This window comes from Zea mays, chromosome 1 (assembly GCF_902167145.1).
Source record: "Zea mays cultivar B73 chromosome 1, Zm-B73-REFERENCE-NAM-5.0, whole genome shotgun sequence".
Classification (NCBI taxonomy): Eukaryota; Viridiplantae; Streptophyta; class Magnoliopsida; order Poales; family Poaceae; genus Zea; species Zea mays.
Window position 1 is genome coordinate 133,509,297 of NC_050096.1, and position 72,089 is coordinate 133,581,385.

At 42.7% G+C, this 72,089-nt stretch overlaps 1 pseudogene; it reads right to left on the minus strand.

The window, feature by feature from the left end:
* Positions 1 to 18,816: 18,816 nt before the first annotated feature.
* Positions 18,817 to 56,930, minus strand: LOC118473070 (ATP synthase subunit beta, chloroplastic-like; annotated as a pseudogene).
* Between the last annotated feature and the right edge of the window lie 15,159 nt (positions 56,931 to 72,089).

Sequence of the window (72,089 nt, forward strand, 5' to 3'; positions counted from 1 at the left end):
CACGAGACATTGCTCGGGATACCTCCAATCCAACGTCTGGAATTTCTGAACAAACAACCATCACATCATCGGCAGTTGGCTCTGACAGCATATCCTCAGGGACGACCTCCTCAAGGGCCTGATCAAAATTCGATATCGACAGTCCCTGAAGACTGACAAGAGCTGACAGAGCTGGAGAAGGAATATCACTCCCCCCTCACTAACTTTGTAATGCTGGTTGTTCTTACGGATCAGCGGGACTTCTTCTTCATCATCATCTGCATCAAATATATAGACAGCAGCTTGTGCACGATCACAACCCTTGGCATCAGCCTTAGGAAGGACCTTTGCTAGCACTTCATCACGAACCGGAGCAGAAGGACATGCACCCTGGTCCAAGCCTGACAGTCGCCGAAGCTGCCTTTTCTTCTTCTTTTCCTCAACAGGTGCAGTCGGGCGGCTAACATGGCGTCGACGTTTTGGGCGAGCACCTTCAGGCTTCCGAGTCTCCACCACTTTGCCATGTTCTTGTCCAGCCATGATAGCCATCGGCTAAGCATGGGTCGAATCAGATGATTCCCCTGCCAGCATACTAAGCACAACATCTATCTCTGCATCGTCTGTGCTAGCTGGCATCTCAAAATGAGTCTGCCTCTCATCATCTGGAAGACTCCGGAGAGGGGCAATCAGAGCCTCAATATCCTCGGAAGAGGGTCGTAGTCTAAGACCCAGGCTACCATCACTAGCAGGAGGGTTAGACACAAATTCAGAAAATGATCTATGAGGTGGCAGACTCCAGGCAAAATAGGCAATAGGAGCACCAACATTTGACACTTTGCCCCTCAGAATCATATCCAGTCGGCTCACCAGATCTTCAGTGGGGATTCTCTTGTTTGTGGCCCGGGTAGAGTCATTGATGCCACTGTACAGATAAGCTGGGTACGCCCTGTCCTTCAAAGGTTGAATATTCTTGAAGACGTAATCAGCAACCACAGCCTCAGTAGTCAAACCTCTGGCCTTCAACAAGAAGACCTCAGGAAGCAACACTTTTGCCTATGTTATCTCCGAAGGGGTCGGAGATTCTACCTAGCTTGGAGTACGGACATCTGGCTGCCTCCCCGACCGAGGGGGAAGGGACTTGCAGTGATTCTCCACGATGAACCACTCGAGGCGCCACCCCTTGATGATATCCTTTAGGGGGATGTCGAGGTACTCTGTTTTTCTCTCGCGACAATGATACAGATACTTCAAGAGGCCGAAATGGGGAAGAATGCCGAGATAGGCCTCACACAGATGAATAAAAATGGAAACTTGCAAGATAGAATTAGGGTTAAAGTGGGTCAAGTTCAGATCGTAGAAATCAAGGAGGTCGCGGAAGAAGGGAGAAACGGGAAGAGCAAGGCCGCGGATAAGAAAATTAACATAGACAATGGACTCATGAGTGTCCTCCGTCGGAACAGTAACCCCACGGCAAATCCGCCAAGAACAGAGTTATTTTGGAGGTAAAACCCCAACATACACAAGGTGAAAAGATCAGACTCTGAAATAACAGACATATGGTTACCCGCGAATGGCAACTAACTGTTGGGGTCGATTGGCGGGATGATTGCCACGGCGGAGCTGTGCCTCTTCCGTTTCGGCGCCATCGTAATCTCGCCGGCGGAATGAACAGTAGCGAAATCTCAGGGAAATAGAAGAGTGTTTCTGTAACACCCCTGGTGTTACGTAAACTAAAACTCTGACATGTCATCATAAGCATTTGCATTAATGTGCTTGTTACACTTAGAATGCATTCACTAGGTTAAACTTTTTCAAAAAGTGTGATGTTGTGTGTTGGGTTAAGGACTTGGCTTAAGCTAGACAAGAGTAGGTCACCTCTTGAGCAAGTAACAAATTGACTTGGAGACTTCAAGTGCTAAAGGCAAGTCCTAGAGTCTATGGCAACCTTGTTTTCAAAGGTAGAGCAAGTGGAAGAAACACTTGAAGAAAATGAAGAACATGTGGAACCCTAAAACTAGCCCAAAAGAGGAATTCAAAATCTAGAAATAATTTGACAAAAGTCCATATATCAAAGTTGTGGAGCTTGGAAAAGTGAATAAATTTCTTATTTGGAGATTACCATGTTGTGTGGAGAAATTTGGAGTAAATCACAAAAGTTCAGTTTTGAGCTCAAATTGGAATTGCTGAAAATAGTAACAACTAGGCAATTTTGTTCCTTTATAACTTCTGATCTATAAACATTTTAAAGGTGGTCATTGTAACAAAGTTATAAAGCTATGTGAGGAGTGTGACTTTGATTAAGTAACCTAGCCTTAAATCTATATGGAATTTGGAGAAGAACTGGTCTAAAGTAGAGCTACTGGAAAGCGTGGAGTTCAGACTTAATAAAATTCAATCTGAATTTCAGTATTTTGTGCAAACTTTGGGCTATAGTAGAGTGGAATCCAAAAGGGTTTAGCTAAGGGTCACTATATAGAACTTGTAGAGGAACTATTGAAGTACAGTCTTTGTTAAGCAACTTGGCCTTAAAAGTATATGCTACCAGCAGAAAAGGTGGTCCAAAGAAGTGTTGACAGACTCATGGAATTTTAGATGGTGAATAGTGAATTGAGTGGAGTTTTAGTGTTGAGTGTGCTGTTTTAGAGCTCATTTGTGGCTAAACCATAAAACTTTGGACTATGGTGTTTATAGAGAAGTTGAAGTCCATATGATGGTGAACAAGTTTTCTTAAGTGAGTTTGACATGACCCCATGCAAAATTTGAAGTAAAGCTTGCCTAAAAATGGACTGTCAGTGTATTGGTAACTTAGTGGTTCAGAGCTGAAACTCTGAAAAACAGCCAATGGTGCTTTGTTTGGAGCTCAGTTGTGATTAATCCATATGGTTTTAGACCAAGAGCTGTATAGCAAAATGGAAGACCATATATAGGAGAACAAATTTCTTTAAGTAAGATTGGTTTGGTGCTACACAAAAAAAAGGAGTAACAGTGGCTCAAATTTGGACTGTCACCTAGGTGGCTGAATTCTGAATTTTCAGATTTGGAATTGTATAAGACTGAATACCTGTCTGTCTGCTCCACTTTGAGGGCTTGTAAAGGCTGTTCTGTGTAGCTTTGTGCCAGAATGTCTACAGCAAAGTGGGAGAGGTAGTATCTATGAACAAAGTTTATTAAGGGATCCTGGCGTGACATTATATAAACTTGGAAGATATATGCGTCCAAAAAGGTCTGTGCTGAAAGAGTTAGGGTTCAGGCAGATCTGCTCTGAATTTCTGTCTGAGCAACTTTGAGACCTTACAGGGACTGTCCTATGCGACTTGGTGCCAGGTTGATCTAAGCAAAGCTGGAAAGCTTTGTATTCATGAGCAAGTTTTATTAAGAAACTTTGGCCTGGTGTTATATAGATTTAGGAGATAATGGCGCCCAAACTGCCCCTGTCAGAAAGAAGGAAATGGGGTGAACAACTGAAATTTGGTTCAGGCAAACAGAAAATCTTTAGCAAACTTAAGAATGAGCTAAATATTCTTAATTCTCGGAATTTTGATTGAAACATTGCACACATAGCTATTTTATATACCTTTGATCATAGCTCTTTCGGTTGGTACAAATGCATATTTCTCATTATTTATGTCCCAAGGCTACGACTAATGTGTTATCAAGTGTATTTCCATACTAAGTCGTAGATTAAAAGAGAAATGGAGTATATGGAGAAGACAAGGCTTCCACTCCACTCTAACGGTATCATTTACCCTTCACTCCACATCACTCTCAATTGGTATAATCTTCACTCTTATCAACTTGTACCAATGGGGATAAAGTAAAAGGGCTCTCAAAAGTCTCCATTTTTGGCGATTACTGCCAAAGGGGGAGGAGATATTAAGCCCAAAGCAAAAGGACCGCACCACCAAATTCAAAATTTTCGAAATGAAGATTTATTTGGCTTTCACAAATGTTTGTTTTCAATTGATATCTCAAATAAAGCTTTAACTGATATTTTTCATTGTTATCTATGTCATGACAATATATCAATTGATATCCTTATCTTGAGAAAGCAAAATCTCAAGTGGTATTGTTTTAAACTTCAATTGGTATCTTGTTATGACAATCTTTTCAAAATGGTATGTTTATCTTCAATTGGTATATTTAAAGATACATTTTCAAAATTGGCATCTAAATTACGAATATACTTTCATTTGGTATCTATTTCAAAAACCCTCTTGAAAAACTAAGAGGAGAATTTCATTCAGGGAGAGTTTTGTTTAGTCAAAGGAAAAACATTAGAAATAGGGGGAGAAATTCTAAATCTTGAAAATGCTTCTTGCAATCTTATTCATATGCCTTTTACTATTTGCAAAAGACTTTGAAAAGATTTTCCAAAAAGATTTGCAAAAACAAAACAAGTGGTGCAAATGCGGCCTAATATATTAAATAAAAGAAGCAATCCATTCACATCTAATGAGATTATAAATTGGTTTAATTCTAAGTAACCTATGCACTTACCATATGCAAACTAGTTCATTTCTGCACATTATATTTTTGCTTTGGTTTGTGTTGGCATCAATCACCAAAAAGGGGGAGATTGAAAGGGAAATAGGGTTAACCTTTTCCCACAATTAATTTTGGTGGTTGAATGTCCAACGCAGACAAATGGACTAACTAGTTTGCTCTAGAATACATGTTCTACAGGTACATAAAGGTTCAACACAAACCAATAAATTTACAAGTTAGGGATCCAAATTCAAAGGAGCAAAGAAACCAAGTGTGATGTGGACTGGCGCACTGGACTGTCCGGTGTGCCACCAGACAGTGTCCGGTGCACCAGGTTCGTATAGGGCTGAACCAGCCACTCTCGGGTTTCTGCAGGCGCACTCCGATATAATTCACCGCACTGTCCGGTGCACCAGCGAAGCAACGACTATCCAGCGCAACGGTCGACTGCAACGGTACCCTGACGCATGAATAGTGAAGCACAGTGCGCGCAGAGTCAGAGCCGCAGGGTCAGAGGTGCACCGGACAGTGAACAGGACCTGTCCGGTGTGGCATCGGACTGTCCAGTGCCGCAAGAGGACAAAGCCTCCAACGGTCGATAGCTCCCGAACCCTAACGGTTGGGTGACGTGGCAGCGCACCAGATAGTCTACAGGACCTGTCCAGTGGCGCACCGGACTGTCCAGTGCGCCCATCAGCAGCAGCCTTACCCAACGGCTTGTTGGTGGTTGAGGGCTATAAATACCCCCCAACCACCACAACTCCAAGCATCTAAGTCTTCTAAAGTTTTCATTCAATACAAAATCTAGTGCATTCACTCCTAGACACAAATTAAAAGATCAAAGCCTCTCTAAGACCCCAAAATCATTCCAACCACCTAGTGACCTGAGAGAGTGTTTGTTCGTGTTTTTTGTGCTCTTGTTGCTTGGATCGCTTTTTTCCTTCCTCATTCTTGTTCCCAAGTGACTTGTAATCAAAGCAAGAGACACCAAGTGTGTGGTGGTCCTTGCGAGGTCTAACTGACTCGTTTGATTAAGGAGAAAGTTCACTCGGTCTAAGTGACCGTTTGAGAGAGGGAAAGGGTTGAAAGAGACCTGGTCTTTGTGACCACATGTAACACCCCAAAGTTCAATTTTGTGAAGACAAGGAAATTCCCCAAAGGTTTTAAGTCAAAACGCCTTTCCTTAAAGATAATCATAATTTGGAAGTTTCTACTCCCAAACTGAATATGTTAAAAAATATATAATTACAGATACTTAGATAAACTAAATTGCCTTTGGATTAGGTTATATAGAAGAATTATGATTAAACTATTTCTTAATATATATAATCTACAATATAAATTTTATTTCCCTAGAATTAATAAGGTGTGGACTATTTTCAATTAAATGATTGGAAGCTTGTCTAAAAGAGCTAAAATAAAATAAATATGTTTTTGCACATCAAGCTGAAGTTCTATATGTGTATCTAAATTAAGGGTTTGAAATTCAAACTTGTGTTGATTTGAAATTCAAATAGAAAACAAAAAAAGAAAATAAAAAGAAAAGGGGTAGAGAGCTTACCTGGGCCCTAGACTTCATTCCGGCCCAACCACAGAAACACACTGTGTGGCCCACTCGACCTTCACACCCGCGCGCACAGCTGACTGTCTTATGGGGCCCACCCATCAGCCTCCCACGTCCTCTCACGCGCGGAACTTCTCCCACTGATGTACCAGGCCCGCTCGCTAGTCTCGGTGTTTTCCCTATTTATCTTCCTGACCCGCGCGGCGAACGCCTTCTCCGTGATCCGCGTACCCGCATGCGCCCATCTCGCCAGCTCCGCCTGCATGACCCGTCCGCCCCATATATTCCGCCTTTAGCCTCGTCGCCTCAACCCCATGAAGTCAAAGCCGCCACGGGATCGGGTAGAAACCACCAGGGCGCTGTGAAGTTGAGGGTCAGCAGGGAGTGGCCGCACCGTGAGTCTTCACCGCGGTGCGCCCAAATTGAGCCGGGGACCTTCGCCGCGCCACACTGTGGATACCGGTGGCTCTGCAAAGACATCGGGTGTCCTCGACGCCGTGGATTTCGCGGTGACATCAGACACCACGATCTCCGCCTCCGCCTCTCACCGTGGTTAAGGCCTTCAGCGTTGTCGTGGTAGGTAAAAAACTCCCCTCCTTGGCACTTGTAACCCGCACATTAGGATTCGCATGGTAGGACTAGAAATCTGGGAGGTGCATAGTGTTAATTCCTCGCCATAGCTAGGAATTGCGGCTGCAATGCCGCCGTGCCGTGGTTGGTACGTCTCCTCGCTTCCGGTGGTGGTGCGCCACCACCGTTAGGTTCGCCGTGTTTTTCCCAACGTGAGAGTGTAGCTCGATTTGAATTTGGGAGATCGGGGTGCGAGAGTGCGAATCCCGGCATGCATTCGCCATGCGCATATGCGGCGGCGCTGCTGCCGACGTCATGGAGATTGGGGAGGCACTTGTGCCGTTGGATCGGTTTCCAGCAGATGAGATTAGATCGTGACTGATTCGTTCTGAGCCGTTGATCCGTCGATGTACGCCCAGAATTAAATGTGTGGATACCACTTCGCGACTTCAGATCCGGGCAGGATATCTTAGATCCTACGGCTGCTAGTGAATACCGATTCGAAAACCTAATCGTAGCCATCGGGGTTTGATCGGGCGACTGGGGTTTACCCGTACCCCTTCACCATGACTATCTTACAGAAGAGCCCCTGCACTCCATAAAAATTATCCCGCGGTTCAGGGCAGGTGCAATCTGAATCTGGTGGACTTTAGCAAGTTAAACCTCAGACTTTCTAGTATTTGACGCTTAGTCCACAAACCACAGAAATAATATTGGAAATTGATTTATAGTACAAAATAATTGTAGGAACTTGTATAATTCATAGAAAATTCATACTAGCTCCATTTTAATCCATTCTAGTTCCTATAATTTTGTATTAATATTGTTTAATACTTAGGGTCTCTGTTTTGACATGAAAACAGTGATAAAATTGATTTCCTAATTAATCCTATCTTAGACACATAGAACCTTCGGATACTCATAACCCCTTCGTTTTAATTCCGATTTGACTCGTTTCAGTTGCGTTAGTTTCGTATAAGTATTTACTACGCAGTAGAAATAATTATTATACCATGTCTCATTCTTTTATAATTAGGTCTTTATTTAACTTATGTTGGTTAGTCTTTTTAATCTACTTACCATTATAATCTACTAAAATATGATCTATGGTCAATTTATTTAGATTAAAGTTGAATTAATTACTACTTTAGGTTATCTTTTGTCTGGAATTATAAAATAAACATAGAACCTAGTTTTAATCATTTAATAACATCATAACTTGATGACCACAACTCCGATCTTAGTAGTTCTCGACCCCACGATCTCGTAGCTTCGCGTAGATTATTATTATGCAGTTTGTTCTTATGTTTGGTGTGATGTTAATTTTGTATATACCATGTTTGTTTGTATTTCTACGACTAGCAGTGAGGTCACGAGCATCTGAAGAATCAACCTAGTACCTGGAATCTCAAGTGCCAGGCAAGTTGTGCCCTTGATCACTTTTGTTTACCCAATAATGTTCTTTAATATCACATGTTCATGCATAAGTTTAACTTTGATGGGACCCAATAGGTCACCCTAGTCTGATTATCTTTTACCTTGTTTACACCTGAATCATTTGGGTAGTTTGCTATTACTTTATATGGTCTTGGGTTAATATTTCATTATATCTATGTTCCAATTATTCTATTATTTCATTTATGTTCATGTCAAGATCATTATATTTTAATTGGAACATGAAGCTTAAGTTGAGAAACACGTGCCACCACAATGGTGGAATTGGACGCCCTTGGCTGACTAATTAGGAAAGCTAGTGGAAGACTACCTTATCCGAAAGGGGCAAGGGCAGTAGGGGAGTTGCATGCAAGGAGGTTCTCGGGATGATTTTGCTGCGATGGCGGTCAGACGAGGGATTCTTGCAAGTTCTCTTCCCATAAACTGTAGCGTGTTTTCGGAAACTAGTGGAACTTTGTAAAGGCCTCGTAGTGGATCCCTAGTCATTCACCTCGGTAGTGTCTAAGGGCCTTGCAAACCCTGGTGACATGGGATACATGACTTCTAGGTACAAGGTACAACCTCTGCAGAGTGTAAAACTGGTATACTAGCCGAGCTCACGGTCATGAGCAGCTTAGGACTCTCCCATGATTAAATTATGGAACTTAAATTCAATTTGTCATTTGCATTGCATGGGATTTGTTATTAATTTTGTTCTATTATTTATTATGGTTTTGTATTTACTTACATTTAGTAACTGCTAATAAAATTTGACCAACTTATTAAAAGCAATGCTCAGCTTTAACCCCTATTGTTGATCAGCTTTACACATCACATGAACTCCCACCTTTGGTGAGTTCATGCCACATTATTCCCCACAACTTGCTGAGCGATGAACATGTGTGAGCTCACCCTTGTTGTCTCACACCCCCCACAGGAGAAGAACAGGTGGTTCAAGAGAAGCCACACAATGAGGAGTTCAATTCGATCTAGGTGGCGTCTCCCAGTTGACTTTCTGGCGCCAAGGATGGATTTTAGTTCGATCCATATTTATATTTTATTTTGTAAGACTTCCGCTATGTAATAAGTACTCTGATTATATTGTGACATTTATCTCTATACACTCTGTTATTATATATGTTGTCTACTTTGGTGCATGTATGAGACGCACTCGGCTTGTCCCTTAAATCCGGGTGTGACACCACCTCAACGGGGACTAGGTTCTTTAGAACTGAACCTCGATAAAACAAATCACCGTGTTCATTCGCTTGACTTCCATTTGATTTGTTTTCCCCTCTCTCCTGGACTTGATTTAAGTACTAACGCTAACCTCGGCTTGTAATTTGTGTTTTAAGTTATAAATTTTAGATTACGCCTATTCACCCCCCCTCTAGGCGACTTTCACCTATCAGCCTGATGGCGCCAAGGAATAATTATTTAGTTCGTTTTATTGTTATCATCTATTTTTATAAGACTTCCGCTATGTAATAATGATACTTATGACATTTATCACTATACACTTTGTCATTATATGTGATGTGCTTCTTTAACGCACATATGAGACACACCCAGCTTTATCCCTTAAATCCGAGTGTGACAAAAGGAGGATGGAATTCAAATCAGGTAAGGGATCCTTCCTTGTATTGATTTGATCAAAATTCTTTTTTCTTTTCCTGTCTCTCTGATTTTCGATGAATGAGCCTATTGTAATGCTTTTATCTCTATTCTATGGCGCAATCGACCGTCGAGTCTATAAACAAGTACTAAATAAGGAAAAGAAAACTATGGTAGAGGAAACATAAGATATCCATGCTAAAATGGAAAAAAGACATATATATATATTAGGGCTATACGGATTCGAACCGTAGACCTTCTCGGTAAAACATATCAAACAGATTATTATCGAAATGATTCGAACTGTTTCAAAGACCCAACATGCATTTTTCTGCATTGGGCTCTTTCATCAACTAATGTAAAGATCAGTGAATTCGCCATAGTTTTTCATTAGGGAAAGATAATAAGATGGCTCCCCATGCTCTAATTGATTATTTGTCTTATGATCTATCTAGGAACAATACCAAAGTGTTTCAAAAAAGGATTACCTTGACTAAGGTCTGCCTCCGGTCTAAATTAAATCAACCTAAGTGAAATGGAGTCTCAATCATTCCGCTGTAAGAGTTTACTATGAGACTTCGTACACCTTAAAGTTCATAGAACGAAAAGAAGTTTTTTGGAGGCCCTTATCCTCATTACGCCTAGCATTGAGTGGGCTAGATATTTACCTTATCAACTAGCAAATCAATAGGAGTTCTATTTGAGTAAGCACTTTAATTGGCACCTGAATCGGACTGAACCAGCTGTTTGTCATTGTTAGGCTACCGTTCTTCTATTCTTTTGAATCCATGAAGTAAGACATTGATTTTGCAATAAGGTCAATTATGTTCATTGCATAATAAGTCCCCTTGAAAAGCATTAGCGCACGTATAAACGAGTTGCTCTACCGAACTAAGTTATAGCTCTTGTCAGAGATATCTGAACATATAGATAATTTCTAGTCAAGATGAATATTCTCTAATGCCAGAGGATATCCCTTTGATCCGTTTACTATATAACATAAACATACCAATAACGGAGTGGTATTGCTTATAAAAAAGATGCAATCTATAATCGATCGAAGTAATGGGGCTTCTTTTGTGGTGATAAATTGCCTACTTAACTCAGTGGTTAGAGTATTGCTTTCATACGGTGGGAGTCATTGGTTCAAATCCAATAGTAAGTAGGTAGGTAGAAAAATTACTAGATAGCATTAGACTTACTTCACTTCGCTATCTAATAACTTTTTTTACCCTTCTTTCCTTTTTCTTTGTATCAACAAAATCTTTGGATTGTCTTCAATTGGATGGGGGAATCCAAATGACAGCCTCGACTCGTATCTTAGCTCGTTTGAGAGCTAGCTTTGCTTCAACCAATTCTTTCGTACCTTCAGCTTTACTCAAGTTAGCTTCAGCTATTTCAAGTGCCCGTTGAGCTTCTTCTGGATCAATGTCACTACCCAGTTCTGCATCATTTCCTAAAATCATGATCTCATTAATAACTATTCTTGCAAAACCACTCCACATAACCGCCGTTAACCACTGGTCGTTCAGGAGGCATATTCTCAAAGGACCCATATCTATAGCTGTGTTAACGGGGGCATGGTTTGGTAATACACCAATTTGGCTACTGTTGGGGGCCTTCGGCTTTCGAAGGTCCTCAAAAACATGATTTAACAATGTTTCTGGAGTAAAGTACATTAACAGGTATCTTCGGACTCGGATCAGAGCCACGATATGAAGAAGCACAAAGAACACGAAGGTTGGCACAGAGCCGAAGCTGTGTGTAGAAGAGCTTCGGAATAGCGGTGGAAAAGGAAACCGACTTAAAGATGAAAAACCAGATTAAACCTCGAAGAATTATCATAGAGTTATTGATAAATGTAAAGGGCGTTAATGTAATTTTGCGTGGGCTGCGACCCGTGCCTATAAATAGGTGAACAGTATCCCCGTACTGTTCATGCGGATTTGGCATTGGCTTTTGCGTCATACTCGTACTTTTACCTTCTCACGAGCTGAAGGTACATTTGTAATTTGATATCATTTCTATTTTTCCATCATAATAAAATGGGAATGAGTTGACAATAATACATAACTGTTTATGTCATTTTTTATGTTTTATACAATTCCTTCTTCATTATTATGTTTTATGCTTATGAAGGTATGTCCTTCATAACCTTCGTCCGAAAATCATTATATCCTTAGGGAAATAATGCTTCGAAGGACGAAGGATATTAACATTTAACATTTTGTGTTGCCTTGTTCTTGATTCATAGCATTTGAGAACAAGTCCCCAACATTGGCGCCCACCTCCGGTGAACTCACTTCCATTTTTTGAGTCTTGAACACTTTCGGCAAGCATCACCTTCGTCATGCCGCCGAAAAAAGCTTCAGCGACAGAGGCTGGTACTTTACAGCCGCTGGATCGCAATCAGGACATCCTTTCTCTTAGAGAGGCCCGAAGCCAGAAGAGGAAGGCTGTTAGTCCGACACCTCTGGAGGATGACCTGGATCAGGAGATCCAAAACCTGGAGATCCTTCAGCAACAGGTGCAGCGCAAGAAGGAGAAGATGGCTCGTCTAGCTGATCTTCAGAGACATATAGACGAAGCTTCTGAAGAGGTTCGTCATCTTGTTCAAGATGATCAGAGCCTAAGGCTTCCACGCAGAGAGCCCCATCAGGAAGGCTTCCACAATGAGGACGACTGGTATGAAGATTTCAATCATGGAAACTTTGCTTTTGATGATGCTTCTCCTCTCTCAGTAGAATTGCAGGCTACACCATGGCCCTAGTCCTACAAGCCACCCCAGCTCCCCATGTATGACGGTGATACAGACCCCAAGCAATTCCTGATGAGCTACGAAGCAACGATATCTTCGTATGGTGGCAATACGGCAGTCATGGCAAAATCTTTTGTCATGTCCGTCAGGAGCGTTGCTCAGACTTGGTACTCTTCTCTTCGGCCAGGGACAATTACTTCTTGGCAGAAATTGAAGGATATGCTGATAACTAGCTTCCAAGGGTTTCAGACGAAGTCAGTCACCGCTTAGGCTCTCTTCCAGTGTACCCAGGACCATGAAGAGTACCTTCAGGCGTATGTCCGGAGGTTTCTGCGCCTGAGGGCACAAGCGCCAACAGTGCCCAATGAAATTGTCATTGAGGCCATGATTAAGGGGCTTCGGCTGGGACCATCAGCGCAGTACTTTGCCAGGAAGCCACCACAAACGTTGGAGAAGCTGCTCCAGAAGATGGACGAATACATTCGAGCTGACAATGACTTCCGCCAAAAAAGGGAGGAAGCATTCAGGTTCTCTAAAATGACCAGGGGCTTTGGAGGAAGATTTCACCCGAGGCATGTTAGATCAATCCATAACTCTGCTCAAACTGATGATCGAGGGAGCCAGCAGCAAAGGCCACAACACTCTTCACAAGCTTCGGCCCAACAGCAGAGTTCTTTTCGGCCGCCAGCGCCAAGGGGCAGAGGCGCCAGGGGCTTCGGGGGAAGGTTTGGAGACCAGCCAAGAAAAATATATTGCCTATTCTGTGGTGAAGACAAGGGCCATACTACTAGGATGTGCCATGTTACCATCCAGAAGCAGAAGGAAATAGCGGAAGCAGCAGCGCAACAGAGTCAACCGAAGCAGGTCATGCATACTGCTTCGTATCACTCACCTTATATTCCAGAATATGTAGGCAACCACCCTGTAGCTTCTGTCGCTTCGGCAAGCCAACCCCAAGCATCTTGGCAGCAACCTCCACCGCCACCGCCGACCCAGCGAGGACAACAGCCAGAAGGGAGTCAGCACAATCATCTTCAGAGGGATTTCAGAGAGGAGTCCGAAGCTCGCACAGTCAACAGCACTGTGCCAGAGTCGAAGCACATTTATTGACAAATATCCTACCTCAACAGCAGTTCTTTTGCATTTTCTACATTCACTATTACCCTTTTTGTTAATAAGGAACAATTATGAAGAGTTTAAATGTCTTTTATTGAATTTCAATTCCTTGTAATACTTTCGTCTTTTATCATAATAAAAATATGTTTTTTCAATAGGCTTGAGTTGCCAAAGCATACGAACTTATACTGATTTGAAGGATCTTTGTATTATCAAAAATTTGATTTAACGGACACAGTACAAATTGTTCGAAGCAGTAAAAAGTCGTTCCTAAGGGAGCGCAGTGTAAGTTTTCTAAACTTACAGCGAAAAATAAACGCTGATTCCGCTGAAAGTAAAAGGCGAAGAAGCTCCTAAGGGAGGCTTACAGCGAAAAATAAACGCTGATTCCGCTGAAAGTAAAAGGCGAAGAAGCTCCTAAGGGAGGCTTACAGCGAAAAATAAACGCTGATTCCGCTGAAAGTAAAAGGCGAAGAAGCTCCTAAGGGAGGCTTACAGCGAAAAGTCAGTGCTGATATAAAAAGTGTGTGTGCTTTATTACAGGGATATGTATCTGCGGCACAAAATATCATTTTGCATAACATAACATCATCACATCATTTTTGCATAACATAAGCATCATACAGCATAATGCATCTGGAACAAGAAGGGAATACAGTGTTGACCTTCGGAACATATTTTGGAAAGAGAGAAAATCGTGCTAAGGCACAAGACAAATTGAGATGAAGTATAGCCTCATCGGAAGCGCAACACAAAACTTTTTTATGGCTTCGGAAAATATTTCACGAAGCTTGGACATTTTTCATCAGAGAAGCGAATTCTTGTGATATAGAAAGGATTTTCTTCATGAAGCATGAAAAGAAGGGAAGGTGTTTTTTCGCCGAAGGCTCAAAAAATGGTATGTATGCAAAGTTTCATGCATCGTAAAGAATTAAACTATAAATAGATTATATATTACATTTAAAGTTACAATATATTACACATTTTTATGTTTTAAATGTTTCTACAATGGCATTCAATCCTCTTTAAGCACTATCTCTGCAGCTTCGTTCAATAGTTGGTTGACAACCTTGTCCATAATGGCTTCGGCCATTTTTCTAATTTCATCGTCCCCCTTCGGGTGGGGGCCCGGAGATGCCTCAGCAGGTTCTGAGGGAAGAAAAGATACGGCTATATTACAATTACAAACCGAGAACAGAGTTTGGAATTAAAAATTACAGCATGATAAAAACCACTAATTAATACCTATGTGCCCTTCGGGCTCTATACTTTTCTCGGCAGCTTCCGCTACTTTTCTAGCATCGTGGATGCCTTTTTCACTCCTTTGAATAATTTCTTGCGCCAATTCTCGGCCGCCGTTATCCCAGATATCGGTGAAGAATTTCCCGCCGACCATGCTTGCTTCGGGTGAGGAGTCTTTAATGTCTTCAGTGGACAAGGTAGCTTCGGACTGCGCTAAGGATTTTACATGCTCGCAGCCTTTTTTCTCCAAAACAGTAGCAATCCCTCTAGCACGCGATAAAGCGCAGATGTCGCCGCGGCTGTTCAGAATTTCCTCGAAGGCCTCTGCTTCGTGACTGATCCATTCCATTGGACCTTCAGGATTGCCTCTTGAAAAATTCTCTTCGCTAGAGAATGCGCCAACGCTGGCGAAGCTGGATTTTATCTTCTTGACGCACTCTATGGATTTAACATAGCATTTTCTCTGGGATGCACGAAGCTCCTTAACACTTATCTCTAAATGATTGGCCAGTTGATCACTAAGCTCTTGTTTTGTTTCTTCAAGTATACGTTCTTCTTTAGCTCTAGCTAGTTGTTTCTGAAGATCTTTAATTTCACGTTTTTGAGCTTCGGCATGGGCCTTTGAAGCAGCTTCGTCCTTTTTTACCTTTTCTACCAATGTAAGCAGAATTTTATCTTTTTCCAGAGCTTCGTTTCTCAGTTTAATAACTTCTGATCGTAGATTGTTGAACGCAATTTCATAGCTCTCGTCTTCGGCACTCTTTTGTGCTCTCAATGCGTTGCTTAGAATTAAACCCTATATGAAAAAGAGTTCGTATAAGAATAAAAGAATGAGTTACGAATTATAAAATTTCCAAACGTCTAATTCCCATACCTTCAGGCTATTGTACGCAAGACTATCCGCGAGATCTTCTTTCGTCATAGCACATAAGCCAGCTTCGAGCTTCGGAAACCCCATACTTCTAGCCATCTCCCGGCAGACGGACAATTCTTTGTTGTCTGGGAGGCAGTATAGGAAATCTTCTTCGTTCGTCCCATTGAACACTAGTGGCCCCTTTGGATATTTCAATTCTTTGGCATAGTGATTAGCTTCAAAAACTTCTTCTTCCGATAACTTTTTCCCCGAAGCATGTCGCACGATATAATCGTATATTTTGGAAGATGCTTCGGGGGCAGCGGTATCAATTTCTTCGACCAAAGTTGGCTCTGACATTTTCACTTCTTCGGTGGCCTTTGCAATTTTTGCTTCTTCTGCTTCCAAAGGTATTACCTTGGTCGGTTCTGAAGGCCCGGTCTCAATTCCAGTCTGTTGCTTCGGAGCTTTAGCAACGGATACTTCAACAAGCGCCTCAGAAGTTTCAGCAGTCTTCTTTGGGGTTGTGCTTGGAAGTTTAATTGTTTCCAAAACATCCAATATGTTAACCATTCTTTTTCTTTTTGGGGTCACTGTTGGCCCCTTTTTAATTTTTGCTACTTCAATTTCTACTGAAGGACTTAAAATTTCTGATATTTTTGCTCCCTCAGTTGATGCTTTTGCTTCTTCCATCTTTTCTGTCGATGGCGCTTCGGCCAGCTCTTTGGTTTCTGGTAACAGAGTCTTTGGTTCCTCCAATTCTTTTGTTGTTGGCGCTTCGGCCAGCTCTGTGGCTCCTGGCAGCGGAGTTGATTCCTTAGCTTCGGGAGCCGAAGACGTTGCGCTGCCGAATTCAGGCACTGTGGCTAGTTCAATGTAGCGTGGCCGGTGTGTGAGAACTTTCACCCTTTTTCTCTTCGGCGCTGGCTCGCTAGGAGCAGCTGAAGCAGTTTCTTTTGCAGAAGTCGTACCTTCCCTTTTCTGCCCCCGCACTGGATAATGGTAGTCGGGGTACACGAACCCAATTGCATCAAATACTCGGTTCAGTCTTTTCTTTCTTCGGCCTCCGAAGGCTGCTGACAATGCAGTATCTTCAGCCTTCGAATATATCCCAAGCAATTCATCGCTTACAGTCTCAATGCTCTTTAACCAATCATCATCTGGTTCAACGAACTTGTCCCCATACTTGAATGTATACTTCAGCCTGACTAGCCCACCTTCGTCAGTTTCTTTAACAGTTTCTTTTGGCATTTCCCAATTATCCGCAAGAGGCCATACTCTGAAGGCAATGTGTTCTTGTATTAAATCTCTTGTCCCAATAAAAGAGCAGATTATGCCGAAGGCCCGTTGGCATTCTTCGGCTGCTTCATCCATTTCTATCTTCGGTTTCCGGAGTCCGAAGCGCTGCCAGATGGGGCACATGATGACATCCTTAATATCCTCTCGAACCTTCAAATCATTTTTTACATAGAACCATTCTTTCATCCATTCCCCGGGTCATCTCTTACGAAACGTGGGCACGGGACAGTTTGATCCAGAGCGAGCGCCGAAGTTGTAGCAACCAAAGTTGTTATGGTATTGCTCTTTACCCCAGGGCTTCGTTTCATATAACAATTCATGTATATTGCAAAAGCTTTTTGCACTTGGCTCTAGACCCTGACTCTTCACAACCGAGATGAAGATTCCCATTCTTATTATTGCTTCAGGGGTAAGTTGATGGAGGTAAACCTGATATATTTTCAGAACTTCTACCACGAATCTGCTTAAAGGGAATCGTAGCCCAGCTTTTAAAAAGCTTCGGAAGATAACAACTTCATCATTTTCGGGAGTCGGCACAGTTCTTTCTCCGGCATCTGCTCTCACAATGGACATATCTCGAAAGTATCTCCCCTTCATGTTTTCAAGGTGACTTTGCCCAATAGTTGATTTTCCGAAGACTGAATGGCTTGGTCGCCATGGCCAATCTTCGGAATCTTCACCCCCGCTGTCTGCATCGTAACTGTCACTTTCACCAGTATCTTCAGATAAACCTTCTAAAATCTCCCTTGTAATCTTCTCCGTATTTGTCTTCGCTATTGACTCAAGAAAACCCAGATGCATCTCTTCAGAAAGGCTCAGCTTCATTTCGGCAGCAACCTTCTTCTTCTCAGACATTCCTTCGGAATTCTTGCTTCTCGCTTCCGAAGCTTAAAACTAGGGAGGCAGCCAAATATTTGTAGGCAGAAAACTATTTGAGCAGGTAAAACGGATGGCAAGAGAGCGTGTCAAATAAATTGTCGCGAGCCCGTATTTATAAACCCATTATTTCAGAGATTGGAGGGTCCCATTTGACAATGACTGATGCTATTCTAGCAAAATGAAGGTGTTTTTTCGGACCTTTGGCTCGTAGCCTTCGTCCATTTCGCAATCTGAATTTATCATTCTAACAAATTAATATTGCGAGGGGCTACTGTTGGGGGCCTTCGGCTTCCGAAGGTCCTCAAAAACATGATTTAACAATGTTTCTGGAGTAAAGTACATTAATAGGTATCTTCGGACTCGGATCAGAGCCACGGTATGAAGAAGCACAAAGAACACGAAGGTTGGCACAGAGCTGAAGCTAGGTGTAGAAGAGCTTCGGAATAGCGGCGGAAAAGGAAACCGACTTAAAGATGAAAAACCAGATTAAACCTCGAAGAATTATCATAGAGTTATTGATAAATGTAAAGGGCGTTAATGTAATTTTGCGTGGGCTGCGACCCGTGCCTATAAATAGGTGAACAGTATCCCCGTACTGTTCACGCGGATTTGGCATTGGCTTTTGCGTCATACTCGTACTTTTACCTTCTCACGAGCTGAAGGTACATTTGTAATTTGATATCATTTCTATTTTTCCATCATAATAAAATGGGAATGAGTTGACAATAATACATAACTGTTTATGTCATTTTTTATGTTTTATACAATTCCTTCTTCATTATTATGTTTTATGCTTATGAAGGTATGTCCTTCATAACCTTCGTCCGAAAATCATTATATCCTTAGGGAAATAATGCTTCGAAGGACGAAGGATATTAACATTTAACATTTTGTGTTGCCTTGTTCTTGATTCATAGCATTTGAGAACAAGTCCCCAACAGCTACTATTAGTAGATAAAATGATTTATTTCACTTCAGAATCCCAAATAATTCGTTTAGGAGTCAGTACATAAAGATTTAATTTCATTTCTTCAATTTGCTCTCCTCTTCTAAGTTTGTAGCTTTTGTGCTAGCTTCATCGATGTTCCCCACTAAATAAAAATCTTGTTCGGGTAGGCCGTCTAATTCTCTGGAAAGGATTAGTTGAAATCCTCTAATTGTTTCTGCAAGACCAACATACTTTCCAAGAGAATCGATAAAAACTTCTGCCACAAAGAATGGTTGTGATAAGAACCACTCGATTTTTCGTGCTCTTGCTACAGTTAAACGATCTTCCTCCAATAATTCATCCAATCTAAGAATTGTGATAATGTCCTGAAGTTATTTGTAACGTTGTAAAGTTTCATTAACTCTTTGCGCAGTTTCATAATGTTCTTTGCCAATAATCCGAGGTTGTAACATAGTTGAGGTTGAATCTAAAGGATCTAATGCGGGATAAATACCCTTGGAAGCTAATCCTCTGGAAAGTACGGTAGTAGCGTCCAAATGTGCAAATGTTGTCGCAGGAACAGGGTCGGTCGAATCGTCTGCAGGTACATAAACTGCTTGGATCGAAGTTATAGATCCCTTTTTGGTAGAAGTAATTCTTTCTTGCAAAGAACCCATTTCTGTACTAAGGGTAGGTTGATAACCCACTGCGGAGGGCATTCTGCCTAATAAGGCGGATACTTCCGATCATACTTGAACAAAACGAAAGATATTATCGATGAATAAAAGCACGTCTTGCTTATTAGCATCTCAGAAATATTCTGCCATAGGTAGGGCAGTTAAACCAACTCTCATACGAGCTCCTGGCGGTTCATTCATTCGGCCATAGACTAGAGCTACCTTTGATTCCTCAATATTTTTTCATTAATTACTCTGGATTCCTTTATTTCCATATAAAGATTATTCCTTCACGATTATGTTCCCCTACTATGCCAAATATGGATACATCTCCATGAGCTTTAGCAATGTTATTGATTAATTCCATGATGAGTATTGTTTTACCTACTCCTGCCCAACCACCTTGATACCTGTTTCAAAGATAGATAATTTCGTATCTAACTCGATAAAGGCATGCATAGATATATGAATAGGAAATGTTGCACTAGTATCCACGGGACCGAGATTGTCAATAGGCTCCCCAAGAACGTTAAAAATTTGTCCGAGAGTAGCTCCACCGACTGGAACACTGAGAGCCCGTGTCAATCACTTCCATTCCTCTCATCAACCCCTCTATAGCACTCATGGCCACAGCTCTAACTCGATTATTTCCTAATAATTATTGTACCTCATAGGTCACATTAATTTGCTTATCAGCAGTGTCTGGACTCTTGACTATCAAAGCATTATAAATATAAGGAAACTTGCCCGGGGAAAAGTGATATCCAGCACGGGTCCAATAATTTGATCAATACGCCCAACGCTTTTTTCTTCAATTGTGAAAATCCCAGGAGCGAAGTAGGATTGGTTCTCATAATTAACACAAAATTTTCAAAAAAAAGGAATTTGTTGAATTTTTTCTTGTTGAATAATGCCAAATCAAAAAAATCAAAAATCCAAAAGTCAAAACAAAATGAATTAGTTAATTCAATAAAAAAGAAAAGGCGACTCACACTTGATTTCGTTGCCCAAGCGAATCCCATTCAATCGTTTACTTATGAAATGAATCCGTTGGAAAGTTCAATCCATTTTCATATAAATTTCGCCTTGTGTGAAGGATCTGTGCCTACTCTACTTTCCTATCTAGGACTTCGATATACAAAATATATACTACTGTGAAGCATAGATTGCTGTCAACAGAGAATTTTCTTAGTATTTAGGTATTTAGATTCAAAATATCAAAGGGGAAGAACTTTAAAAATTATAAAATAAAGATTAGGGTTTGGGTTGCGCTCTATCTATCAAAGAGTATACAATAATGATGGATTTGGTGAAACAAATCCACGGTTTAATAACGAACTGTGTTAACTTACCATAACAACAACTCAATTCCTATCGAATTCCTATAGTAAAATTCATATAGGATAGAACGTACACAGGGTGTACACATTATATATGAATGAAACATATTCATTAACTTAAGCATACTCCTTTTTTATTTAATGATTTGATATTAATTAAATATCTTTTTTTAGAATTTTGCAAAGGTTTCATTTACGCCTAATCCATATCGAGTAGACCCTATCGTTGTGAGAATTCTTAATTCATGAGTTGTAGGGAGGGACTTATGTCACCACAAATAGAAATATAAGCTGGTGTTAAGGATTATAAATTGACTTACTACACCTTGGAGTACGAAACCAAGGATACTGATATCTTGGCAGCATTCCGAGTAACTCCTTAGCTCGGTGTTCTGCTTGAAGAAGCAGGAGCTGTAGTAGCTATGGAATCTTTTACTGGTACATGGACAACTGTTTGGACTGATGGACATACCAGTCTTGATCGTTACAAAGGACGATGCTATCACATCGAGCCCGTTCCTGGGGACCCAGATCAATATATCTGTTATGTAGCTTATCCATTAGACCTATTTGAAGAGGGTTCTGTTACTAACATGTTTACTTCCATTGTGGGTAACATATTTGGTTTCAAAGCCTTACACAATCTACGTTTGGAGGATCTACGAATTCCCCCTGCTTATTCAAAAACTTTCCAAGGTCTGCCTCACGGTATCCAAGTTGAAAGGGATAAGTTGAACAACTACGGTCGTCCTTTATTGTGATGTACTATTAAACCAAAATTGGGATTATCCGCAAAAAATTACGGTAGAGCGTGTTATGAGTGTCTACGCGGTGGACTTCATTTTACCAAAGATGATGAAAACGTAAACTCACAACCATTTATGTGCTAGAGAGACCGTTTTGTCTTTTGTGCCAAAGCAATATATAAAGCACAAGCCGAAACCGGTGAAATCAAGGGGCATTACTTGAATGCGGCTGCAGGTACATGCGAAGAAATGATTAAGAGAGTTGTATTTGCAAGGGAGTTAGGGGTTCCTATTGTAATGCATGACTACTTAACACGAGGATTCACCGCAAATACTACTTTGTCTCATTATTGCCGCGACAACGACCTACTTCACATTCACCGAGCAATGCATGCAGTTATTGATAGACAGAAAAATCATGGTATGTATTTCCGTGTATTAGCTAAAGCATTGTGTATGTCGGGGGGAGATCATATCCACTCCGGTACAGTAGTAGGTAAGTTTGAAGGGGAACGCGAAATATCTTTAGGTTTTGTTGATTTATTACGCAATCATTTTATTGAAAAAGATCGTTCTTGCAGTATGTTTTTCACTCAGGACTGGGTATCCATGCCAGGTGTTATACCGGTGGCTTCTGGGGGTATTCATGTTTAGCATATGCCAGCTCTAATCGAAATCTTTGGAGATGATTCGTATTACAATTTGGTGGAGGAACTTTAGGACATCCTTGGGGAAATGCACCTGGTGTAGCAGCTAATCGTGTGGCTTTAGAAACCTATGTATAAGCTCGTAACGAAGGGCGCGATCTTGCTCGTGAAGGTAATGAAATTATCAAAGTAGCTTGCAAATGGAGTGCTGAACTAGCCGCAGCTTGTGAAATATGGAAGGAGATCAAATTTGATGGTTTCAAAGTGATGGATACCATATAAATAAAAAAGAAGCAAAATAGAAAGAGAAAAAATAAGTTAAGAAATGCAGTAATTCTTCTTTATTCCTCTAATTGATTGAAATTCAATTCGGCTCAATCTTTTCTAAAAAAAGATTGAGCCAAATTGAAATAGATCTTGATACGATCATGAGACTTGACAAATCGAGATTCTTCTATTCTATATATCTAGAATATAGAAAGGTATTATACAACAAACAAATATAAATCAAAATATAGTATTATCGTACGATAATGGAATCAAATACGCAGTATTTACAGAAAAGAGTCTTCGTTTATTGGGAAAGAATCAATATACTTTTAATGTCGAATCGGGATTCACTAAGGCAGAAATAAAGCATTGGGTCGTACTCTTCTTTGGTGTTAAGGTAGTAGCTGTGAATAGCCATCGACTACCCGGAAAGGGTAGAAGAATGGGACCTATTATGGGACATACAATGCATTACAGACGTATGATCATTACCCTTCAACTGGGTATTCTATTGCACTTCTACTTTTTAAATTAAAGGGTATTCTGAAAGAGGTATTTCTTTTATTTTCATAATAGCTTTCTTTTGAATCCAATTTGAAGTTCGATTAGAAGGATAGAAAGGCGATGAGAATGGGAAAAGAAAAAGAAAATATTTATTTTAATGAGTTCCCCTTTTGAGTTCCCTTTTTTTGCAATTTTCTTATTATCAATTCCATTCATTTATTTAATAGAATACTTTTTTATTCTATATCTATAAAAAATCTTTATTTTGTAAACTAAAAAATACAATAGTCAATATTCTTTATAATAGATATACTTAATTGTTGGGGGCCTTCGTCTTCCGAAGGTCCTCAAAAACACGACTAACATACTTTCCAGTATAATATACTGTCACAGGAAGCTTCGGCTTTGAGATGAAGGTGTACATGGTATGAAATGCACGATCTAGAAGAAGGATAAACCAGTTCTGAAGTTGTGGATGAAGAAGCTTCGGCTTAGCACAAGGACAGTGATGGAGAATGAAACCGACCCAAAGGAGAAAAGACTGTTTAGTCCTCAACAGCTTACCTTTTGGCTAATAGTAAATGTCAGGGACATGAATGTAATTTTGCCCAGGCTACGTCCTGTGCCTATAAATAGATGAACAGTAACACCATACTGTTCACGCTGACTTGTAGTCACTTGCACGTCACTCTTGGATTTTTACCTTCTATCAAGCTGAAGGTACATATGTAATTTAATATCATTGATGTTTGTTTATAGATATATAATAATAATATGGATAATCTAATGATCTAAAATGATTATTCATACTTTCTCTATGTTTCATACAATCATGTTTATATCTCTGTGTATTGCAATGAAGAAGGTATGTCCTTCACGACCTTTGTCCGAAGATCATTATATCCTAAGGGAGATAATGTAATGAAGGACGAAGGTCTTTAACTATTTACATTTGTGTCGCCTTGTTCTTAATTCGTAGCTTTTAAGAACAAGTGACCAACATTGGCGCCCACCTCCGGTGAACTCACTTGACCACCTTTGGCAAGCTCTGACCTTCGTCATGCCGCTGAAGAAGTCATCATGGCTAGGGGCTGCATTGCAGCCATTGGACGTTAATCAATAGACATTACGCGAAGCCAGGCGCCAGAAAAGGAAGGCTACTAGTCCAACACCTCAGGAGGAGGAGTTGGACCAAGAAATCAGGGACCTTGAAGCCATTCATCAACAGGTCCAGAAGAAGAAAAAAAAGATGCTTCGTCTCACCGATCTTCAGAGGAAGATTGATGAGGCTGCTGAGGAAATGTGTCATCCCACCCAAGATGACCAAGACCGAAGGCCTCAACACAGAGAGCTTCATCAAGACAATTCGTACAACGATGATGAATGGTATGATGATTTCCATCGTGGCAATTTTGCTTTTTATGATGCTTCTCCTCTAGCAGCAGAATTGTAAGCTACCCCATGGCCCTCGTCATACAAGCCACCCTAGCTTCCTATGTATGATGGGCACTCAGACCCGAAGCAGTTCTTAATGAGCTACGAAGCAACCATATCTTCGTATGGGGGCAATACTGCAGTCATGGCAAAATCCTTTGTCATGGCAGTCAAAAGTGTAACTCAAACTTGGTATTCGTCTCTCAGGCCAGGGACAATCACATCATGGCAGAAGCTCAAGGACATGCTAATCACTAGCTTCCAAGGCTTTCAGATGAAGCCAGTCACTTCTCAGGCTTTATTTCAGTGTACGCATGATCATGATGAGTATTTTTAGGTGTATGTCCGAAGGTTCCTGCGTATAAGAGCACAAGCGCCTACAGTGCCCAATGAAATTGTCATTGAAGCCATGATCAAGGGACTTCGGCCAGGACCTACGGCTCAGTATTTTGCTAGGAAATCCCCACAAACCCTGGAGAAGCTTCTTCAGAAGATGGATGAGTACATCCGGGCTGATAATGATTTCCGCCAAAGAAGTGAAAAACATATAGGTTTTCTGAGATGACCAGGGGCTTCGGAGGAAGAATTCACCCCAGGCACGTCAGATCAATCCATAATTCCAACCTAAGTGATGACAGAGGAAGCCAACCTCAAAGGCCACAACATAGCTCCCAATCTTCAGGACAACAACAAAGCTCTTTCAGGCCACCAGTACCATGGGGCAGAGGTGGCAGGGGCTTGGAGGAAGATACGGGGATCAGCCAAGAAGGCTATATTGCTTATTCTGTGGTCAAGACAAGGGCCACACCACAAGAACATGACAAGTCACAATTTAGAAGCAAAAGGAGATTGCCGAAGCTGAGGCGCGGCAGAATCAGCCGAAGCAGGTTCTACTTCTACATACTGCTTCATGCTACTCTCCCTATGTACCAGAGTATGTAGGCAATCAACAACCTTTGGCTTCTGCCGCTTCGGCAAGTAACTCTCAAGCTTCCTGGGCCCAGCTCCCATTACCACCACCATTACCACCTACTCAGACCCGAAGCCAGCAGCCAGAAGGGCACCAACGCGCACAACAGCAGCGTGATTTTCGGGAGGAGTCCGAAGCTCGCACAGTCAACAACACTGTGCCTGAATCCAAGCATATCTACTAAAAGAATATCCTACCCCTGATGTATCTTTTTCTTTTCTGTCATCTTATTTTTTGTGTGAAAAACAAGTCACGAAGGACTTAATTTTGGTCTAATGTAATAAATGTGCTCGTATTATTAAGTAAAATGCTTCTTCCTAACAGACTTCCGAAGCTACAAAAGTTGTTCCTAAGGGAGCGCAGAGTAAGTTCCGAAGCTACAAAAGTCGTTCCTAAGGGAGCACAGAGTAAGTTTTGAAGCTACAAAAGTAGTTCCTAAGAGAGCGCAGAGTAAGTTCTGAAGCTCAAAAGTCATTCCTAAGGGAATGCAGAGCCAAAATACCACCGAAATAGAAGGTGAAGAAGCTCCAAAGTCGTTCCTAAGGGGATGCAGAGCTTAAATACCACCGAAATACAAGGTGAAGAAGCTCCAAAGTCGTTCCTAAGGGGATGTAGAGCTTAAATACCACCAAAATATAAGGTGAAGAAGCTACAAAGTTGGTCCTAAGGGGATATAGAGCTTAAAGACTCCAAAGACGTCCCTAAGGAGATGCAGAGTCTTGTGTGTTCCAGTGTGGGCGAGTGTGTGCGCGTGTTCGGCATCACCATCATATTGCATCATATCATCGCATCATTCCGCATAACATTACATCATACATCATATCACATCAATGGCAAAACGATTGGATACGAAGCAGATCTTCAGCAATACTTTGTTGAATGAAAGTGTGCTGAGGCATGAAACAAACCTTCGGCAAACACAATTTCATCACAATAGATTCGACATAAAAAGGGGCTTCTTTCTTTACGAAGCATGAAAAGAAGGGAAGGTGTTTTTTCGCCGAAGGCTCAAAAACGGTATGTGCGCAAATTTCATGCATCGTAAAGAAATATATTACAATAATTTACATGTCTGATTAATTGTTCCATACACCAAATGTTACATAGTGTCATAACAACAAAGTCTAATCTTCCTTAAGTATTTTCTCGGCGGCTTCATTCAGCAGCCTGTCGACGACTTCATCGACGATGGAGTTAGCAACGCTCATTATATCCCGGGCTTCTTTCATGACCGGATCGGCTAGGGGGTTGTATGGCTCGTGCAGCGGTGACAGTTTAGTTGTAATAGGCAAACTATTAGTTTGAAGCCAGAAAATAAACACCAAAGCTAAAATTCAAAAACAATACCTATACGCCTTACGCGCTCAGTAGCTTCTTCGGCTCGCCTAGCTTCTTCTCGGGCATCATGGGTCTCTTTTTCATTTTTCTTTATGATTTCGTTGGCCAATTCTCGGCCACCGTTCACCCAAACATCGGAGTAAAACTTTCCACCCAACAAAGTAGCTTCGGCCGAAGGGTCTCTCGTGTCATCTGTGGAGAAGGTGGCTTTAGCCTGGGCTGCAGCTTTAACGTGGTCTCAACCAGCCTTCTCCAGAATTGTCGCAATCCCTTGAGCACCAGTAAAAACACAGATGTCCCCACGATCGGTAAGGATCTCTTCAAAAGATTCGACTTCCCCTCTTATCCAATCAATAACACCCTCGGGGTCGGCTCGAATAAAATTTTCTTCAGAAGAACAAGCACCTACTCTGGCAAAGCTGGTTTTCAATTTTCTTACGCAATCCAAGGATTTCTCGAAGCACCTTTCCTTGGATTCACGAAGCTCCTCAACATTTTTCTCTAGCATAGTGTTCGACCATTCACTTATTTCTTGACTAGCTTTTGCAAGTGCAGAATTTTCGTTAGCTTCGGCAAGTTTTTTCCGAAGGTCTTCAACTTCGGCTTTTTGAGCTTAGGATTCAGCGTTAAATTTCGCTTCGACTTTCTTCACTTTATCTACCAATGAAAGTAGAATTTTATCCTTCTGCAAGGCTTCATTTCTCAGCTTGATAACTTCTGATCGAAGATTGCCGAGGGCTATCACGCAGCTTTCATCTTTAGCATTCTTTTGCGCCCTCAAAGCGTTGCTAAGAATTAAGCCCTGCAAGAAGATAGAATCAGCACGAGATTACAAGACAAAATAATATATTTCTAAGTTCATCACTTTTGTACCTTTAGACTGTTGTATGCAAGGCTGTCTGCGAGATCATCTTTTGACATGGCGCAGAGGCCGGCCTCAAGCTTCGGAAAACCCATATTTCTGGCCATCTCCCGGCAGACAGATATTTCCTTGTTGTCTGGCAGATAGTATAGGAAATCATCTTCGTCCGTGCCGTTGAACACCAAGGCTCCCTTCGGATATTTCAGTTCCCGGGCGTAGTGTTTGGCTTCCATAATTTCTTCTTCAGATAACTTTTTTCCCAAAGCTTGACGAATAATAAAGTCAGGATCTTCGGACAGTGCTTCGGGAGTAGGAGATTTAGCTTTTCCTAATGCATCCTTCTCTAGAGCTATGCTAGTATCACGAGATTCCTGCTCAGCTCTCTCAGCTGCAGCAGGCTCTGCCTCCATGGGCGCTGGGGGCTCAGCTTCGGTTTTAGCGTGAGCCGCCACAGCTTCGGTAATCTTTCTTGCAGGCACAGGAGTCAATGCCCTTGTCACCTCCATGACAGCGTTCAACACACTTGCCATTCTTCTCCTCTTGGGAGTTGTTGTGGGAACCTTTACAACCTTCGGCAATTCTGCTTCTACAGGTGGGCTCAAGATTTCTGGCAGCACTATTACCTTTTCTAGCTCTGGTTTTTTGGCCACCTCTTCTTTGGTTTCGGCTGGCTCGGCTGTAGGCACCTTCGGCAATTCAATCGGTCTTGCCTCGGCAGTGGAAATGCTCCTTCATCAAATTTTGGCACTGTGGCTGTCGCAATGTATCTCGGCCGATGCGTCAAAACCTTGATCTTTTTGCCCTTCGGCACATCAGAGGGATAGCAATAATCAGGGTATATGAAAGCAATCACATCGAAAACTCTGTTCAACCTTTTCTTGCCTCGACCTCTGAAGGCTGAGGTCAAAGCATCATCTTCAGCTCTAGTGTATGCCCCAAGTAACTCGTCTCTAGTAGCCTCAATACATTTTAGCCACTCGTCGTTTGGTTCATCAAACCGGTCTCTCTACCTGAAGGTATATTTCAATTAAACCAAGCCACCTTGACCGGACCCGGCAGCAGTCTCCTTCGGCATCTCCCACTTATCCACAAGTGGCCATACCCTGTACGTTATGTGCTCTTGAACCAGGTCTCTTGTACCAATGAAGAAGCAAACATTGTTGAAAGCCTTTTGACAAGCTTTGGTATCATTTTCAAGCGCAGTGGTCGGCCTTTGAAGGCTGAAGCGAGACCTGATGGGGCATTGAATAATCCCTTTTATTTCTTCCCTTTCAATCAGATTATTCTTGACATAAAACCATTCCTCCATCCAGGCTCTGGGCCACCTTTTTTGAAAGGTTTGAACGGGATAACTCACATCAGAGTGAGGAATGAAGCCATAACAACCGAAGTTGTTGTGATATTGCTCTTTACGAGTGGCCTTCGTCTCTCGTACAGTAGTTCGTGCATGTTGCAGAAGAACTTCATGCTCGGCTCCAGCCCTTGGCTCCTCACGGCCCAAACAAAAATAACCATTTTGATTATAGCTTAGGGAGTGATTTGATGAAGGAAGATTTCAAATGTCTTCAAAACTTCAACTAAAAATTTGCTCAATGGGAACCGAAGACCTGCCTTCATAAAGCTTCTGTAAACAACAACCTCATTTCCTTCAGGTGCAGGGGCGGTTGGGAACTACTAATTCGTTGGGTCTACAACAATCTTGGATGGGCTCCTAACGAGCTAATTTGCACTATTTTTGTTTGTAGTTTTCCTGTGATTCTAGACCCGTGTTTGAAATTTTGGGTCTTTTTTGTTTAAACCGTCTATCTCCTTCACTTGTAGTCATTTATCATTCAATTAGTGAAGCATAAACTCACTCATTTAATTTCCTAATATTAATCAAATTAGCATATTTCTTCCTTTAGAAATAGAAAGAAAGCCCTTTTCCTTTTTAACAAAATTCTTTCTATTTCTACCTGCTCAAGGTATTCATCATTCTTGTACAACTATTGCAGTAGAATGACAACAGACTCGTGTATAGGGAACTAGATTAGCTTAGCTACCTATCTTATTTATTGTAGAAATTCTGGGATCCGTGATTGGACATGGAAAATAGAAAACTTTTTCTTAGTTAAAGGAATAGATGATTCAATCGATTCCAGTATCGATCATGATATACGTAATAACTCGCACATCTATTTCAAACGCATATCCCATTTTTGCGCAGCAGGGTTATGAAAACCCGCGGGAAGCAACTGGATAAATTGTATGTGCCAATTGCCATTTAGCTAATAAGCCTGTGGATATTGAAGTTCCCCAAGCAGTGCTTCCTGATACTGTATTTGAAGCAGTTCTTCGAATTCTTATGATATGCAGCTGAAACAAGTTCTTGCTAAAGGTATAAAGGGAGGGTTGAATGTGGGTGATGTTCTTATATTACCCGAGGGATTCGAATTAGTGCTGCTCGACCGTATTTCTCCTGAGTTAAAAGAAAAGATAGGAAATCTCTCTTTTCAAAGTTATCATCTTAATAAAAAATATTCTTGTGATAGGCCCTGTTCCCGGTAAGAAATATAGTGAAATTGTCTTTCCCATTCTTTCCCCCGATCCAGCTACAAAAAGACGTTCATTTCTTAAAATATCCCATATATGTAGGGGTAAACCGAGGAACGGGACAGATCTATTCTGACAGTAGCAAGAGTAACAATACTGTCTATAATGCTACGTCAACAGGTATAGTAAAAACAATACTACGTAAAGAAAAGGGGGGATATCAAATATCCATAGTGGATGGATCGGATGGACACCAAGTGATTGAGTTTATACCTCCCGGGCTAGAACTTCTTGTTTCAGAGGGGGAATCAATCAAGCTTGATCAACCATTAAAAAGCAATCCTAATGTAGGAGGGTTTGGTAAGGGGGATGCAGAAATAGTGCTTCAGGATCCATTGCGCGTCCAAGGCATTTTGTTTTTCTTCGCATCTGTTATTTTGGCACAAGTTTTTTTGGTTCTAAAAAAGAAATAGTTTGAAAAGGTTCATTTGTACGAAATGAATTTCTAGATCCTGGGATTTCTTACCATCAAGTGAGAAAAAAGCCTCGATTTCTGGAATTCTTTATTTCTATCTCATGCAAAAGAAGAGGATCCAAGGCAAAGACGAGAACAATAAAAGGAACAAGTACTTTTAGGAGGAATTCTTGGTTTTCTTAATCCTCTATTGGGCACAAGAAAAAGGCTTTTTTTGCCTTTTTCTTGTGTCGATTCTTCTTGTATCGAAGTAAGAATCATTTTTTCTTCTTCTTTGTTTTGTCAAAGACTACTCTTTATTCTTTATTCAGGTCTGTCTTTTGGACTTCCTTTGCTTAGGTTCCGGTGCGGTAGTAGACAAATAGAGGGAAAGAAAGTATGGCGGGGGACACATTTCTTGTGAGCAAATAGAATTGCTTTACTTATTTAATTAAGTTCAACTCTGAACTTACAGAAATTTTGTAAAAAAAATCTATACCCTCCCATGGAAGGGTGGTTTTGATTTTTAGGCTAGTTGAGTAATTTTGATTAAGGTTTTATTAGTTTATTACTCTAAACTAAATCAACGATTTGCAGGATACTTCCTTCATGGAATAAAATACTGGAATAAAATACTGGATCCTCTCCCCTCTTTCTGGTTGCTTCATAAGAGTGAATCCATTTTATGGGCGAAAGGCGGGGGCTTTAAATCGACCGATGGATTGCTTCACTCACTAACATCATTAACAAACAAAAGAATGAATAGAGGGATTCCAACCATCAGAGCAAAGGTTTTCTCTTTGTTATTTTTACAAATAGAAATAGGTAACCAATTTCTAGATTATGGAACAAAACCACGTTATAACAATAAGAATTCCGTGGGCCATTTCCGCTCTTGTAACACCCCAGGTGTTTATCGTCTGCTCGACAACGAGTATGGAGTTAAGCACGTAAGATCAGTGGATAAAACGGATTTTAAATTTTAATCATCTTCGCCTATCGCGATTTTTATATCGTATCTGTTTTGTCTGTCGCGAGTTCGACGTCATTTTTATCTATCCGGGCTCTTCCGAAATTTTCGTGTTGTTTGGAACATAGTCGTTCCAAAAATCGGTGCATCGGGTGATTATTTAAAATTCATCGCTCGCGCGAATACGAATTCGGAAGCCCGACCCACTCGGACGATTTTATCCCGGGCAAATTAGTTTGAACTCGACGACTAAAATGTTTGGGGTAAAATAATCCAAATCGCACATCGTCCGAGTGAAATCGTGCACGAGTTTATGATCCAATTTATCCTTCAGCACGCTGTTTTGGCGACGAAGTCAAGTGTACATTAGCAGATGAGATTTATCTGGTTTCAATTAAATCAAACACAGAGAGTATGGATGTAAGTAAGAATTATCGGTGAGGATAATGGTCTCTATGTCCTAATTACCTTCGTCTATTATTAATTTGGATCAACACAAATTTGATTTAATCTGGATTTAAATTTAAGTCTGAATCGATAATTCAAAAATTTTGGTGACGCATACTCAAGTTGAATCAAGCTCTCATTTAGTGTCTTAGATAAGAATCATTAGAGGTAATAAACGTTACATTGTGGGCAATATATATACGTGTATATATAGTTTGTAAAAAAACGAAAATGAGGATAAATCCTCCTTTTCCTTATCCTTTAAACCACCGTTCATGAAGCAGGATTATTCTTCACGTCACATTACTCCTCAACGTGTCTTTTCTCTGGCCTAATCCATCCACGCTCGATCTCCAGCAAAAAAAATCTCTTCACGTCGGCATCCATCCCAGCCATCGTACGCGCCAGGCCCTTCCATCGCCCAGCTCGATGCCCAGCGAGCGTCTGATTTTTTCCACCGCCGCGCGCTGGTGTCCATCTCCTGAAGATTTTTCCACCGGATGCCTCTTCTTATCCCCTCTCCTCTCCATTTCTTACGTAGCGCACCTTTGGATATTTCCAGACGCCGCGAGCTCCCCTTCTCTCCCGGCGCTCTCTTCCTTCTCCCTGGCGCTCGGCCGCCTATCTCCCTGTGCTCGGCTCCCTGGTTGGAGCTCTCTGACGCCGCGCAGAGCCCTGTGGTGCTCGCTCCTCTTCCAGCCGCGACACCCCCATGGCGCTCCCTCTTTGCTCCTCTGCGCGCCCGTCTCTCTTGCTCGCAGAGCTCCATGGCGAGCGCCCCTGCTCGGACTGCGTCCAGCTCCTCTCTCTCGCGGTCCTCTTTCCCATTCGCTCGGCTTCTGCTTTTCCCTGTCTAGCGGATCTTGGCCGACTGCCCTTCTCTCTCTGCTTCAGCATGTGACGGCGTCGACCGCTCCTCTCCCTCTCCTATGGCCGTCTGCCCTCCTGTGGCGCGCTCTGGCCGAGTCCCTCCATCGCCGGCGCGCGCCCCTGGCTCCTCTGCTGCTGCGCGCGAGCTCTGCATATCCCTGCGCGCGAGCTCCTGCGCGTCTTCTTCTTCGATCTCTCTGCACGCAGCTCTCTGGTAGCCACGCGCCCTTCCTGCTCGCCCGCGTCGCGCCCCAGCTCCCTGGCGTGCCGAGCTTGCCGTGCGCGCGCTACAAGTTTCCTTCTCCCATCATCTCGCGCTCCTTGCTCGTCATGGCCGCGTGCTCCTCGTCCGGCTCGGTCATGACATCGCCGTCATTCCTCGGCTCACTGCGCACTGAGCTCCCTTGTTATAGTTTTCTGCTTCCTTGTCGCGCGTAGCGTTTCATTGTCCCTCGTCGTGCCAAGTTCTCTTCTACCCGCAGTCGCGTTCGGTTTCCTCCTCGCCAGTGTATCCTCTCGGCTCGCTCGGCTTTAATTCCCCATCGCGTCGTCGACCTCGTCGTTCGTCGTCGCGTCGTTCGCCGTCGACCTCGCTAAATCGCTCTTGCTCGACGCCGGTGATGGCCGTCGTGGAGTACCGTTGCGAACTCCCAGCACCCTTCTCTGCTCCAGGAAATATCAAGCCTTTAACACCCATCGTTTTGTTGCAACGTGTGTATGCGCTACTCGCCCCACATCGTCGTTGTCGTATTTTTAGCAAGCCCCGGCGTACGCTCACGTTCGCCATCCCCTGTTCGACATCGTCGTCGAGCTTCGCCTTGCTGGTCGTCGATCTACACAATTCCGGTTCTACAATCGATTCTGTCTCCGTCGAACTCCTATTCGCCATCACGCCGAGCTCCTTCAGCACTGCCCCCAACCCGTTTCGTTGTCCCGTCACCTCGCTTTGACGTCAGTCCCTTCGTGATGCCTCCGAGTTGGAATCACGCCGACAAAAGGATCCCCAAGAGATGTTCAAAAGTTGGATGGTGGGGTGTGTGAAGATTCAGATGGTATCTGCGAGCCGAATTGAAATAGATCTTGATACGATCATGAGACTTGACAAATCGAGATTCTTCTATTCTATATATCTAGAATATAGAAAGGTATAATACAATAAACAAATATAAATAAAAATATAGTATTATCGTACGATAATGGAATCAAAGTAGAATATTAGTAGGCCTGTGCGACAATGAAATATTTTAATCGCTTATAAAGATGTGTATATATTTACGATAAAGAAATGTTTGAGTAATTATTGACATGTAAAATATGTAAGGAGTAAAATAAAATTAAAATAGTTCTTTGTGAGCGATGTAGTATAATTTATAAAACGAGGGATAAGTTTAGAATTTAATTAATTAGCTGATAAGTTGTGTTTAGGCTAATTGTATTAAATGTGTATAATTTGTTTTCTGTGATGTTTGCGTTAGGTTCGGTTAATCTAGAGAAGCGTAATTATTGCGCTTAGTCGTATGTCGATAGCTAGTGTTATTGTATAAAATTGTACAACGCCTCGCCGCTAGGTGTTTAAATTCGCTATCGTGTAGCACTATTTAGGTTTACAATATTCCTGTCTATATGCATTCATGTGCATAATGCATTTCATTCAGGCACGTTAAATAATCGCGTGATGCGGAAGACAAGCCAAGTCGACCCCAAGCGCGGGCTACTCCGCATGGTGATGCTGATGAACGAACCTACCTGATCAAGTCCTAGTACCAGGACAATCGTCAAGTGATCGACGCCTAACAACACTAACCTAGTGTTATTCAGGCAAGCCCCGGTGCATGCAACCCCTTCCTTGTGTTTCTAAATTATTTTTACACACTTTAAGTCTAGTGAATGTGCATTAGGTTTATAGGAGTTGCTTGGAAACCCTTGGATGCATTGCCTTCCTTGAAATCCATACCTTTATAGATACTTCTGGTGAAGTATCAAAATATGATTTACAAAAATGCTTAGCCCTGCTTAGATCTTGTGGATAGAGGTTGTCTTTTGCGTTAAGGGCTTGCTCAGGGGTTATCCTGAGGAAAGATGGCTTCTACCTGCAAGAATATTTTCATTGAGAGCGTGGTGGGATCTTACTGCAAAGTTCCCTAAAATGCTCTTTTTGTCCTAAGGAAAACAAACAATCCTAAGGATGAAAGTACTTAAATCGGAACTTGGGCTAGGAACAGGTGATGTTCTACCTAGGTTGATTAAGGATTGGATGCGTATGTAGGCTTGATGATCGAGGACCCTTTAACTGGTCACATGCCTCGTCATGGGTAAGCATTGCCTCGGGCAGACTAATACTAGAATAAGATACCACGCAATGGGAGTGGAGAGATGGCGAGAGTAGCGTGTACCCTCCGTGGCAAGAGGCTGGACGTTGGTGTATCTGTGCTCTCGGTTGGCGAGAACCTGATCTGGTCTTATGAATCCTGGTGGCGGGTTGACATATGCAAGGGTTAAGTGCTACATATGTCATGTGATCGGAGATCCTCAGCTGAGTATAATCGATTCGGATCGCCGTACCTTCGCGGTTATGAAGACTTGGTCACTGCCCTACAACCTAAGTCAGGATGTGAACCTCATGAATAAAAATGATGTTTGTATTGATGAGATGGTGAAATTAGACCAGATGCAAATAGAGTCTATTAATATTTAATCTGGCGTTAAAATATTGAAAGTAAGGACTCACTTTAGTAAGCTATTTCTGCAAAAGTATCTAAGTTGATTCTTGCTAAAGCCTCTCCTTGATTCCCAAATCCAGCATACCCTTGAGAGTCTTTTCTTAGTCGGGTAAGTCTTGCTGAGTAATACCATACTCAGGGTTTTATTCCCTGTTGTTTTTCAGGTTATAGTTTTGTGCTGCTGATGATGGTGTTAAGTGCCGGTGGGCTCGGCCTTCTTATAAGTCTAAGTACTTCTTCTATACTTCTTATTGAGGATGGTCACTTGAGCTAGCATATATTTCAAACTTATACTTTTGTAATCACTCCGATAAAATAATGTAAAATTTTTGTAACCTGTAAAATTTGGTAATAAGATTTCCGCTGCAAAAATGTTGTGTGTGTGATTTGTGTTACTTAATCCCGCGGTTCTGGTTGTAAGTGGTTTATCCGATGTCCTTGGGGCAATCAGACAGATCCTGTTAAGTTATCTGGTGCACATGTATAGCCGTATGAGGTCTTTGGGACAAGGACAGGTGCATGTGGGCCCAATAACTTGAAGGTTCTGCCACAGCTGGTATCGGAGCAGGATTAAGTATATACGGTCACATACGTATTTTCAAAACAAAAGTTTTGGTTTCGAAAAACCTATTTTCAACTAAACACATTGTTTTCCTTTGAAAAACAATTTTTTTAAAAAAACTATAATGCTAGCGACATCCTCTGTTAAGCCCTAAACTAAGGACTATCAGGTGGCTTATTTGAAAACCACTAATCCACAACCGGGGGTATTGCATACATGTGTATTGTTATTTTTAAGGCCATTCAGTTTTGAATGGATCGACGCTCAAGGTAAGGTGAGATGTGAGAGCATGACCGAACAACCGTCGGTCTAGGGAAGTGCTTAATTGTAGCGCTTGATTATATACATGTTTCACATATGTATATATGAAGGCTGCGATGTGGAGTATTTACTTTTTCAGGAATTCAGTACCCCATGGATGTGTATGGGTATACAGACATGGGAATACTGAGAAGTGTAATGTACTTGCAACGACGCACCTACGCTTAGGTAAGAAGGTGAGTTACTATAATGAGTTGTCCTATGGTTAAAGTGTGGCAACGGCGCCTATGCGTGGCTCAGCGCTTAATGATGAGTTGGCCTCCATATAGAAATATATGGAGTATAAACTGTGATAAACTGTCATGTTTGAATTGCATCATTGGGAAAATGGGCTGTGATGGAATTTTCTGCAGGTACACTAACCTCGAAAACGTATGTGTAGCTGACGACTTGCAATACCGAGAGAGAGAACGTATGCCACCGATATAGAACGCTATCGCCACATTATGTTGGCAAAACTTGTGAGGACGTATAGGACGAGCATGCATCCTGATTGTTGCATCATGTTTGTCAACTGTACACCCAAGATGCTTCTCTCATCCTTATTCCAGTAACCAGTGATTGTAAATGATGTGGTGCCTTAGGGATACAGGTTTAGATTGCTTTTAACTTTTCATAATTTGACCATTAGTGCAAATTATGTTTGCTCTTGTGCTTTATGTGCCAATAGAGAGTTGGTGACTTGTTTGCTTAAACCCAAAACTAGGCTATGTTCTCATTTAGTGAACCTAGACCCAAATTTAAGTTTACTATTATCCCTCCATGACCCAAACTCATGCAAATGAATGCTTAGATAATTTATTTGCTGGACATAAAGTGTACTCAGGCTTAAAACCAGAATCTCGAATCATGTCTCTATCCTAAACCATGTCCTTATTCAGTCGGTGCAAGTAGATGTCCCTTATCTAGTTTGCCTGTTCTTAAGGATCGCCATGTTGTTTTATCAACCTAACCTAGGAAAGACATGTCCGATCATTTTCTTGAATTTGGTTCCTTTGATTTTCTCGTATCTATTGAAGGCATACCAACTTAACCTTGTGATCGTTTTCTCAGATATTGATCCTTGACTTGTAATTGATGTGATGGCATAGAAATATGCTTGGGGCTGAATTAACAATCTTCCATCGTACTCCATTTATCAAGTTTAGGTTATGGCCATACCTTGTTCATTTCATCGGGCCGTGATCTATTTGGCTCTCTACTTGTAACCCTTCTTACAAGTGGAGTCTATTTTTGTATATTGTCATCCTTGCTCAATCCAGTTGTGTCATGCGAGATTTCTTATTGGCTACGTCTGGTAATGGTGTTATGACCAAAACCGATGGTGTCGCGACGAGATCGAGGGCTTCCTGTGAATGTACACACATGGTTGCGCTACTTGGCACGCGATGGTATCACAGTTAGTAGTTGTAATCCATTATGAGACTATATCAATGTGTTATCTTGGTTCAATCTAGTTTTGCCACGTGAGATTCATTATTGGTGCTAGTTCGGTGGTGGTGTCATGATTAAGGACTTATGGTGCCGCAGCGAAACTGAGAGCCCCTTGTGAATGTACACGCAAGGTTCTGCTGCTTGGCGCATGCTGGTATCGAGGTCTTTGGTCATGATCCATTGTGGAACTACACTGATGTGTGATCTTCCGTGGACTCCTCCCTTGAAACGATTTCTATGTTGTTTGTGAAATGATCAAGCAACATCTATCATCTCTGTTGGATCAAAAGGGGTATACCACTTCCTATGTGTGGTCTCTTTTCACTTGACTTTGGTAGTGACTGTATGCATACAAGTGCCATTTGCATCCTTTGTGTAAAGGTGAAGCCTTGGAGCTTTTTAGTGTTGGAAAACAACTGATTAGCTCTCAAAATAGAGATTGGCTTTTCCTGCCGTTGAGATGCAGGAGTTTGTTCATTCGCTCTCTTATTTAATCCATGTATTCCCTCACCAAGTCAGTTCATCTGGCATGAAGAAACGGATGAACCACCTGACCAAATGGATTTCTACCCAAATGCATGATCAACTGTTAATAAGAGTGAACTCTCAAATCTTGGCTTACCGATGGGTAATAAGAGAAATTGCTCAATGTCAAAAGTAGTTCAACAAGTTGGTTTTACTAACTTGTAACTGCCCAATGAACAAAGATTGAGTTTAGAGATCGTTTTATCGAGTTGTCTAAACTCACTTTAGTTCAGTCTATCCTGAAGAAACCATTATCAAGATCAAGTAAAGGCTATGAACATATGCGCAGTTCTTGTGCCATATTGGATTAGATTATGAGCATATGCATCTTAACTTTACCTTGTTGGCCGAGGTACTTTGCCATCCTCAGATAACTGTTAACAGCCTAATCACCGCTCTAGTCGTGCCTCGATCGACTCGCGTATGGTTTTCCAATGTGTGTGATCAGGTCGAGCCAAGATTAGTGCTGGATAAAATGGACTGGTTGCAAAGTCCGCATCTACAGATCCCTCTGCTGGTGATTTTTCAAGTCTTTATCATTTTCTTGAACTTGGATTTTCTAGCTAGCCACGAGTTAAATGTGATGTTATTCAACATTCACACCTGTCTCGTGTGCTATGAACTTACTGTGACCACTTGTTAGTAAACCTCTTTCTGTGTGTTTTACCCAAGATGGGGCATCTGATTCTGTTTGGGTAAAATCGCGTATTTGCCGCTCACCCAACAGACTCACATAGTACAGTGTCATCAGAAAAAACAAACTGCACACATGGAACCTTATGTGTTCTTCTGGTAGACATTGTCTCTATTGGTGGACATTTCTAAATTAGCCTAAGGCGACACATGTTATGTCCACTAGAGGAACGACATTTTGAGACACTCGCCTTTGTCTAGAACTGTCTCATGATTATCGCTGATATGGACATGGGTTTCATGCTTCTCTACTCTTAGAAGTCTTTCATTCTGAAACTCGGGACGAGATTCTTTTAAGGGGGGAGGGCTGTACCACCCCAGGTGTTTATCGTCTGCTCGACAACGAGTATGGAGTTAAGCACGTAAGATCAGTGGATAAAACGGATTTTAAATTTTAATCATCTTCGCCTATCGCAATTTTTATATCGTATCTGTTTTGTCTGTCGCGAGTTCGACGTCATTTTTATCTATCTGGGCTCTTCTGAAATTTTCGTGTTGTTTGGAACATAGTCGTTCCAAAAATCGGTGCATCGGGTGATTATTTAAAATTCATCACTCGCGTGAATACGAATTCGGAAGCCCGACCCACTCGGACAATTTTATCTCGGGCAAATTAGTTTGAACTCGACGACTAAAATGTTTGGGGTAAAATAATTCAAATCGCGCATCGTCCGAGTGAAATCGTGCGCGAGGTTATGATCCAATTTATCCTTCAGCACGCTGTTTTGGCTACGAAGTCAAGTGTACATTAGCAGATGCGATTTATCTGGTTTCAATTAAATCAAACACAGAGAGTATGGATGTAAGTAAGAATTATCGGTGAGGATAATGGTCTCTATGTCCTAGTTACCTTCGTCTATCATTAGTTGGATCAACACAAATTTGATTTAATCTGGAATTAAATTTAAGTCTGAATCGATAATTCAAAAATTTTGGTGACGCATAGTCAAGTTGAATCAAGCTCTCATTTAGTGTCTTAGATAAGAATCATTAGAGGTAATAAACGTTACATTGTGGGCAATATATATACGTGTATATATAGTTGGTAAAAAACGAAAATGAGGATAAATCCTCCTTTTCCATATCCTTTAACCCACTGTTCATGAAGCAGGATTATTCTTCACGTCACATTACTCCTCAACGTGTCTTTTCTCTGGCCTAATCCATCCACGCTCGATCTCCAGCACAAAAAAATCTCTTCACGTCGGCATCCAGCCCAGCCATCGTACGCGCCAGACCCTTCCATCGCCCAGCTCGATGCCCAGCGAGCGTCTGATTTTTTCCACCGCCGCGCGCTGGTGTCCATCTCCTGAAGATTTTTCCACCGGATGCCTCTTCTTCCATTTCTTACGTAGCGCACCTTTGGATATTTCCAGCCGCCGCGAGCTCCCCTTCTCTCTCCCGGCGCTCTCTTCCTTCTCCCTGGCGCTCGGTCGCTTATCTCGCTGTGCTCGGCTCCCTGGTTGGAGCTCTCTGACGCCGCGCAGAGCCCTGTGGTGCTCGCTCGTCTTCCAGCCGCGACATCCCCATGGCGCTCCCTCTTTGCTCCTCTGCGCGCCCGTCTCTCTTGCTCGCAGAGCTCCATGGCGAGCGCCCCTGCTCGGACTGAGTCCAGCTCCTCTCTCTCGCGGTCCTCTTTCCCATACGCTCGGCTTCTGCTTTTCCCTATCTAGCGGATCTTGGCCGACTGCCCTTCTCTCTCTGCTTCAGCATGTGACGGCGTCAACCGCTCCTCTCCCTCTCCTATGGCCGTCTTCCCTCCTGTGTCGCGCTCTGGCCGAGTCCCTCCATCGCCGACGCGCGCCCCTGGCTCCTCTGCTGCTGCGCGCGAGCTCTGCATATCCCTGCGCGCGAGCTCCTGCGCGTCTTCTTCTTTGATCTCTCTGCACGCAGCCTGGCCGCGCAGCTCCCTGGTAGCCGCGCGACCTTCCTGCTCGCCGGGTCGCGCCCCAGCTCCCTGGCGTGCCGAGCTCGCCTTCGCGCGCTACAAGTTTCCTTCTCCCATCGTCGCGCGCTCCTTGCTCGTCATGGCCGCGTGCTCCTCGTCCGGCTCGGTCATGACATCGCCGTCATTCCTCGGCTCCCTGCGCGCTGAGCTCCCTTGTTATAGTTTTCTGCTTCCTTGTCGAGCGCGCAGCGTTTCGTTGTCCCTCGTCGTGCCAAGTTCTCCTCTGCCCGCAGTCGCGTCCTGTTTCCTGCTCGCCGGTGCGCCCTCTCGACTCACTCGGCTTTAATTCCCAATCGCGTCGTCGACCTCGTCGTTCGCCGTCGTTCGTCGTCGCGTCGTTCGCCGTCGACCTCGCTAAATCGCTCTTGCTCGACGCCGGTGATGGCCGTCGTGGAGTACCGTTGCGAACTCCCAGCACCCTTCTCTGCTCCAGGAATTATCAAGCCTTTAACAGCCATCGTTTTGTTGCAACGTGTGTGTGCTACTCACCCCACGCCGTCGTCTTCGTATTTTTAGCAAGCCCCGGTGTGCGCTCACGTTCGCCATCCCCTGTTCGACCTCGTCGTCGAGCTTCGCCTTGCTGGTCGTCGATCTGCGCAATTCCGGTTCGACAATCGATGCTGTCTCCGTCGAACTCCTATTTGCCATCACGCCGAGCTCCTTCAGCACTGCCCCCAACCCGTTGTCGTTGTTCCGTCACCTCGCTTTGACGCTAGTCCCTTCGTGGTGCCTCCGAGTTGGAATCACGCTGGCAAAAGGATCCCCAAGAGATGTTCAAAAGTTGGATGGTGGGGTGTGTGATGATTCAGATAGTACCTGCCAAGTGCTCGACAAATTGCCTGGATCGGAAAATTACTACCGATCTCGCGGATTCGAGTCAGCTGTTGAAACGGTAAGCTGATGAATTATTCAGAATAGTTCGATCGTTGAATAAATTAATGTGCTAGTGCGATGCTCATTAGGTGCTCGATAATTGCGTGGGTCACGAAACTCTCGTCGACTTCGCAGTTCTTGCGATTATCGAGCCAGATTCAATTTTAGCGAGTTATTTTGCTATTCCGGTCAATTAGCTGAAGTAGTGTACCGAGTAGAATATTAGTAGGCCTGTGTGACAATGAAATATTTTAATCATTTATAAAGATGTGTATATATTTACGATAAAGAAATGTTTGAGTAATTATTGACATGTAAAATATGTAAGGAGTAAAATAAAATTAAAATAGTTCTTTGTGAGTGATGTAGTATAATTTATAAAACGAGGGATAAGTTTAGAATTTAATTAATTAGCTGATAAGTTGTGTTTAGGCTAATTGTATTAAATGTGTATAATTTATTGTCTGTGATGTTTGCGTTAGGTTCGGTTAATCTAGAGAAGCGTAATTATTGCGCTTAGTCATATGTCGATAGCTAGTGTTATTGTATAAAATTGTACAACGTGTCGCCGCTAGGTGTTTAAATTCGCTATCGCGTAGCACTATTTAGGTTTATAATATTCATGTCTATATGCATTCATGTGCATAATGCATTTGATTCAGGCACATTAAATAATCGCGTGATGCGGAAGACAAGCCAAGTCGACCCCAAGCACGGACTACTCCGCATGGTGATGCTGATGAACGAACCTACCTGATCAAGTGCTAGGACCAGGACAATCGTCAAGTGATCGACGCCTAACAACACTAACCTAGTGTTATTCAGGCAAGCCCCGGTACATGCAACCCCTTCCTTGTGTTTCTAAATTTTTTTTACACACTTTAAGTCTAGTGAATGTGCATTAGGTTTATAGGAGTTGCTTGGAAACCCTTGGATGTATTGCCTTCCTTGAAATCCATACCTTTATAGATACTTCTGGTGAAGTATCAAAATATGATTTACAAAAATGCTTAGCCCTGCTCAGATCTTGTGGATAGAGGTTGTCTTTTGCGTTAAGGCCTTGCTTAGGGGTTATCCTGAGGAAAGATGGCTTCTACCTGCAAGAATATTTTCATTGAGAGCATGGTGGGATCTTACTGCAAAGTTCCCTAAAATGCTCTTTTTGTCCTAAGGAAAACAGACAATCCTAAGGATGAAAGTACTTAAATCGGAACTTGGGCTAGGAACAGGTGATGTTCTACCCAGGTTGATTAAGGATTTGATGCGTATGTAGGCTTGATGATCGAGGACCCTTTAACTGGTCACATGCCTCGTCATGGGTAAGCTTTGCCTCGGGCAGACTAATACTAGAATAAGAAACCACGCAATGGGAGTGGAGAGATGGCGAGAGTAGCGTGTACCCTCCGTGGCAAGAGGCTCGACGGTGGTGTATCTGTGCTCTCGATTGGCGTGAACCTGATCTGGTCTTAAGAACCCCGGTGGCAGGTTGACATATGCAAGGGTTAAGTGCTACATATGTCGTGTGATCGGAGATCCTCAGCTGAGTATAATCGATTCGGATCGCCGTACCTTCGCGGTTATGAAGACTTGGTCACTGCCCTACAACCTAAGTCAGGATGTGAACCTCATGAATAAAAATGATGTTGTATTGATGAGATGGTGAAATTAGACCAGATGCAAATAGAGTCTATTAATATTTAATCTGGCGTTAAAATATTGAAAGTAAAGACTCACTTTAGTAAGCTATTGCTGCAAAAGTATCTAAGTTGATTCTTGCTAAAGCCTCTCCTTGATTCCCAAATCCAGCATACCCTTGAGAGTCTTTTCTTAGTCGGGTAAGTCTTGCTGAGTAATTCCATACTTAGGGTTTTATTCCATGTTGTTTTTCAGGTTATAGTTTTGTGCTGCTGATGATGGTGTTAAGTGCCGGTGGGCTCGGCCTTCTTATAAGTCTAAGTACTTCTTCTATACTTCTTATTGAGGATGGTCACTTGAGCTAGCATATATTTCAAACATATACTTTTGTAATCACTCCGATAAAATATTGTAAAATTTTTGTAACCTGTAAAATTTGGTAATAAGATTTCCGCTGCAAAAATGATGTGTGTGTGATTTGTGTTACTTAATCCCGCGGTTCTGGTTGTAAGTGGTTTATCCGATGTCCTTGGGGCAATTGGTCAGATCCTGTTAAGTTATCTGGTGCACATGCATAACCGTCTGAGGTCTTCGGGACAAGGACAGGTGCATGTGGGCCCAATAACTTGGAGGTTCTACCACAGCTCTAATCAGATAAAGGAGAGTAAGGACCCGCTAAGTTCCTACTTTTTCATGTTTACCATATGGATCCTCCGATTACTATAAAGATGAACCCAATCCAGAATACGAACCTAAAAGAAAACACCTATTAATCCAATCACAAGAATACCAGTTACAGTACCTATCAGCCAAAGAGGAATTCTTCTAGTAGTATCGGCCATTTCCCCTACTTTCCTCCACATTTTCTCAAGTGGTCATGCTAGAGAAACAAACAATCATGGATAGTTATAAAGATGGTATCTTTCCAACTGGGATAAGCGAATTCTTACTACTCTCTTTCTTTCTCTCAATTGAAGAAGTAATTGGAAAACAAAACATCAAGTACAAAAATGAGTAATAAACCCCAATATAGACTGGTACGATTCAATTCAACATTTTGTTCATTTGGGTTTGATTGTGTCATAGTTCTATAGTTGGAATTTGTTTTATCGTTGGATGAACTGCATTGCTGATATTGATCCCAAGAAAAAAACGTGGGTACAGCTAATCCGTGAATAGCCAGCCATCGCACAGTAAAAATAGGATAGGTTCGATCTATGGTCATTGGGGGCGTCCTAAAAGGATCTACTAAATTCATCTAGTTGTTCTAAAGAATCAAAACGGTTGGTTATTAATGGAATTCCTTGTCGGCTTTCCGTGAAATACTCGTTTGGTCGAGGACTTGCAAACACATCATAAGCTAAACCCGTACTGACAAATAACCAACCCGCAATGAATAGGGAAGGTATAGTAATGCTATGAATAACCCAATATCGAATACTGGTATTAATATCAGCAAAAGAACGTTCTCCCATGCTTCCAGACATGTTGAGCTCCCAAAATTTTTATTCAAAAAAGGAATTGATTCTGTAAAAGATGGGATCCACTAGTAAATAGAAAATTACGGATATTTCATCCTGGTGAGATTGTCAATTTTGTACCAATGGTGTATTTTGAGTATACTGAATTAGTATAGCTATCCTTCCTATGGCACATCAATCCAGTTTTGCTTGGTCCCGAAACATAATTCCTTTTTTTCTCTTTTTTGTTCCTTGTCTATAGGAAAATTACATGTTATTCAAGGCATCAATAGAACCCCACAATTTTTTGGGTCCTACTTATTTTCATTGTCTTCGGAATAGTAGAATAATTTAATTTGGAATAGCGGCCAAGATCTTGGGAAAATCTATGTTAATGATTAATAAGATAAAGAATTTAGGAAGGATATTCTCATATTGACGCAATACAAAGATAAGTATATGAAAAATCGATCCCTTTTTAGTTGAAGGAATTTAATTGGTTAGCATAAAATAATATCTAATAAATAGAAAATCGAATAGTGGATAATCCATTGTGAAAGAAACAGAATACATTCTTTGAAGAATCAAGATTCGTAATCAATCCTTGTCATGTTTGTTGGATGAGGTCTAATTTTCTTGACCAAATAGCAAGCATGGAACTTTACAAGAAAAACTTAAAAGAAAAGGATAATTGAAGTACCTTTGAATCAACTTTTCTTGGGTTCAAAATACGAATAAAAATGAATAAAAAAAATTAAATTTAAGGAACAGTTCCATTTTTTAGGAGGCCCTCGGGGGTCATGGAATGCTTTTCTTCTCCTCTTGTTCCTTATGGAATACAATGAGTTAAAATTTGCTCCAAAAACGGGATGAAATCCATCCTATTAAAAAGAAATAATCCGAATCAGAAATAGAAAGATTTTTTTAAAAAAAATCAATTCTTTATTTATCTTTTATTCCAAAATTCTCCCAAAAATCCAATTTCATTTTTCAATGGGGTTAGATGATCTAGTTCTAAATATTATTAGTTTACTTAACTGACAGATTCTACAACAAATCTCTTGATTCGGAATTAGGGACTCATGTTACGTCTGATGAATCTATTTTCTCTTTTTTACACTTTTGTATCTCACTCTATCTTGTTTTTTAGTATTATCTAAAATAACCGATGAATTATGAATTTTCCATAACTTAAACTTAGGTAAGTGCTTTACCAACATATGTAGTGTAGAAAAAATGGAATTGAACCCCTTCATGCTTACTATAACTAGTATTTCGGTTTTCTACTGGCTACTTTAACTATAACCCCAGCTCTTTTTATTAGCTTGAACAAGATACGTCTTATTTGAAATGAATTCAATGAATAGAAGAATCTTTCTTTTGGATTTTTGGTATTCTAGACTCTTTTCCACACTAATTACTAATTCTTTTCTTGGGCATTGAGATTCATGGATAGTTTAGACTATTATTTAGTGATAGATCGTACCTCTTTTTTATCCCCTCGAACAAATCAAAATGATTGAAGTTTTTCTATTTGGAATCGTCTTAGGCCTAATTCCTATTACTTTAGCAAGATTATTCGTGACTGTGTATTTGCAATACAGGTGTGGGGATCGGTTGGATCTTTGATTGAGTAATATTTCTTTTTTGATTGACCTCCTCTCTAGTTTGGAGGAGGTCAAATTGGAGTTGCAATTCTACTATGTTTTTTTAAGTTATTTTAGTTTCGACATAGGATTTGAACCTACGACATCGGGTTTTGGAGACCCGTGTTCTACCAAACTGAACTAAGAGCGCTTTCAAAACAAAAAAAAAGAAAATCCTTTTCTATTCCTAACGTGCCTCACGTCTATATTGTATCCACAAATTCAAGTTATACCCACTTTAATCGATCTCCCCACTACTACCCATAACGAAGAAATAATTAATAGGTAGGGATGATAGGATTTGAACCTGTGACATTTTGTACCCAAAACAAACACGCTACCAAGCTACGCTACATCCCTTTTCCAAATTGTTGTACAATGCCATTGTACACAGTTCCTTTCTTGTTTTCCACATCGTAATTTTCTTCTATTTCTTTATCCATATAGAACTTTCTTGTCATTTCTTGTTTTTGGTCTTATATAATCAAGGAAGGGGTATAAACTAAAATCTAGTCAAATTTCACCTATAAAAGAAAGACTACTATTCCATAGTAATGTATAGGAAGAAGGGGTCATCTTTTTTAGGGATAGGAAAATCTCGTCTATACGGTTCATTCTATATATATAGAATATTTATTTTGTTTTTTAGTTAGGAATTTCACCTAAACAAAAGAAATACAAAAGATCTTGGGCAAGAGTATCTGATCATATATGTATTCCAATACGGAAGGAGGATTTTCAAAGCGGGATATAAAAACATATCTCTCTGTAGCACCCGTGCTAAGTACTCTATGGTTTGGGGCTTTAGCAGGTTTATTGATAGAAATCAATCGTTTATTCCCATAAGCTTTGTCATTCCCTTTTTTTAATTCTAGTTATTCCTATGCGAGAGATAGAATTCTTCGTGACATGACAAAATTTTTCCCTTTTGAATTCGTTTTTAGTATATGAAGCAAAAAGTAAGAAAAGATGGATAAGGATCATCCTTTAGTTATTTCTCTATGTTTTATTACTTAATTTACGAATTTCAAAAATTTTGTATTCTATTGGATTGGATTTGTTCGAGAATTTGAAGAATTACAACAAAATCTTGAGAAATCACATTTTTAGTTAGGAACTTCTATGGATTTTATTCTTCTTCTTTTCTTTGGATCCAAAATAGAAGAATAAAAGAATAGGTATAAGAATTAAGTTAAGTCGATCCAAAAAGGAAAGGAGGTTCATGGCCAAGGGCAAAGATGTTAGAATCCGAGTTATTTTGGAATGTATTAGTTGGGTTCGAAAGGGTACCAATAAGGAATCGACGGGGATTTCTAGATATAGTACTCAAAAGATTCGCCACAATACGCCCGGACAATTAGAATTAAGAAAATTTTGTCGTTATTGTCGCAAGCATACCACTCATAATGAAATAAAGAAATAGGAGCATCGTGTGTTCGATTTTTCCAAAGAACAGAAAGAGTAAGAACTTCTTATTAAATATATAGAACATAGATAGAATACTAAATACAAATCAACTCAACTCATCTGATTTTAGATAGATATTATTTCATATGTATAGAGGGGTTTTATTTTTATATAGTTGTTAGGGGCCTTCCTCTTCCGAAGGTCCTCAAAAACATGTCTAACCATATGATTTCAGCATGATTATGAATAGTTACAAGAAGCTTCGGCTTTGGGATGAAGAACTTCTCTTATGGCGGAATGGAGGGAGATAAAGAGTGGGCAACGAAGCTAAAAGCCAAGGACCTTCGGCGTAACAAATTGACGAAGCTCAGAAGCATAACGATGACTGAAATTGGCAAAAGACCTTATAGTCCTCAATAATCCATGTTATGATTATAGGCAGTTACCAGGGATATAAATGTACTTTTATCCGGGCTGCGTCTCGTGCCTATAAATAAATGAATAGTAACACCGTACTGTTCACGCTAGATTGTAATCGCTCTCGAGCCATTCTCGCTTTTCACACCTTCTGGCAAGCCGAAGGTATCATTGTAATATGAATATTGTTAATGTTTATTCATGTTTAATGAAGATAAATGAATCATGGATACATAACAGATATTATCTTGATTCCTCTGTATTTCTTCATCTTCTTGTTTTTATTCATATTCATGTTTACATTATATCATAAAATGATGAAGGTGTGTCCTTCATGACCTTCGTCTGAAGATCATTATATCCGAGAGGTAATAATGTTTCGAAGGACGAAGGTCTTTAACCATTAACAATTATGTTGCCTTGTTCTTAATTAATAGAACTTGAGAACAAGTGACCAACAATAGTATATTTTGATTTAATCAATTAATATAGTATATTTTAATTTAATCAAATAATATATGGACCAAAGAAAGACTACTTCTGGTTCTAGATCAAAAATTAATAAATAAAGAAATCTATTTTTTCAAATTTTAAAATAAGGAATAAATCATGTATATATCTAAACAACCTTTTTGTAAATCTAAGCATCCCTTTCGTAAATGCGAACAAACTTTTCATAAATCTAAGCAACCTTTTCGTAAATCTAAGCAACCTTTTCATAAATCCAAAAAACCTTTTCGTAGGCGTTCTCGAATAGGCCTAGGGATCAAATTGATTATAGAAACATGAGTTTCATTAATCGATTTATAAGTGAACAAGGAAAAATATTATCCAGACGAATAAATAGACTAACCTTGAAACAACAACGATTAATTACTCTTGCTATAAAACAGGCTCGTATTTGATCTTTCTTACCATTTCGTAACTATGAGAATGAGAAGAGCAATTTCAATAATTACTGGTCCTAGACACAGAAAAAATAGACATATTCCTCAATTAACACAAAAGTTCAATTCCAATCGAAACATAAGAAACTACAACCAGAATTTAAGAAACAACAATCGAAACTTAAGTTTTGATTGTTGATGTTTTATTCAAAAGACTCAGACTCATATATAAAGTAGAGTAATCCAATTTGGATTCTTGTGTTTGTTATAAGAAAGAAAAATGGGAAACAATTAATAGTTTTTTATTTATTGCAACATGCTCGTCGATTCCAACCACTTAATCTTAATTTATTGTATCTTCCGAAGTTCCCTCTCCGGGAATTCGGTTTTAATTATTCCTGTACATTACTTTTTTATCCTTTAATTGATGGTCCTTATTTTATTGGAAATCGTGTAAAGATTATTTGGATTTGATACAACTACTTGTGCAAGCATTTTACGATTAAGAATCAATTCCTTCTTGGATAGATTGTGTATTAATTTACTATAACTATTGAATACGTTATATACCCGTGTTGCTGCGTTGATCCGAGTGATCCACAAACGTAGAAAATCCCTCTTTTGCCTGCCTCTATCTCGATGAGAAGAAACAAAAGCTCTTCTTACTTGTTGAGTAATCACTCGATTAACTCTTAAATGAGCCCCTCTAAAGTTTGAGGCAAATGAACACATTTTTGTTCGTCGTCTTCGAGCTATATATCCTCGTGGAACTCTGGTCATTGAATCAAATTAACCTTAATGAATAACTAATGATTTCTCTTCTTTTAACCCTCTTTTTTCCCATTAATAACTAAACGGATTATTCTGATATATAAAATATTAATTCCAATGGCTTTTGCTACTATAACCTTCCGAACCACGATTTTTTATTCCATTTAGTTATTTTGCATAGAAATAACAGATTCTAACGATACTAAAAAACAGTGGGTTCCATCGTTTTTATGGTTCCCTTTTAAACGGCGAGGCCCTCTCTATACACAGGAGCCCTTTCTTTCATCAAAAGGTATTGTGAACTTGTATAGTTCACATTCTTTGGCTCTACGTATCCATTATAGAGTAAATAACTCTTTTCACAATAAGAGTTATTCATACAGTGATGGTATTTAATTATGAAAGTTGGCTAAGTCCGTTCTTTTAAGATAATGGAGCATAAGCCTTTTTCTTTTTATTATTATTTCCTCTGCTTAATGGATAACATTTGTTACCAATGGGGGAATTGCTTCTTCCAATCTAGATGATTGGATTTTCACTAAAGGAAACCATAAATTCCATATACCATAGAAATCTAGGATAGAACTTCTCTATCCTATTCATTGGTACCGATCATGGATACCTCAAAATTTTATTATTTGTTTGAACTCATGATCTGAACGAGTCGCACAAACACCATAGCACATGTTCCTCGACGCTAAGGACATCCCTTAAGCGCGGCCGATTTTCTAGCATTTCATATTGGCTGTCTTGCATTTCTAATAAGTTGTTTAACCATTGGCATGTCGTATGTATATATAAAATGGATTGGTTTAGATCGATCTTATCTTGATGATTCATCATCATGAAGTATTTCAATTTTCTATAGCATAAAACTTGAATTTAGGTTTGAAATAAATTTACAAGAAATCCACCCACTACCAATCCTTAAACATTTCTGGAAACCACACTGGATCAGTATCGCAGTGCTCGTCAATCATTTCATCCCCTACAATATCAACAAGTCCATAAGCTTTGGCTTTGTCTGCTAACATAAAAACATCCCTTTCCATGCCTTCGGATACAACCCAAAAAGGCTTCCCTGTTCTTAGTGCATAAACCCTTGTGATCATTTCGTGAACTTTGTGTAACTCTTCCACTTCTAGTAAAAATTCTGGTGTCCTTGCCTGATAATAAGCACTAGCAGGATGGTGAAGCATAATCCTAGCGTGAGTGTTGGTGTCTAGTGTCCGACCGCACACCTAGGAATACCCTCACGGTGCTTTTGGGTAGGACGGTGTTGCGGTCGGACACTAGACACCAACACTTTAGGAATACCCTCACCGGTGGGGCCGCCCTGTCATCACCTATTCTCCGTGCTCATCTCAACAGAATGTGCCATGCTCGCGTGGTCAACACTCCAATCTTTCGCGGCTTCGCCTGGGCGGAATCGAGCTCCGGTCCACCAGAATTCTTCACCGGTGTGGGAGCTCCGCCGCACCGCAGCCGCGCACCGTGGGCAGCGTCCCTGGCATCGTCCCTGTACCCGGCATGCCCTTCCATCTTGTATGCCTTGTCTCTGGTGCGCGTGGTCGCTAGGGTTCGGGGATTAGGGCGTCCGCTTGCCGGGATGGCGGTCACCGGCGGGAGCCCTGCCGTGGGGGTCTGTGCGCCGCCGCCGCTGGGTGGCGTGACCGGGGTTGGGGATTAATCCCTCGCCGTGGATCCAGTGTTGGACGACATAGATTAAAGTTGGGATATCGATTCGGCCTGATGGAATGCGTGCCGTCCGATCCAGATCGGAGGGGTGCGCTTATGTATTGTTTATTTAAAAAATCTGGTCCACAGATCTGATGTTGTGCGGTTCACGTGGCATACCTGTTCGCTTTAGGGTTATTCTAATCTCGACCATGGGTGTTCGATTGGACGGCTCACAGTAGATATTACCCCTTCACCGTGGTCAATTTTCAAAAGAACCCCTGGCCTTTGCTGAAATTAACCCGCCGTCCCACGCACTGTGGGCTGTGTCTCGGGATTTTTGTGAGATCGTCCCTGCTCTTTCCGATATTATTGTGCCCAGTCCAGACAACAGTAAAACCATAGAAAATAAAACAGAAATTAGTTTTAATGCATAAATAAATGTTAGAACTTGTTAAATTCCTAGAAAATCTATATGAACTCCAAATTGGTCCATTCCAGTTCCTAAATTTTTGTAGTATTATTGTCTAACCATTAGTGCCTTTGTTTTAACATGAAAGATGATTTAAAATTTATCTAGTACTTAATCTTGTATTAAGCACATAAAACATTAGAAAATCCATAACTTAAAATCTATACCTCCAAATTTAGTGATTTCAGTTCCTATGATCCTATTTTAATGTCTAGATTATTATTGTATATTTTGTGTACATGCTTGGTGTGATGTTAATTGTTGCTATACTATGTATGTATTGTGTTGATGCGAGTAGACGAGCAAGCCACTGTGGAATCTGAGGTTTTGCTGGTAGAGAATGCTGAGCAGGAGCTCGTTGAAAGCAAGTTGTGCCCTTGATCACTTCTTTTTACCCACTCATGTTCTAATTATTCATAATGATCTGCATAGGTTAATTTTGATGGGACCCAATAGGTTACCCTAGTTTGATTATCTTTATACCTTGTTTACCACTGAACTTTTTGGGTAGTACTTGCTAGTGCTTTATGTGGTTTTGGGTATGAAGATACATTATTCATGATTATACTTTTGTTATCCGTTGTTATTTACCGTTCATGATAAGATCATTATGTTAATTGGAACATGGAGCGACCACCCGGGAAAATAGTGCTACCATAAGGGTTTATGGACGCCCTTGGCTGATTAATTAGGAAAGCTAGTGGAGGACTACCTTACCCGAAAGGGGCAAGGGCAGTAGGGGAGTGGTCAGTGTAGGGAGGTCCTTGGGATGATTTTGCTGCGATGGCGATCATGCGGGGGATCCCTGCATTGGAGCTTCCTATAAACTGTAGCGGGTTTTCTGAAGCTAGTGGAACATTGTAAAGGCCTCGTAGTGTTACCCTGCCTCGCCTCCTCGGTAGAGGTGTATGGGAAGTCGCGATCCCTTGGCAGATGGGTAACATGACTTGTGGGTAAAGATGTGCAACCTCTGCAGAGTGTAAAACTGGTATACTAGCCGTGCTCACGGTCATGAGCAGCTCGGACCCTCACATGATTAATTTATGGAACTAAATTCAATTTGTCATATGCATTGCATCGCAGGTGATGTTATTACTTTTCTTAATTGGGTTGGTATTTACTTATACTTAGTAACTGCTAATAAAATTTTGACCAACTTTAAAAGCAATGCTCAGCTCTAACCATCCTCTTTGGTAAGCCTTACACTTCACGTGAGCTCCCACCTTTGGCGAGTTCATGCACATTATTCCCCACAACTTGTTGAGCGATGAACGTATGTGAGCTCACTCTTGCTGTCTCACACCCCCCCACAGGTCAAGAACAGGTACCACAGGATGAGGCGCATGGAGGATGTCGTGATGTGTTCGTGAGAGATCAAGGTCGTCGTCTCCCAGTCAACTTCGGGTTGCTGGACTGTTGTCTCCTTATAATGTAATTATTTGTTTATTTTGTATAGAACTCCTATTATATAGTAAAGATGTGACATTCGATCCTGTGCCATGATTCATCATATGTGTGAGACTTGGTCCCAGCACACCTGGTGATTATGTTCGCGCCCGGGCTTTGGACCCCTGAAACCCGGGTGTGACACACACCCATTGGGTGTGATGCCCGGAATTTTTAAGATTTTCTGAAGAAACGGTATCCACAAAATATACGCAATGAATGTATCATGATAAAAGGAGGAGATCGCCTGAAACAGGAGGAAGCACAATTGTGGTTACTGAAGCGCAAGTCCAATCAACGGAAGCATTAAAGCACATAGCAGGGTGGTGTCCAGCCGAAGGCCTTCTTTCTCAACCAATCAGATGTCCAACTTGTCACCGATCAAATTGATTTCATACCTAACAAGGCATGGACAGATGGCGTCGCCTGGTTATTCTAAAAATGCTGATTTCAAAAGCATAAAAATGAAGACCTTTGAATGGATTGTTTCTAAAATCCACTCAAAGCTCAGGGGCTACACCCATTGGGTGCACCTTCGTTGAACCCAATAGATTCACAATACCTTCGTTGAAAGATTGGAGTGTTGACCACGCGAGCATGGCACATTCTGTTGAGATGAGCACGGAGAATAGGTGATGACAGGGCGGCCCCACCGGTGAGGGTATTCCTAAAGCGATGCTTTTGGAATCAGCATTATGGCTTTAAGGTATTGTGAATCTATTGGGTTCAACGAAGGTGCACCCAATGGGTGTAGCCCCTGAGCTTTGAGTGGATTTTAGAAACAATCCATTCAAAGGTCTTCATTTTTATGCTTTTGAAATCAGCATTTTTAGAATAACCAGGCGACGCCATCTGTCCATGCCTTGTTAGGTATGAAATCAATTTGATCGGTGACAAGTTGGACATCTGATTGGTTGAGAAAGAAGGCCTTCGGCTGGACACCACCCTGCTATGTGCTTTAATGCTTCCGTTGATTGGACTTGCGCTTCAGTAACCACAATTGTGCTTCCTCCTGTTTCAGGCGATCTCCTCCTTTTATCATGATACATTCATTGCGTATATTTTGTGGATACCGTTTCTTTAGAAAATCTTAAAAATTCCGGGCATCACACCCAATGGGTGTGTGTCACACCCGGGTTTCAGGGGTCCAAAGCCCGGGCGCGAACATAATCACCAGGTGTGCTGGGACCAAGTCTCACACATATGATGAATCATGGCACAGGATCGAATGTCACATCTTTACTATATAATAGGAGTTCTATACAAAATAAACAAATAATTACATTATAAGGAGACAACAGTCCAGCAACCCGAAGTTGACTGGGAGACGACGACCTTGATCTCTCACGAACACATCACGACATCCTCCATGCGCCTCATCCTGTGGTACCTGTTCTTGACCTGTGGGGGGGTGTGAGACAGCAAGAGTGAGCTCACATACGTTCATCGCTCAACAAGTTGTGGGGAATAATGTGCATGAACTCGCCAAAGGTGGGAGCTCACGTGAAGTGTAAGGCTTACCAAAGAGGATGGTTAGAGCTGAGCATTGCTTTTAAAGTTGGTCAAAATTTTATTAGCAGTTACTAAGTATAAGTAAATACCAACCCAATTAAGAAAAGTAATAACATCACCTGCGATGCAATGCATATGACAAATTGAATTTAGTTCCATAAATTAATCATGTGAGGGTCCGAGCTGCTCATGACCGTGAGCACGGCTAGTATACCAGTTTTACACTCTGCAGAGGTTGCACATCTTTACCCACAAGTCATGTTACCCATCTGCCAAGGGATCACGACTTCCCATACACCTCTACCGAGGAGGCGAGGCAGGGTAACACTACGAGGCCTTTACAATGTTCCACTAGCTTCAGAAAACCCGCTACAGTTTATAGGAAGCTCCAATGCAGGGATCCCCCGCATGATCGCCATCGCAGCAAAATCATCCCAAGGACCTCCCTACACTGACCACTCCCCTACTGCCCTTGCCCCTTTCGGGTAAGGTAGTCCTCCACTAGCTTTCCTAATTAATCAGCCAAGGGCGTCCATAAACCCTTGTGGTAGCACTATTTTCCCGGGTGGTCGCTCCATGTTCCAATTAACATAATGATCTTATCATGAACGGTAAATAACAACGGATAACAAAAGTATAATCATGAATAATGTATCTTCATACCCAAAACCACATAAAGCACTAGCAAGTACTACCCAAAAAGTTCAGTGGTAAACAAGGTATAAAGATAATCAAACTAGGGTAACCTATTGGGTCCCATCAAAATTAACCTATGCAGATCATTATGAATAATTAGAACATGAGTGGGTAAAAAGAAGTGATCAAGGGCACAACTTGCTTTCAACGAGCTCCTGCTCAGCATTCTCTACCAGCAAAACCTCAGATTCCACAGTGGCTTGCTCGTCTACTCGCATCAACACAATACATACATAGTATAGCAACAATTAACATCACACCAAGCATGTACACAAAATATACAATAATAATCTAGACATTAAAATAGGATCATAGGAACTGAAATCACTAAATTTGGAGGTATAGATTTTAAGTTATGGATTTTCTAATGTTTTATGTGCTTAATACAAGATTAAGTACTAGATAAATTTTAAATCATCTTTCATGTTAAAACAAAGGCACTAATGGTTAGACAATAATACTACAAAAATTTAGGAACTGGAATGGACCAATTTGGAGTTCATATAGATTTTCTAGGAATTTAACAAGTTCTAACATTTATTTATGCATTAAAACTAATTTCTGTTTTATTTTCTATGGTTTTACTGTTGTCTGGACTGGGCACAATAATATCGGAAAGAGCAGGGACGATCTCACAAAAATCCCGAGACACAGCCCACAGTGCGTGGGACGGCGGGTTAATTTCAGCAAAGGCCAGGGGTTCTTTTGAAAATTGACCACGGTGAAGGGGTAATATCTACTGTGAGCCGTCCAATCGAACACCCATGGTCGAGATTAGAATAACCCTAAAGCGAACAGGTATGCCACGTGAACCGCACAACATCAGATCTGTGGACCAGATTTTTTAAATAAACAATACATAAGCGCACCCCTCCGATCTGGATCGGACGGCACGCATTCCATCAGGCCGAATCGATATCCCAACTTTAATCTATGTCGTCCAACACTGGATCCACGGCGAGGGATTAATCCCCAACCCCGGTCACGCCACCCAGCGGCGGCGGCGCACAGACCCCCACGGCAGGGCTCCCGCCGGTGACCGCCATCCCGGCAAGCGGACGCCCTAATCCCCGAACCCTAGCGACCACGCGCACCAGAGACAAGGCATACAAGATGGAAGGGCATGCCGGGTACAGGGACGATGCCAGGGACGTTGCCCACGGTGCGCGGCTGCGGTGCGGCGGAGCTCCCACACCGGCGAAGAATTCTGGTGGACCGGAGCTCGATTCCGCCCAGGCGAAGCCGCGAAAGATTGGAGTGTTGACCACGCGAGCATGGCACATTCTGTTGAGATGAGCACGGAGAATAGGTGATGACAGGGCGACCCCACACGGTGCGCGGCTGTGTTGCAACCGATGCGGCCGTGCCTGCCTGGAGCGGTGGTGCCTGGTGCCTGCCGGCTGGTGGTGGTGGCCTGGTGGAGTGGTGGGGGGCGGCGGGGCGCCTGGGGCTGGGGCAGTCCGGCAGTGGGCGCGCTGGACGGTGCCGCGGAGCGGCGGCCGGTGGAGGTGCGGACTGCGGGGCTGGGGCCTGGGGCTGGGCGGCTGCCGGTGGCTGGGGCCTAGGGGCGAGCCAGCGAGGGTGGGGTTGGGCGGCTGGGGGAGACGGGTGGGGCTGGGTGGCTGCCGGTGGCTGGGGCCTAGGGGCGAGCCAGCGAGGGTGGGGTTGGGCGGCTGGGGGAGACGGGTCACGGACCACGGTGATGTGCTGAAGCCGTGAAGACTGAAGGACAGAAGGGTGATGTGTTGGATTGCTATTAGAGATTTAGGGTTCATCTACTGCCTGACACGTGGGCTAGGCCGTATTTCAGTTTTTTCAGTTTTTTCGGTTCTTTAGAGTGGAGTAAATAAGAAACACAAAAATCACATACCCTATAGCGACCCACCATCAGTCACACACTTACCTCTATAGCGACCGACCATAAGTCGTTAAATTTCTAGACTTTTAGCGACCCACAGACCGTCGTTATAAAAGCATTTAGCGACCAACCGTCGGTCCATACTTTTAGCGACCAACCGTCGGTCCCTAATAAGGGTCGCTAAAGATCAACCGTCGTGTAGTGGACGGCGACGGCAAGGACGAGGACGACAGCAAAGGCGACGGCGGCAAGGGCGATGGCGAGGCCGATGACATAATGCTGCTGGTTTAGATATTAGTATAGATAGCAATAGTAGTAGTAGTAGTAAGTAGTAATAGATTAAGGTAGTATTAGTTAGTAGTATAGCATAGTGTAAGTACTAGAGTACTGTAATGTAATGTAATGACCAAGGGCTGAAGAGGCCGACTCATAATGAGTTGGTCTCGAGTTTGCGATGATCTCCCCCTATGTATAAAAGTGCGGTTCTTTGCTGGCCCACTGTTGCATTCTTTTGTTTGCGCACTTAGCTGCTCGCTGGCATTTTAGAGGTAATGCCCGAGTGATGCTTGTGATCTCCACTTTTTCGAGTTATGATCTGGCACTTTTGCGCCTGACTTATCGAGCCAATTCATATTTATGCTGATGTATCCCCTCGAGTTCTGAACCCTAATTCTCGCTTTTTCCTCCACCGCTTCTCTGTTTCCTGAGCTCTTGAGTCCGCTCGCTTCGCTTAAGGGATCGAGATGGCTCCCAAGAGGAAGAGATAGAGTGTTGATGTTCCAATTATTCTGCCAATTGATCCTAATAGCCAACTTCCATTTACTGGCAACCACATGTCTGTTGTCTCCGAGTCTGACGTCTTGCACCTTGTCGAAACTGGTGTTCTTCCGCCAAAGGAACCATGTTCTTGGCGAATCTGGCGCGGGGTTACTGTTCCAACAGAGGACACCCACGAAGTTGTCGTCTTCGTGCCTTTTCTCATCCGAGGACTGGCCCTGCCAGCTTCTCCCTTTTTCCGCGGCCTCCTCAATTTTTATGCTCTGAATCTTACACATTTAAACCCCAATTCTGTTCTTCAAATTGATGTGTTTGTTCACCTCTGCGAGGCTTTCCTTGGAATTCCTCCTCATTTCGGGCTTTGGAAATACCTCTACCGTTGTCGGCTCGGGATGGATGGAGGACAACATCAGCTTGTTGGTGGTGCCAGCCTCGACGTCGGGGTAGGAAAGTCGAATATCTTGATATCACCCTAAAGGACAACATTAAAGGATGGCGCCTTGAGTGGTTTACCATGGAGAACCACAACAAGTCCCTCTCCCCTTGATCGGGGAGGCAGCCCGACGTCCACACGCCCAGCTAGACAGAGTCCCCCATAGCTTCAAAGCTAGCCAAATCTAGGATGCTGCTTGCCAAAATATGTGCGCCGAAAGACAAGGCCTGACTGCTGAAGTTTTTGTTGCTGACTTTGTCTTCAAGAACATCCAGCCTCTGAAAGATAGAGTGTACCCAGCTTATTTGTACACTAGGGTCAACGACCCTACCCGAATTACCAATAGACGGATTCCTGATGAGGACCTGCTGAGCCGGATTGACTTGATGTTAAGGGGCAAGGTTTCGAATGCTGGTGCTCCCTATCTTATTCTGTCTGGAATCTACCTCCACTGAGTGCCTTTTCTGAATTCATTTCCAATCCTCCTAATCAAGATGGCAGTCCGGGTCATAGAGTGTGACCCTCACTGGATGACATCGATGCTTTCATCGCTCCATTCCGGAATCTTCCTGAAGCAGAGAGGCAGACTCATTTCCAGATGTCGACCAGTGCTGATGAGGCTGAGGTAAATGCTGTTCTCAACATGCTAGCTAGAGAATCGTTTGACTCTGCCCATACTGAGTAGATAGCTGTTGTGATTGGGAAGAATCTTGGTGAGGACAAAGAAGTTCAAAATCCTGAAGGTGTTCGTCGCAAGCGATTGCGCCGGACGAACTACCCAACCACGCCTGATGAGGGGAAAAAGAGAAAGAAAAGACTTCGGCGGTTATCATGCTTAGAACAAGATGCTGGTCCCTCGACATCACCCCTCGGTGGTGGCTCGGCGAGCACCACCCTCGAGGACGATATCAGAGGTTGTGATGATGCCAGAGTTGGCGGTTATGTGCTTGATGAGGACGGAGAGGAAGAAGAAGAAGAAGAAATTCCCCTTATTCGCAAGAACAGCCGCAACAGCAGGAGCAGTGACATCCCTGTGCAGGCCTTATCAAGATTTGTTAGCTTCCAGGGGTTGACAATGTCTGCCTTTGACCATGCACTAGAAGAGATTATCCCTGAAAACATTTTATCAGAGCCTACTGAAGTTGAAAGTTCCCTCGTTCGTTCATAGGTTCCGGATCATGTCCCTTTGTCATGTGATCCTGTCTGGCAAGAGGTAACCCGGACAATTTCCCGTACTTCGTAAACCTTGGAGGGACTTCTCACAAGGACACGCTGGCCCTTGATGCTACTGGTCAGAGTCACCCGGCTCCTCCAGGCACGACCGAGGGTGCTTCAGCTTTGGAAGTTGTCGCTAAGTACGACCCAGCCCCCGAGGGTGGTGCTGAGGGTGACACATCCCCCAAAGGTGCTAGGCCAGGCTCCTCTTCGGCTGCTTCTATGGACGTTCATGTTGGATCACCACTAGTTCAATCTGAGGAACTCGTGGTGACAAATTTATCTGCTACTCTTGTCGGTCTGGTGACCTTAGAGGCTAGTTACTCGGATGCTAGGAATCTGCTGCCTGCTGATGGAGTTGAGGTCTCTCCGAGTCATACTTTCACCATCGTTCCTGTTGATGCCCCCTCAACAAGCAGTGCATCGATGCTTACTACTTTGGGTCTTCCCTTATTTCTCTCCAATCTTCAGGTGAGTCGACTTTTGCTTCTTACTGTTCATGTTAGCAAATGGGTTCTCTCTGCTAATTTTTGAAAATGCAGAATATCTTCGATTCTATATCTGCCCAGCTGAAATCTTGTGGCGCTCCAGTCCCCGACCAACTTTCGTCTTTGACGTAGTGGAACCCTCTACTGCTTCAAAGGCAAATAGATGTTCTAAAGGCCTCAAACCTTGGTTAGTGAGTCTGCAGTTTCCTTTTTTTGTTGTTTATTGCTTTTCTTATCTTATATCTTGTGCTCTTTTTCTTCTGCTTTACCAGCTTTGACTCAGCGCTGCTCCGATGCTGAGGAGAAGTATACCCAGAGCCAGGCTGACTTGAGCCAAGTCTCTGCCTTCTTGGACTTTGCTCGCACCTTGAATTCTTCTTTGAATGCTCAACTTGACTCGGAGAAGATGGCTTATGAGGTAAACTTTCTTGACTGCTTCTGCTTTGCTTTCTTTGCTTCAATGCTTAGTGCTATTCTTGCTTGCAGTAGGAGAGGCGGACGCTCCTTGCTTCTCGCGACAATCTGGACAGATTATATCGCGATGCCAGCAATTCCTTGACTATTCTAGATAGGAGTCATCACTTCACCATGTTAGACCTGGACCATCATCGGGATGAACTGAGGGCGTCCCAGACTGAATTGTCTCGACTTGGTAAGCTACTATCTTCAAAGGATTCTGTCATCAAGGAGTTGTGTGCTTCAAAGAAGCTTGTCATGCAAGAGTTGGAGGCCGCCCGCCTCAACATCAAGTCCTTAGAGAATGATCGTGTTGTTATGAAGGCGATGTGCGACAAAGCCATGGACAAGGTCGTTCGCTCCGGGCGGATCCTGATGAGGAGGCCTGGCGTTGTAGTGCCCGAAGATATTGTTCCCGATGTTCTTGCTGTTCCTGTTGTCATGAGCCGACCTTCTTCTTCTACTACTCCTGCAGTTGAGGCTTCCTGCAAAAATGCTCCTACGCAGTGATTTGCTCGGATTGAAACACTTTTTCATTGAGTTAGTAGTGTACTATGAATTCCATGTGCGTGTAATTGTGCTACATTTGAACTGATCTTTCTGTTAGCAGAGTGCTGAAACCACCCTTGGGCATGTGAACGAGTTACTTTTCTTTGAAGTGCTCCCGATTTGAGTTGGTTATTTTGCTAGTAGGGTATAGTGAACACCCTGAGTCGCGCAGGCGTGAGCATGTTGCACCGACTTAAGGCGTTTCCGATTTAAACCGATTGCTCTGTTAGTAGGGTATAATGATCACCCTGAGTCATGAGCATGTCACACCGACTTAAGGCGTTTCCGACTTAAGCCGATTGCTCCGTTAGCAGGGTATAGTGTTCACCCTGAGTCATGTAAGCGTGAGCATGTCACACCGACTTAAGGCGTTTCCGACTTAAGTCGATTGCTCCGTTAGCAGGGTATAGTGATCACCCTGAGTTGTGTAAGCGTGAGTATGTTGCACCGACTTAAGGCGTTCCCGACTTAAGCTGATTGCTCAGTTAGTAGGGTATAGTGATCAACCTTAGTCTGTAAGCGTGAGCATGTCACACCGACTTAAGGCATTCCCGACTTAAGTCGATTGCTCCGTTAGTAGGGTATAATGATCACCCTGAGTCGTGTAAGCGTGAGCATGTCACACCGAATTAAGGCATTTCTGACTTAAATCGATTGCTCCGTTATTAGGGTATAGTGATCACCCTGAGTGTGCCGTGCTGATTTCGAGTTGAGTCCGTCCTAGGTCAGTTGTTGATCAAGAACTTGTATGCCTTGGAAAATGGAAGCTTTATTGATAATGAAACCTTCTGCTTACAAAGTACAACTCGTCCTCAAGAGTTTTGAGGCATTGCTAGGGGTAGAATTTCCCTGAGCTGCTCAATATTCCATGAATTTCCCACTTCGGTGCCATCCATCTGAGTGAGACGATAGGATCCCGGTCATGTGACCTCCATGATGATGAATGGTCCTTCCCACGATGGTGATAGTTTGTGCCGCCCCTCCCCCGTTAGCACTCAACGGAGTTCCAAATCTCCCACTACGAAGGATCAATGTTGCACTGCTTTGTCGTGGTAGCGCCTCAGGGTCTGCTGGTATCTGGCCGACTGAATTACCACATTTAGCCGTTCTTCCTCCAGTACATCGATGTCCTCCAGCCTGGTTGCTTCGGCTTCGGCTATGCTTTCGAATGTTAATCTAGGTGCTCCAAAGATCAGATCTGCTGGTAGCACTGCCTTCGATCCATACACCATGAAGAATGGGTTCGCAGGCTCGACTTGGCTCGGCTGGGTTCGCAGGCTCCAGACTACATATGGCAGCTCCCTGATCCACTTCCCTCTGAGCTTCTCGCTTTTGTTGAACACCTTTTTCCTGAGTGCATCGAGTATCATCCCATTGGCTCTTTCCACCTGCCCATTAGCTCTTGGGTGTGCCACTGATGCATACTTGATCTGGATGCTCCTCTGCTCACAGAAGTCAAAGAATTCTGAACTGGTGAAATTAGATCCCAGGTCGGTGATTATGCTGTTAGGTATTCCAAACCTTAACATTATTTCCTGATTGAACTCCACTGCCTTTGGTGAGGTCAAAGAGGCGATGGGCTTGTATTCTATCCATTTTCTGAATTTATCGATGGCAACTAGTATGTGAGTATATCATCCTTTAGCTTACTTGAAGGGCCCGATCATTTAAAGCCCCCAGCATGCAAACAATCCGGTTACAAGAATAGTCTACAACTGCTGTACGGGTAGATGCTGCTGTTTTGATAAGAATTGGCACGACTTCTGGACTAACTCGGTTACATCATTCTTCGTTGTCGACCAGTAAAACCCGGACCTGAAAGCCTTTTCTACCAAAGTCCTTGATGCTGCATGTACACCACACTGCCTGGCATGAATCCCATCTAACAGTTGCTTTCCAATAGCCGAGTGAATGCACTTCATGAGGACACCTCCTGCACCTCTTCTGTACAGTAGACCCCCTATAATGGTATAGTGGGCCGACTGTCTTGCAATATGTTCTGCCGTAGCTTTGTTATCTGGCTCTTCCTTGTTTTTTATGTATATGATGATTAGCTCTCTCCACTCATTGGGATCTGCCTCTTCCTGACTCAGAACGTGGCATTCCTCATTCTGATCTATGGAGACGCTCAGTTGTTGTATTTCTTGGACAAAAACCCCAGGTGGAACTTGAGCCCGACTGGACCCCAGTTTTGACAGTGCGTCAGCCGCTGCATTGCGATCCTTTTCCACATGGTGGAATTCTAGTCCCTCGAATTTGTTCTCCAGCATCCGCAACGCTGCACAATATTTGTTCATTGAGCCAGTCGAGCAATCCCAGTCTTTGTTTACTTGACTTATGACCACCAGTGAGTCGCCGTACACCATTAATTTCTTGATGCCAAGTGAAACAGCGATGCTCAGCCCAGCCTGTGGACCAGTGCTTCGTACTCTGCTGCATTATTGGATGCTGGAAATAAGAGCTAGAGTGCATACTTGAGTTGTTCACCTCCGGGAGCAATAAAGAGAATCCCTGCCCCTGCTCCTTGCAGTCTCTGTGAGCCATCGAAGTACATCTTCCATATTTCAGTGACCTCAGGGCTTTCCAGGACCTGGTGCTCAGTCCACTCTGATATGAAGTCGACCAGTGCTTGAGTTTTTATCGCCGTGCGAGGTCCAAACTCTATATCATGAGCTCCGAGCTCACACACCCACTTGGCTATTCTCCCAACAGCTTCCTTGTTGTGAAGAATATCGCCTATTGGAAATCCTGTGACTACTATGACTTTGTGGTCGTCAAAGTAGTGCCGGAGCTTGCGAGCGGTTAGAAGTACCGCGTATAACAAATTCTAAACTTGGGGTACCTTATCTTTAAGGGTCCGAGGACTTCGCTGATGAAGTAAACCGGATGCTACACTGGGTATGTGTGTCCTTCTTCCACCTGCTCGACTACTAACGAGGTGCTTACCACGTGAGTCGTGTAGGAGATATATAGCAACAAATCTTCTGCTCGGCATGGTGGCTTGAGTACTGGCAGAGTGGTCAAGATTTTCTTCAGTGCCTCTAGAGCCTCCTGTGCTTCTGTGGTCCATTGAAATTTGTCCACCTTCTTGAGCAATTTATAGAATGTCATTCCTTTCTCGCCTAGCCTTGATATGATTCTTCTTAGCGCTGCCATGCATCCAGTGAGCCTTTGTACCTTTTTCTATGACCGTGGCGGTTCCATCCTCATAATGGCCTCAATCTTCTCTGGATTTGCTTCTATTCCCCAATGACTGACAATAAACGCAAGTAGCTTTCCGGCTGGCGCTCCGAATACGCATTTTGCTGGGTTTAGCTTCCACCGGCAGCGTCTCAGGCTGTTGAAGACTTGTTGCAGATCCTCGATGAAGTTTTCTGAGTTTTCTGTCTTGATAACCACATCTTCGATGTAAGCCTCCACTCGCTTGCCCTAGTGATCGTCTAAGCATGTATGAATGGCTCTCTTGTAATTAGTCTAGTGTTATTTGAGGATGAACGACATGGAGGTATAACAGAAAGCTCCAAACGGTGTGATGAAGGCATTCTTCTCCTCGTCCTCTTTCGCTCGACTGATTTGATGATACCCAAAGTAGCAGTCTAGGAAGGAGAGCATAGAGCAACCAGCAGTTGAATAAACTACATGATCTATCCTAGGGAGTCCGAAGGGATCCTTCGGGCAATGCTTGTTGAGATCAGTACAGTTGACGCACATGCGCCAATCAACTTTATTCTTTTTAAGTAGAAGAACAGGGTTTGCCAGCCACTTAGAGAGCAGTACTTCTCTAATGAATCCTGCCGACACTAGGCGAGCTAACTCTGCATGAATAGCTTCTCTCTTATCGGGCGTGAAACGACACAACTTGTATCGGATTGGTCTCGCCTGAGGATACACTATGAGTTTGTGCTCGGCTAGTTCTCTTGGGAATCCCGGCATGTCCGCAGGGTGCCATGCGAATACATCCCGATTATCTTGCAGGAACTGGAGGAGCGCGCTTTCCTATTTATCATCAAGGCTGGAGCTGATGATGGTAGTCTTGCGTTCATCAAAGAATCCTAGGTTAATCCTTTTAGTTTCTTCAGTCGACCGCATAGAGGTTGTAGCCTGAGCTTTGTTCAAAGGGATCGTGAGACTTTCATCCTCCAGTCTGTTGTTCGCCTGTGTGGGAAGGGCTACCGGGGGCCCGACGGTGAGAGCTGTTTGAATGGCGCCCACCCCGAAAGCATTCCGTAGCGCCTTGGAAGTCGACGCGCACGGTGATATAATCCCCTGAGGTCCTGACATCTTCAGTATCATGAATGGGTAATGCAGAATAGCCATGAATTTCGCCAGTCCTGGTCTTCCTATGATGGCGTTGTACCCGCAGTTGAAGCGTGCCGCCTCGAACCTTAGGAACTCGGTTTTTGTTGTTCTCTAGGGTTCCAAAGGTGATGAACAGGTTAATGTGTCCGAGAAGGTACTCCCCTTCGGTCGGCATGATTCCAAAGAAAGGAGTATCCGACTCAGTGAGGTCTTCCACAGCGACCCCTAGGGCCTGGAGTGTCCGGGGGAAGGTGAAGTTGATGCTACTTCCCCCGTCCACCAATTCTATCTTTACCCAGCTTTCTCAGATCACCGAATACACGAGTAGCAGATACTTGCCAGGGTGATCAAAGTTAAGCCATTCATTAGCTCGACTAAAGGTTATCGCGTGCTCCGACCACCAGTAAGGGGCTAGGGCACTAGTTGTGGCTACCAGAACTTGTCGGTGGTTGAGCTTTTGTTGCCTCCTATTTTCTTATGCCCCATGACCTCTGAAGATAACGTTGACCTCCCTGTCAACGCGCGGGAAAGCTCCACCCCTCCCCTCTTCCTGCTGCTAAGGCCGCATGGGCTCACCAGGCTCTCCTCGTGGTGGGGGAGGTGATAGTGGCTAGAATGGTCGGCCATGCCCAACAGAATGTTTGAAGTCTCTGCAGTTCCACAGGGTGTGGTGCATGTCCTTGTGGTATGAACACTAGGAGTCGAGGATTCATCCAGTGTCCGCACTCCTCTGTGGGGGTGCGTCGCGGGCCCGATCGGTAGGAGGCCCAGCGGTGTGCACCTCCTCGCGAGGCCTCTTCTCCCAGCGCTTGTCCGGCTGCTGGTTCATGTCCCGTCGTGGCGCGGATTTCGTGCCTCCGATGAGGTCCTAGGCCCGCTCATCCGTGGTGATGTAGATGTCCGCCTCCCAGAACAATTGTTCGGAGGTGGCTGGTGCTTTTTGGAGTATGGCTTAGACAAAGGTCGAGTCGTTGGATCCCTAATAGAAGTCTTCTATTACGGCCACCTCAACGACTTCGGGGATGCGGTTCCTCATTGTTTGAAATCTTTTGAGGAATGATCGGAGGGTTTCATCGTTCTGGCGCCTGATGGATTTGAGGTCCCATGGCTACGCCGATGTTGGTCCTTGTTCTCGAATGCTATACATCAAGAACAAAGCAACACAATTGTTAACAATTAAAGACCTTCGTCCTTCGAAGCATTATCTCCTTTGGGATATAATGATCTTCAGACGAAGGTCATGAAGGGCATACCTTCATCATCTCAGTGAACGAATATAAATAAAGACACATGAAACACAAGAGAATATAAATAATCTTTACAAATCATTAGACTATTTATATTCTAATTTTATAAACATGAATAAACATCAATGGTATTAATATTACATCAATACCTTCGGCTTGCCAGAAGGTGAAAATGCGAGAATGACGTGAGAATGATTACAACACGGTGTGAACAGTATGGTGTTACTGTTCATCTATTTATAGGCACGGGACGTAGCTCGGACAAAATTACATTCATGTCCCTGACATTAACTGTTAATCATAGGGTGAGCTATGAAGGACTAAGTAGTCTTTTCCCCTTTAAGTCGGTTTCATCTTCCACCTTCATCATCATACTAAGCCAAAGCTCCTTTAGCCACAGCTTCGACGTCCATTCATCTTGCCTTCGGGTTGTATCTCCATATCACGCATACCTTGATCTCAAAGCCAAAATCTCCTGTAGCAGTCTATGTTACACTAAAAAACATATTAGTCACGTTTTTGAGGACCTTCGGAAGAGGAAGGCCCCCAACAGTAGCCCCTTGCAGTATTAATTTGTTTCTTTGTTAACAAATTCAGACTACGACGTGAACGAAGGCCTTTAGCCAAAGGTCCGAAAAAACACCTTCCCTTCACTAGAATAGCGAAAGACACTGACATGTAGGGCCCACCAAGTTGTGATGTGCTGGGCATATAAATAGGGACTCGCATTGATAGCATTTGATGTGCCATTTCAACTACTTGCGCTATTTTTGCCAATCTGAATTTTCTTGCTCTGTCAAGTTTTGATTAAATTGTTAGCTTCGGCATTTGTACAACCATTGACTAAATGGCTGAAGAGAATAAGATTGTTGACCCTACATTGGCTGGGTTTTATGAAGCTATGGAGAAGACTAACACAGAGAAAATCACCAATAAAATGATGGCTGGGTTATCTAAGGATTCCGGCGATAGTGAAAGTTTTGATTTGGAAAGTGGAAACGAAGATGCCGAAGATCGGCCCTAGCGGCCAAGTGATACCATCTTCGGAAAATCAACCATTAAGCAAAGTCAGATTGATGCTATGAAAGGAAGATACTTTCGTGATATTTCTATTGTGTCACACCCGGGTTTTAGGGGCACCAAGACCCGGGCGCGAACATAATCACCAGGTGTGCTGGGACCAAGTCTCACACATATGATGAATCATGACATAGGATCGAATGTCACCTCTTTACTGAATAACAGGAGTTCTATACAAAATAAATAATTACATTATAAGGAGACAACGGTCCAGCAACCTAAAGTTGACTGGGAGACGACGGCCTAGACCTCTCACGAACATATCGCAGCATCCTCCATGCGCCTCATCCTGTGGTACCTGTTCTTGACCTGTGTGGGGGGGGTGTGAGACAGCAAGAGTGAGCTCACATACGTTCATCGCTCAACATGTTGTGGGGAATAATGTGCATGAACTCGCCAAAGGTGGGAGCTCACGTGAAGTGTAAGGCTTACCAAAGAGGATGGTTAGAGCCGAGCATTGCTTTTAAAGTTGGTCAAAATTTTATTAGCCGTTACTAAGTATAAGTAAATACCAACCCAATTAAGTAGTAGAACAAAAGTAACATCATCACCTGCGATGCAATGCATATGACAAATTCAATTTAGTTCCATAAATTAATCATAAGAGAGTCCTGAGCTGCTCATGACCGTGAGCTCGGCTAGTATACCAGTTTTAGACTCTGTAGAGGTGGTACCCTTTACCCACAAGTCATGTTACCCATCTGCCAAGGGATCGCGACTTCCCATACACCTCTGCCGAGGAGGCGAGGCAGGGTAGCACTACGAGGCCTTTACAAAGTTCCACTAGCTTCAGAAAACCCGCTATAGTTTATAGGAAGATCCAATGCAGGGTTCTTGCCTGACCGCCATCGCAGCAAAATCAACCAAGGACCTCCCTACACTGACCACTCCCCTACTGCCCTTGCCCCTTTCGGGTAAGGTAGTCCTCCACTAACTTTCCTAATTAATCAGCCAAGGGCGTCCATAAACCCTTGTGGTGGCACGTGTTTCTCAAGTTAAGCTCTATGTTCCAATTAACATTAATGATCTTGACATGAACATAAATAGAATAACAAAATAACTGGAACCTAGATATGATAAATAATTATCCCAAATCCATGTAAAGCAATAGCAAACTACCCAAGTGATTCAGGGGTAAACAAGGTAATGAGATAAACAATCTAGGGTAACCTATTGGGTCCCATCAAAATTAACCTATGCATGAATAAATGATATTAAAGAACATTATTGGGTAAAAAGTGGTCAAGGGCACAACTTGCCTGGGACTTGAGATTCCAGGTACCAGGATGATCTTCAAATGACTCGTAGCCTCGCGCTAGTCGTAGCAATACAAACAAACAGTGTATATGCAAAATTAACATCACACCAAACATAAGCATAAACTGCGCAATAATAATCTACGCGTCGCTACAAGATCGTGGGAACAAGAATTACTAAATTCAAAGCTACGGTTTAGAAGATATGATTTTTCGAACGTGGTTAAATATAGCATAGACTAAGTGCAACATTTTAACCTATATTTCACGACAAAACAAAGTTACCAGATAATAATAAATATTATTGTGAGACTAATGTAACTAGAATGGATCAAAATGAAGTTACGGTTATTGAGTTATGAATTTCTAAAGACTTTATGTATTTGATTAGGAAATAAATGTTAAAGCCGCTTTCAGGTCAAAACAGAGACACTATTTGATAAACAATAATATTACGAAATTATAGAAACTCGAATGGATTAATTTGGAGCTATAATGAATTTTCTATGAATTAAACAAATTATAGCATTTATTTTTGCATTAATAATCATTTTCTAATTATTTTTACTGAGTTTCATAATTCTCTGGACTGGGCACATGATAACCAGAGAACACAGGGGCAATGGCGCAAGTATTCCTAAGACACAGAGTTACAGCCGCATTGATGGCGGGTTGAATGTATGAAATCCTAGGGTCTCTTTTAGAAAGTGCACGCGGCGAAGGGGTATCGTCTATTCCTGGCCGTGCGATCGGATATGGACGACACAGATTAAATCGATCAACTTCCTAAACCGGTATGCACTGAGCACCGCTGATCCCCAGATCTGGGGCCAGATTTTATGAAACCCAATTAACCCACAACCGCCAGATTCAAAATCTATGGCCCCCGCTGCCCGGTATCCAACCCCCAATCCACACCGTTGATTAACCCCATCAACGGCCATGACGTTCCCTTCTTCCCTGAGCCAGACCGAGCGGCGGCGCACATGACTACACCACTACCGAAAGTCACCGGCGAGCGACCGATCCGACCCTGGGCGCACCATACCCCAATCCGGCCACGCAACACAATGGGGAAACGGACACGAGTCGTTTGGTGGGGTTCTTACCATTGAGGGTTGCGTAGAGATCCCCGCCCACGGAGATGTGCCGTCCTCCGCGGTCATCGTTGCTCCGGTGAGCAATTGGCCGCGCCGTGCTTGACTCCCGGCCCTGGTTAGCCCGTGTACATCTTTGTTAGGTCCCATCGAACCTCACAGAGCAGTCATCGAGGCTAGGACGTCATCCTGAGCGCAGTTCGACGGCAGCGACAGCCTGCATCTTCACGACTGCAAGACAATGGTGGCTCGGGCGCGGTGCGATTCGAGGGAGCTAGGGAGACGACCCGAGCTTTATACCCAGGTATGAGGCATACCGGCCGAGCGACAATCTCGGAATGCGGACTTGGTCTTGGCAGATGCAACGGCGCAGGGCGATCCCGGCAGACATGGCTTTGACTACGACAACAGGGGAAGAGGGCGGATCTGACCGCGAGGCCCCACCTGGCGGTGTCCTGTAGCTCGCGCATGGAGCCAGCGAAAGGGGAAAGCAGCAGAGAGAGGTGGGCCGAACGATCCGAATTCGGCCCAGGTATACAGGGTGAGTTTTTCTTTTCTTTTATTATTTTTTCCATTCTCTTTTCCATTCAACTTGAGTTCAAATCTATTCCAAATTTGAGTTCAAGTCTAATGCACAAATGGAACCCCAACCTAATGTGGGATAGTTTTATTAACCTATTGTCAGGACGATAAGTTAGACCTAGGACGTGAAGCCTTAGGAAATAAATGGGTAGCTAGGTGGCTATTTATATAAGCCATAAAGGCTACTACTACTATTAATAGGGATGCTATAGAAGCACCCGAAAAATTAGTTAGGTCTGAGAAGACGACTAGAATGAGCATGCATCATGATTGTCACATTATAATTGTCTCTTGCGCATCAACATGCTTCTCTCACCTTTATTCCAATAATAAAAACTTGTTTTGGTGTTTCTAGCCCTTGTGTGTTTTACACTTGAAATTGCACCTACCCAACTTGTAGATTCCCATAGCTTGACCCCTAAATCGGCTAAAGCTTCCTTGTGCACTTGTAGTGTCAAAAAAAATTTGGTTGGTGTCTAGTTGCGCCAACCCTATGAAGGCCATGTTTCTTTCCATAAATCCTTGCCCCTAAAACTTTATAGCGTTCCTATTGATCATCTAGCTGATCTTGTTGCCTACCTCTCCTTTTGCCTGGATCTGGTAATCCTTTTTCTTGTGAATCATATTTGCCTTATCATCCAAATCTCCGAACCCCCTATTAATTCTGCCCCGTTATCTGGTTATCTACTATAACCCGTTCTCAAGTATCGGATGTTGATCTGCCTAAATCTCTCAATTCTAATAATGCTCATACTCGTTCTCCGAGGATCACGACGCTTGTTTTATCAACTTATCTCTAAACGACATATCCATGTGGATTAATTGATGTTGCTGTTATCTTTGGATCTCTAATGTCTCTAAAAGCTTA